The sequence below is a fragment of the Leucopleurus acutus genome (genome assembly GCF_964270905.1).
Source record: "Leucopleurus acutus genome assembly, chromosome: 5".
NCBI classification, from domain to species: domain Eukaryota; kingdom Metazoa; phylum Chordata; class Mammalia; order Artiodactyla; family Delphinidae; genus Leucopleurus; species Leucopleurus acutus.
The window spans coordinates 74,363,106-74,433,614 of NC_139147.1; the positions used below are offsets into that span (position 1 = coordinate 74,363,106).

Sequence of the window (70,509 nt, forward strand, 5' to 3'; positions counted from 1 at the left end):
ACTTTTATGTTTTCCTTTCATCACAGCTCTCAAAGCACAGTGCAAACGTTAATTAAGGCTTTCAGCATGGCATGAGGCACTGTGTGTAAATATTACTCTCCCCACTTGTCTGAGAGGGTAAACTGAGCCAGGGCAGGGCAGGTGGCTTAATCCAGTGTGGCTCATACCTTGTTGAGGCTCCACCTTGGAGAAGTTGGCGTTTAACAGCCTCCCTGCCTCTCCAACTATGACTTCTTTCTCTCCTTCCCAGGCCCTCTTGGTGATACCATGAGTAGAAATGGTTTCTTATTTCCCACTGGGGCAGCAGGATGACAGCTCCAATGCAGAGGTGCAGGGCATAGGGAGCTCCTCATTCAGATATATCCCTTCACTGCCATGTGTCACCACTTCTGGTTGCGGGGGGCAGTGAGGGGACAGAGGATGATGTCAGAAGGCAATCGAAACATTGTGGTTTTTTTGTTTGTTTTTTTTTTGTGGTACGCGGGCCTCTCACTGTTGTGGCCTCTCCTGTTGCGGACCGCAGGCTCCGGACGTGCAGGCTCAGCGGCCATGGCTCACGGGCCCAGCCGCTCCATGGCATGCGGGATCCTCCCGGATCGGGGCACAAACCCGTGTCCCCTGCATCAGCAGGCGGACTCCCAACCACTGGGCCACTGGGGAAGCCCGAAACATTGTTTTTACGGACTTCCCTGGCAGTCCAGTGGTTAAAACTCCAGGCTTCCTCTGGAGGGGACACGGGTTTGATCCCTGGTGGTGGAACTAAGATCCCACATGCCCTGTGGCAGGGCCAAAAAATTAAAAAATAAATAAAGAAAAGAAAAGAAACATTGTTTTTAGGAGGGACACTGGGGGTAACTTTAACTTTCCTCGGAATTTTTCCAAAACCTTAACAACAGGTGAATCGGGTTAAGCAAATAAGAGAGTTCCTTGTATTGTTCCTGCAAATGTTCTGTAAATTTGAAATTACTTCCGAATAGAAAGTTTAAAAGGAAAAGAACGGATGTCTTTTCTAGAACCGCAGCGGCCAATGCAGCAGTCTCCAAAAGAAACACTGGAGGAAAAGAGACAAGAGGAAAATGTGTTCTTAAAAAAGAAAAACAAAATCCAAAACACTGGCAGAAGGAAACCCCTTCCGCTGAGCGCACAGGCTTGCCTCCTTGGGTGACACCGCACCTCTCTGTCCTCGCACGTCGGGGTGCTGCAGTGGCGCGCGTGCCCCTCCCCGCCACCGCGCCGACACTGCCCCTGGCGGTGACTCACGCTGGGCATCCTTTAAATACGGGGAGGGACCGGCGAGCCGCACTCGTGCAGCAGCAGTGAGCCGTCCCACGTCCTCCTCTCTGGCTCCCTCTGGTTGACGGCCGCCGGGCGGGCTCTGAGCTGCTGGTAAGTAGGAGGGCTGGCCTCCTGCCTCCTCCCTACCTCCCACCGGCCTGGAAGGACCCGGCTAGCCTCCCCCTCCTTTTTTGCTGACCCCGCTCTCCGGGGAAGAGCGTCCAGAAGGGGCAGGGCTGGCGCGGTGCCTGGGGATGCTCTCAGAACGCGGCCGGTGGAGCCTGCGCTGGAGGGGCACGTGGCCGAACCCAGGTGCCTGGGGCCACAGCCCCTCTCTGCGGATCCCTGACCAGCCTCTTACTCTTTTTGTCCTGACCCGTCCTGGATGTCGACCTGGGACACTGAGAAGATGTTTTAGGCCGGCAAAAAGTTGACTTTGAAAGTTGACTTTCAAATTATCACACCAGTTACCCATCGAGCTTACCTCTTACGGGATACTAGCTCCACTGGGAGAAGAGTTTCTCTTTTTAAGATCCAGGTTATTTGAACCCAAGTCCTCTTCCCCAGCACTTATTATGGTGGCCACCAGCGGCCTGTCCTGTATTTGGGTCTGTTGAGGACCAATGGGGGTATCCCAGGTGACAGAGCTGTCCTCTTTTCATAGACTGACTTCTACTTGCTACAAAAGTGGCTTCAGCAGATGTGCTGGCGCCTGGTTTGGATTTCCAATGTGGAATTCGGCTGTGGACTCAGGGTTGTTCCAGATTCTAAGTTTGTGTGTGGCTTAGGCGACTCCATCATTCTGGCGGCTTTCCCCTCTTGCCTTGGCCACTAACGGCTTTGGGAAGGGAGAGTCAGGGCTGGAGATGGATTTGTGATGAAGCTGGTTTGCATTTAAAATTGTGACTGTTGAACCTTTACCAGATTCTCTGCTCAAATGTAGAGGCAGGAGCGGGGCCAAGGAACCACCTGTGGAAAACCAGGACTTTTCTAGAGCTTCCCACCGTACCAAGTGTGAGAGAGCCAGTCTACCTCCAGGGCCAAGTGTGTGACCTCAGGGCAGGTTGCGACTCTCTCTTGGATGACACGTCACTCAGGCTGAAGGTGCTGGATGCCTGTCTGTCACGCTCTGGCTTCTCCTTCAGGATTATATCACCATATCAACCAGTGTTGGTGCCACTGGCTCTGTAATTTAGAAATTCTCTAATGGCTGTCACTTCTTATACTCTGAATCGACTGAACATCTGGGGTACATTCAGGGCCAGACAGTCCTATTTGCCTGTGGTCTTGAGTCAGCTGGGCGGGCTCTGCAGGGATGAGACAAGAATGTGAGAGAGGTCGGGGTGCGGGGAAGGGTTCTGAACAGACCCTGCAGTAAGTCAGGGCACGGAAAGGCTCTCCCAGGGCTGGGGACACTACCTGGGCTTGTTCAGTAAATGGAGGGGGGTGGGCTGCCACTGGAAGTAGGTCCAGATGTGGAGAAATAAGGAGAGCTGGGAGAGAAGCTGTCCCTGCTCGGTCCTGCCAGCAAACACTCCCACGGCTGTGACTACACGTGGCAGTTTGCCTCCCTAGATCCTGACCGCGAAAGACTGACAGCAGCTTCTGGTTTCACTGCCTCCCTGGGCTTTGGGGACACAGGATTTAGAAACTTCTGTCAGGATGCTTTGATGAGGGACTGGTCCATTTTATCTAAGTTGGGCCCCCCAGGTGTTACCCTGAGAAGGGGGCTGTAGCCCATGGCTTTTAAAATAAAAGCCCCAAGTGGAAGCGTCTCCCTGCTCGGCTGGCGAGTTTGTCGGCATGTCCTGCCACTTCTGCCAAGCTAATTCCAGCCCTGCTCTGGCCTCTGCCAGAAGCCCTACCTCCCCTAACCCCAGGGCTGGAAAGGACTTGTTTCCTCGTACTCATTTCCTTTTCTAAACAAATGGACTGAACTTTGACCTTGATGGGCCATGAGAGATGGGGTCAGTGACTGAGGCAGGTGGAGGATGAGGGTGCGGCTGCTCTTCCCTTGGGGCTCCAGGTCGTGTTTGGGGTGGAGCCCTGAACCGGGCTGTGTGTTGAGACGATGGGATCACCCCCTTCTGGTTGAACAACCTCTTCTGTTCTTCCATCCACTCCTCCAAGCCACTCAGGTGAAACTGAGCAAACACGAGCATGAGAGCAGCCTTGAGGAAGAACATCTCTCAAACCATGCAGCCTGGGAGTTGGGAGAGGCACTTGACCTTGACTAATCAGGCTGGGCAGCTGGAGGGTGGATTGTAGATGAGCCTGAGATCATTTTAGAATGGAGGGAGAGAAGCCACCTCTTCCCCGAATCCAGGCACAGCTGGACGCGTGGTTGATGAGGTCCTAAAGCCTCATGATAAGGTTCAGGGGGACCACCAAGCTCTATGGTTAGTTAGAGCCCTGATCTGGGTGTCTGGAATCTTCCACTGACTGTGTGAGCCCAGGCAAGGCTCCTACTTCCTCTGGGCCCCTTAGTTTTCCCATCTACAAAATGACCAGATGGTTTGACCAGATGGGCTCAAAAGGCCTTGGCATCTCTGATGCCCTGGGCTCTAAGTGCTGCTTCTGGGAGCAGCCTCTACTGCTGGGTTCAACTTAGCTCAGACCCGAGATTTCTGACAGGGATGGAGAAAGGGCCACTGAAGGAAGTATCGATAGAGGGGGCTGGACCTGTCTATGGCCCGACTTTTAGCCTCCCCAGTCCAGGGTTCAATCTCTCTGTCTTGGCAGTAAATGACATAGGTCAGGAGCATGGGGTCCCAGCTGGTCTAGGCCTCCAGTGGTGCTTCCGAGTGTGCGCTGTGGACCCCTGCATCAGAGCCACTTGGGGAGTTTGTTAAATGTGCAGGGTCCTGGGCTGTTCCCCCTGCCTCCCAGACCTGGGGATCAGGAGCTCTGTGGGTCGAGCCTCCAGAGATTCTGATTTTACTCAACAAGATGAACAATAATTGTAAGTAACATTTATCGGGTACTCATTTTGGGCCAAGAACAAGCCTAAGTGCTTCACATGCATTAATTTGTGCAGTCCTCATCACTGCAGTGCTGTGAGTTCGGTTCTATTAAGCGAGTTTCCCAGGCACTTCCAGGCGACATTTACGTACTGATCTGGGGAACACAGTGGTTACCCCCTTCAAGCGAGACGTGGAGGTCAGGATACAGTGAGCCTCTCATTCAGACAGTGGCTTCAGACCCGCTGGACCGCGCAGAGAGGAGCGCCTCGGTTGAGGCTGACGCCGGCTGTGTACAGGGGAGACAACACAGCCCCGTGCCTGGCATCTCCCTCGGAGGACGGGGCCACGTCTCAACGCTGATGAGGCCATGTTTTGGGAGATCTCTGTGCGGGGAGGGCACAGGCCACGGAGGGAGATTTCCTGTCTGGGCTTCAGTTTCCCCAGGTGTGCTGGGAGGGGGCCTCCCTAAGGCCCCCCTCTCAGCTCCCTGATCCATGAAATGGCTCTTGGCCGTGTGAAGATGCGCCAGTTAACAAGTGGGATTGCCCTGCCTGGAAAACTTTGGAAGCAAGTGGGCCTGAAAAGATGGATGCAATGTCCTCAAGCCTCCATGTGAAGGTGGCACTGCTGGTGGTTCCACGTGACCTATAGGGGGTGGTGGGAATGGCGGGGCTTCAGGCCAAATCTCCTTTCTGTCTCTGGTAAGATATCAGAGCTGCCAAGGGCCCCTGGGAGTCTTTGCAATAGGGGAAACTGAGGTCTGGAGAATTTACCTAAATTCACACTCCAACTTAGAGTTAAGACAGAGTAGCACATCCGTCTCTGAGGTTCTTTCCAAAAGCTTTGCTCCATGGCATTGAAATAAGAAGGCGTCTCCTCCCGAGGGAACCTCGTGTTTCAGGAATGTGATGATGGTATTAAACCCAAAAGTCCCAACCCACCAACCAACAAAGCTCAGGGCTTCGAGGCTAATTACGTGTTTGCCCATGAGTCATAGAGGCTGTTTTTGCTAAAGAGACCAGAGCCAGAGCGCCTGGTCCAAGCGCTTCCACTCCTGGGGAGGGACCACGTCAGAGTGCCCAGGTGAGCTGTCTGTCTGTCCTTCTGTGTATCTGCGGGCTCAGTGAATTCCCTGGGCCAGCGACAGACACCAGGCTGCTCCCCCTCCCAAGACAGGGGCCGGACCAAGTCGCTGCAGTGACTAAGGACCGACGCGTTTGGCTCCCTGGAGGAGGAGGGTGTAATTAGGGCAGCTTTGTGGGTCTTTAACTGTCATGGCTGCCAAGCGGCACAGGGCAGCGTGGACTATTAGTCCACTGTGTGCTGGGCTCCTGAGGGCCTCAGGCTGCCGTGGACGCCGGCCACACTTGCTGGAAATCCAAGGGCCCGGCTGGTTATCCAGCCTGCTCCTGCGGCCCCTCCCTCCCCTGAGGGCTCTGCAGCTGGGTTTGGGGTAGGCTCCCTGGAGGTCCTTTGCAGCAGTCAGTGCCAGCCGTGGCGGTAACAAGTGCTGGAAAGTAGGAAAGCAGTGCATGTGGTGCTGGAGTGGGCTCTGCCGACACGAGGATTTATAAAAGGGAAAATCTGCAAATTCTTGCAATATTCGTTAAGCTGAGTGTGGTTCGTTTTAAACAGCAGTGGCTCTGTTCCCATAAGGGAGTTGTTCCCATAAGGGAGTTATCTTTTTCCTCCTCTTCCCAAGACGTGAGGCACCACCCCTGGCCATGGGCCCTTCCTGGGGCTGGCTTGATGCCCCCTCCCCAGCTGGGGAGTGCAAGCTCAGAGAGGTCTGAGATGGGTCTTCAGAGGGTTCCTTGGCCCACACCCTCATTTATAGATGGGGAAACTAGACAGAGACTGCCCTGGGCTTTCCAGGTTATGGGCACTTTAATTTAGTCCCAAAACTTGTGCTGCAACACCACTTTGAAGCATCCTGGGCATAGGAGTGTACATCGAAATTAAGCGCTAGACGGCTAAGTGGGTAGATCTCTCTCACACATATATCAAGGGGATGGGCAAACACCCGCAACTGTCTGCGTGGACCCCCTGGGAGCACAGGCACAATTGTCCTGGTTGATGGCTCTCATATCCTTGCCCTGGGACTCAGCCTTAGAATCCTAAAGTCTTGGTGATGGACAGCTGTCAGCTAGTCCAATACTCTACCAGGTGTAGAATCTTCTCTCCAGGTTCCTTACCATGTTTCTGCTTAGTTTCTGCTTGAACACTTTCAGGGATGGGGAGCTTACTGCCTTATGAGGTTGTCCATTCTGGTTCAGACAAGCTGTCTTCGGTGAAGAACTAAAATGCATGTGACCCCGTAGCTTCTGTGTACTAGTTTCGACCTCGAGAGCCACACTGAGGCTGTTTGCTTTATCCCAGGGCAGCCCTTCACGAACACTAAGAAAGTGCTTGCAGGCTCATCACATCTTCTCTTCTTTCTGCTATTCATCCACAGTTCCTTCAACGGATGCTCAGATGTTCTGGTTTCTGCATCCCCTCACCATCCTCTTACCGTTCTCTAGAAGGCCTTCAATAGACCAGTTTGTCATTGGCCTTCTTGAAGTTCAGGGTGAAACTGAGAACAGCATTATAGGTGTGGACTAATGAGGGTGGTGTAAAGCAAGACTATCACCTCCTTTGTTCCATACTTAATACTTCTATTAATGCAGCCTAAGATCACATCAGCTTTTGTGAGCAGTCTTCTTTCTCCGTTACCATCCATAAAACGCCCTCACACCTAAGGGTGAATGTTAAGTCACTTTTTCAGTGCCTCCTTTCTAAGCTGTTCATTTTCTGCTCTCAGGTTCTGGATCCCACATTTATCTATACAAGTTCATTCTTTTAGATGTGTCCATAGCTTAATCTGGTCCCCTTCCTTTGAATCTAGACTCCATTGTCAAGTTGTTGTTTTTCTTTCATTTCTCCACAGTTCTACATACTTATTTGAGTCTTGATGGAAAGTACAGCAGGTCAGGGCTTGGATGGGCTGTAACTAGGGCAACAATCAAGGCCTGGGTGGGTGGGGGATGAACTTGGGTTCTGTCCTCAGAGTAAGCTTGTTGGGAGCAGGCGAGGGGTGCATTGAGTTGAGGCCAGGTTGGGAAGCCTGGATTATTCTGAGTTATGGGCCAGACTCAGGACTCCATGAGTTCAGGGGAACAAAGAAAGGCCAGAGAAGTACCTTCTCCACCCAGCCAGTTTATGCCTTATAGGCCATCATTTGAAATTCCTTCTTCTGACTCAGGACTTTTGCTCATTAAAAGGACAGGCACTGCAGTAACACTCACGGTTCTCATCCAGGAATCCGGAGATGCTGCCTTTAAGCTCTGAGCCTCAGTTTCCCAGCTTCCTGCATTCCCCCAAAATGATGGGCATGCATGATCAGCAGGTCTTAACCCTTTGGGAGTTAGAGACCCCTTTGAATCTCAGATGGAAGTTACAGATGTCCTACACACACACAGAAATCCATAGTCCCTTGACTAAGAATGCCAAGATTAAAAGCACCTTGAGGCCTTCCTGCCTCCAAGAGTCTGCAAGGGCCGTTGTAGGGGAGCTTGGCACATGCTCACACGTTTGCACAGAACACACCCTCACAGCCTTTCTTCAATTTGCTCCTCACGCGGCCTCAGGAGGGGGCAGAGGTTATCACTGTCACTTAACAGATGAGGAAGCTGAGCCTGGAGGCCTCAAGCTTCATTCGAGTCAAACAGCTAATCTGTGGTCCTTAAATATTCATGTAGGGCCCAGTTCCCATGCCCCCGATCTCCACTTTCTGTTTGTATAGACCTGATCTCAAACACCAAACGTTCCATGACTTTGACTCCATTCCCACATCAGCACCATGTCTGCGGGAGCGTCTGGGCCTACCAGCTTTCAGCTCAAAGTACATCCTAAGTTTTCTGGGACTTACTCAAGGCCACCCAATGTTTCTTCTGGAAACTGGGACTGGTACCCAGAAGGCAGACCCCAGACGTCAGCCGACCCACAGCAGCCCCTTCCGGAGAGACAGGAAGTGGTGTGGATAGTTTCCTTTTATTGGGAAGGTGGTTTGGATTAAACCTAGATGAAGCCCCTGTGAAAGGGTTAACACAGGGGCAGGTTGGTGGTGGCGGTGGTGGGGCAGTGCTGGTCGGTGTGCGGCGGGGCCCAGGGAGACGGAAGGCTGAGCTTCCCCGCAGTCTTTTCCACCAGATCGCAGTGTGGTCCTGCTCTGCTGGCTGCTGCTGCTTCTCCCCGCAGGTCTTCATATCTGTGGCCTCAGCATCTTCCCCCAGGTTCAGGCCCTGTTTATTTACTCTCGTGTCCTATCTGTTCCTCCTGAGGAAGCCACATTCAACTAGCAAGTCCAGGTGCTCTGAGAGACACAGAGGTGGATAAGATACTGCTCCTGACTTAAGGAGCTCATAGGGACGGGACACAAACATCCCCGCCCTTGCAAAGCCTATTGACTAGTGAAGGAGACAGACGGGGACACAGTGAATGCCATGTGTGGCTGCTATGGCTTAGGCCATAATGGAAGTTGGGAAAATCGCCTGCACGGGAGGGTAACTAAAGCTGACTTATGGAATCCTGGAAAGCTTCCTGGAGGTGGCTGCCTGTGAGCTAGACTTAGAAGTGTGGGGAAGATTTGGATGAGGATGAAGAGCCCTCCAAGTCGGGCGAATGGCTTGGGCAAAGGCATGGAAATAGGAAGGCCTGGGGGAAGACGAAGAGGCTGCAGACAAGACCACAGGTAGCATGAGATGCGTATGTGGTGATGGGGTTCAAAGGCAAGCCAGCGTTTGGCACCCAAGGTTGACGTTGGCTTAAAAACAGCTGAAGCGTCAGTGAGGCAGTCCTGACTCGTGCCCTTTCTCTCCTTGCAGAGGCCATGCCGCTGAAACATTATCTCCTTTTGCTGGTGGGCTGCCACGCCTGGGCTGTGGGCTGGGCCAACCACGGCTGCCCTAGAGAGTGCACCTGCTCCAGGGCCTCCCAGGTGGAGTGCACGGGGGCGCACATCGTGGTGGTACCCACCCCGCTGCCCTGGAACGCCATGAGCCTGCAGATCCTCAACACGCACATCACCGAACTCAACGAATCCCCGTTCCTCAACGTCTCAGCCCTGATCGCCCTGCGGATTGAGAAGAATGAGCTGTCCCACATCGCGCCCAGTACCTTCCGTAACCTGGGCTCGCTGCGCTACCTCAGCCTCGCCAACAACAAGCTTCAGGTTCTGCCCGTCAGCGTCTTCCAGGGCCTGGACAACCTAGAGTCGCTCCTTTTGTCCAGCAACCAGCTGGTGCAGATCCAGCCGACTCACTTCGCCCACTTCAGCAACCTCAAGGAGCTGCAGCTGCACGGCAACCACCTGGAGTTCATCCCCGACGGGGTCTTCGACCACCTGGTGGGCCTCGTCAAGCTGAATCTGGGCAAGAATAGCCTCACCCACCTCTCACCCAGGGTCTTCCAGCACCTGAGCAACCTCCAGGTCCTCCGGCTGTATGAGAACAGGATTTCAGACATCCCCATGGGCTGTTTTGACGGGCTTGGCAACCTCCAGGAGCTGGCCCTGCAGCAGAACCAGATTAGTATGCTGTCTCCTGGCCTCTTCCACAACAACCGTAACCTCCAGAAGCTCTATCTGTCCAACAACCACATCTCCCAGCTGCCCTCCGGCATCTTCATGCAGCTGCCCCAGCTCAACCGGCTCACGCTCTTCGGGAATTCCCTGAAGGAGCTCTCTCCGGGCATCTTTGGACCCATGCACAACCTGCGTGAGCTTTGGCTCTATGACAACCACATCGCCTCCCTCCCGGACAATGTCTTCAGCAGCCTCCGCCAGTTGCAGGCCCTGGTCCTCAGCCACAACCAGATCAGCTACATCTCTCCGGATGCCTTCAGTGGGCTGGTGGAGATGCGGGAGCTGTCCCTCCACACCAATGTGCTGCAGGAGCTGGACGGGAGTGTCTTCCGCACGTTGGCCAATCTGCAGAACATCTCCCTGCAGAACAACCGCCTCAGACAGCTCCCGAGCAACATCTTCGCCAACGCCAGTGAACTCAGGACCATCCAGCTGCAGAACAACCAGCTAGAGAACCTGCCCTTGGGCATCTTCGATCACCTGGGGAAGCTGTGTGAGCTGCGGCTCTATGACAACCCCTGGAGGTGTGACTCAGACATCCTTCCGCTCCACAATTGGCTCCTACTCAACAAGGCCAGGCTGGGGACAGACACTCCCCCGGTGTGTTTCAGCCCAGCCAATGTCCGAGGCCAGTCCCTCATCATCATCGATGACAATGTTGTCTCCAGTGTCCAGGGTTCAGTGGTCCCCGAGGTGTCCACCCACCCAGAGACACCCAGCTACTCCGACACCACCTGCGTCTCCTCCACCACTGACTTCACCAGTCTGACCACCATCGAGACCACCGATAGCCGTGACACGGGGGGCATGACCCAGGCCCAGAGCGGGCTGACCATTGCTGCCATTGTGATTGGCATCATCGCCCTGGCCTGCTCCCTGGCTGCCTGCATCTGCTGTTGCTTCTGCAAGAAGAGGAACCATGCAGTCCTGATGCAGATGAAGGCACCCAATGAGTGTTAAGAGAGGCAGAGGCTGGAGACAGGGCTGGGGAACCGTGGGACCCCCAGAGGATCCGGGATTTCATTGTTCCGCCTCCACCCCTGGGTCCACAGAGCCATCCCCTGCTCCCCCCCTCTCTGGTCCCCGAGAGAGAGGTGTCCCCACCTTTTCCTGACCTGCCTGGTTCTCCTATAGAAGAGGTTCTTTCAGAGCCTTCTTACCAACAGGGAGACCTAACCCACTGTGGCAAAAACCCTGCGGTGTTCCCAATTCACATCCCTGGGCCTCTCTCAAGAAAGCCCCTCCTCTAAAGCCTCACCAGCTCTCCTCCAAAAACCACCTTCCCTGCGTCTGTACCCCTGCCAACCTCTATAGACGCAATTATTACACACCTGCCACTTTGTGGCAATGGTTCTCCACCGGGACAGCCCCGCTCCCAAGTATTATGTAAGTTGATTCCCCTTCTTCGCTCCTCTTGTTTGCGACATGGCTCTACCCTGTCCCCTCAATGAAAGGTCTCCCTTCACTTCCTACTCCTGAAGGCAAGGTGACTTCTCTCCTCGAAGAAGGCTTCAAACCATTTAGCTGATCTCTTAAGAACTGCCAAGTGCCCTGGCTTTCAGGATGCTATGAAAGAGAGAAGGGAAAAATGAGGCTGTTCAGGTCCTGGAGGCCGGACTACCCTCAGCATCTCTTGTGATTTTTATCTGGAAAAGGAAGAAAGGCACCGGTGCAACAAGTTTAGCCGCTTAGAGAATGATATTTCTGAACTGCAAACTTTGCTTTGAAAATTTCAGTCCTTTAAGGAATAAAATCATGTAGAATTTCTCACCGCCCCCCAGAAAAACTTGAAAATCAGCTTATTGGTACTGGATGGAGAAAGCAATTTGGTGTCTGGGGGTCCTTGTGTTCACCCCCAGGATTTTTCTCTTTTAACTTTTTATGGAAGTGTAATATACATACAGAAAAGCATGATAGTGTATAGTTTGATGGATTTTCACAAACTTTACACACCTGTGTAACCAGCACCCAAATTAAGAAACGAGACATCGCCAGGATCCTCCATCCTGAGCTTTTAATGGAGGAGACTGGGGCCTGTGGAGGTGGCACGAACTTACCTGGGAACTGGCTCCCCATGGGTCAGGATGAGCCCCTCACTGCCCTCCCCCTGCAGCCAGCCCTTGCAAAGGCCCAGCTGCCAGGGTTGGAGGAGAAGATGTAGGTACACTCTGGCCTGGATGGGAAATTGTATTAAATCCCAGACCTTGAAGCACCAGGCTTGGCCAGGTCAGAGGCATCTCAACTAGAGAGGCCCGTGCAACCACACACCCTACCCTGCCAACAAGCTGTCTGTTGCTCATTGGAGGCTCCTCTGCCTGGGCCTTTTATGGGCATGATATGCCTATATCTGTTTTTAATTTTCACTCTCCGTTTGGGAAAGTGAAATAGCTCAGAGATGAGATCCTTTAATTGGACAGCCAAGTGTAATGGAACCCAGCAATCCCTCTGGTTGTGGTAAAATTCTCCATCGACATTACAGTCAGCTAGACACTGAATTTCAGCATTCTCATACACAGGAGGCAACATGGGTACACAGATAGGTCACACTGGGTCAGGGCCCTCTGTGGAGCCTCTCCCTGCCTGTGGTCTGGTTACAGGAGTTGAGTTGTTTGGTCCAGAGTTGCAGTCACATGAATGCCTGCCCTCGCCATCCTTCCTGCTACATATATATTCACACTGGTAAACAAAGTACACTCAGGACAATGCGTGTCTTTCTCTGGACAACTGGTATACCAGTTTAGAAGTAGAAACAGTGAAATGGAGAATTTCCCGTATCTGTGTCTGCCCAGGAAAGAGCTGCATCAAACACTACAGGGATCTGGAAATCTGCTCTCAATCCTGACTGGCCTTTACTAGTTCCCTCTGCCCCACGAGACAAATAAGAAATTCCCTTGGGCCTTAACAGCACGATGCTGAAAGGTCCCAACAAAATGAGTGTGTAAGAACTTGTGCATTTTGTAGCTTTTCACTCTCTGTCACAGGGAATCTGGGAGAGATGGGGCCTGTTAAGGCAAAAGACATAGTATCCCCAAGGTGAATCTGGGTCTCCAAAATGTTTTCAAATTATTTATAGCACCTGGCGGACATGTATCAAGGCTTGCCAGGGTCCAAAATGATGTGAGTCCAGAACCCGGGGCATGGGCACCATTCCACTGATGGTGGCCTGCCATATTGATCCTGGGGCCCAAAGGGGAAGCTTGGCTTGCTCGCCTCCAGACAGGAAGCATGCTTTGGCACTGCATTCCCCAAGATGCTCCTTGTACCTAGGCTCCAACGTCTCCTTGTGCAAGGGTACAAGTGGGCCAGAGATGGCAGAGAGGGGGAGAAGGAGTCCTCTTCATCCAGCGTGCCCTGCCAAGCTGAACCCAGAACCCCTGGGTATTGATGGCATTGGCCATGACCTTGGAATATCTTCCTCTCTGGCCCAGGGTATCACACGTGGCCTGAGGGCAGCTGTCCTCAGATGACTCCCCACAGGAGCATCCTGGGTGGGGGTGGTGGGCCCTTTGCCTGACCTTCTGAGCTTGCCTGTTCCTTTCTCCCATCAGCATGGACCGGAAGGAGCCACGGGGCCTCCTCTTCCTTGGCAGGCGTTTTGGTCTTTCTGAACCACGTTGTCCGGTCAGGGAGCTGCCAGAAAATGTGGGTGGAGTTTCCCTTCCAACAGGATGATGCATTTGCTCACTTCCTGGGGCTGGAGTGAGCTGCTTGGTCCCCCAAAAGTTGAGTTCACTTTCCCCCTTTGCTCATTGGCTTCTAGTTCCCCTTGCCAGTACTCCATTTGGAGTGGAGGGTCAATGTTGGAGGAAAGATAATAAAAGCCCATTAGAACCACTGTTTTTCAAAAATGCTTGCTGTGCATGGATACCCTTCAAAGCACCTAACAGCCATTTTCTTTTTAACCCTCACAGCACCCCTGTGCATGAGTAGTACGTGTGAGAGGGTCTAAAACCACTTGTCTTCCGCAACATTACTCAGTAGGCTGTGGCTTTACCTTCTCTTTAAGCTTTGCACAACCAAAGAAAATGGGAGTCACCGTCCTGTTGCTCCCCATACCACAGTCTTAGCCATTGGAACCTCACCTGGTACTGTGTGGATCCAACGCTTTGTGAATACAGGAAAAAATTAAACTCATTCACCCGTTAAAGAAAAACTGGCTTTTCTCAAGGGAACTGTTGGGCTGAGTGTACATTGTTCCTCCTCGTTAGAATTGAAAGGCAAAACACCCTTCTCAGAACTCTTCCTGGGAACCAATACAATTGTCACAGATGTCTGTGTAGTGCAGTGATGGGAATCATTTCCAGACTCAGGAAGCTTGTGGCGAGCAGACAGCTAGAGATAACTAGATAACTAGAGTTGCTAAAGAGACACTGGAGGTAGCCCGGCCTTCAGCTATGAATCACTCAAAGAATTCAGCCTACAGATCCCACAGTCGGAACTGAATCGGGGCTGCTGGGGAGCCGGTGGTGGTCTTGGGGAGCAGGTCTTCGCTGTGGTTCAGAGAGGCATGGGGCAGACACTCCTCCAGGCCAAACTCCTCCCAGTGTGAGCTCTCTCCTTGACCTAAGGAGAGATTGTTCTCACAAACCTGTTGCCTTCGTGCTACCTTCAAAAGTAGATCAGTTTTGCCTCGCTTAAAGAATCATTGCAAATAGTCCCAGGTGCTTGGTGATGCGTTTAGAGCTTTCTAGGCCCCCGAGGTTTTATAGAGTGTGAGCCCTGGTGGGCAAGGTTGGGGGTCTGTCTTCCCTGGATGCTGCTTGTAACAGATTTGGTGCGCAGAATCAGCAATAAACGGTATACACAAGACACGTGTGATACTGTGGGCGCCTTGGCTAGGGGATCTCACTGTTGATGCTACGCTTGTCACACGAATGCAAGGCTGACCTGGACGGCCCCCCACAGAGACCAATTCCAGGCTGGGAAAGGTCTTTGGAAAGTGAGTGGGGACCACAATGATGTCTATAGGTCACTGTGGCCAGAAGGGGCCTTAAGAATAGGTTCAACCTATTTTATAGATGAAGAAGGTAAGATTGGGACAGGAAATGTCCCAATCGTATTTCCCCTAGTCACCTAGGGAACTAGTGGCTGAGCTTGCAAGACAACCAGGCTTCCAGACTTCCAGGCTGGAGTTTCTTCTATGTCTCAGAAAGGCAGTGAAGTTCACTCAGCGTTCATTAAAGTGCCTGCATGTGCGCGTGCACACACACGCACACACACACACACACACTCTTCACTTTGTTCTGAAGCCCCTGGATGAACAGCTTCAGGGCTGTTCACTCTCTCCTCAAGCAACTGCTTTCATCCTTGGATAATCCCAGTGGTTAAAGCTTCTCTCTCCATATTGGGCCAAAATTCACCTTCCTATATCATTTCCCCCTTTTAACTCAGAAAGGGTTTACAAACTTAAATAAGCATTAAATAAAGAAACAAACACAAAAGGACAGCAAACCCACAACCCTCTTAGAATTTCTCCTGGCACTGAGAGCCCACGGGTGCGTGTGGCCGGCTGCCCAGCTGCGGTCAGTCTGACCTTGCACTGGAGGGGATGTGAATGTGGAGCCCTCAGCCCAGAGCAACTTACCAGAAACTTTCTAGGGCCTAATGGCTGCCCTTAGGGTCCTAAAGTTGCCAAAACCATAACCTTAGCTGGATTTTGGCCCCAACCTGGATCCGTCCATGGGAACAGTTCAGGGTCATTTTGTAATCTGCAGAGGCCTTGCCTAGATTCTCTTCTGCTGTCCTGTGACCCTGGTGACATTCCGGGAACGCTCAGGCCACGTGAGGGGAGGAACCACTGCCTGGAACTTTGATCAGCAGCAGGACTGCTGGGTCCAGGCTGACCACTGACCACACCAGAAGTCCTTCTGCTCCTGAGGAACAGCCAGGGCAGCTGGTCCCCAACCGTGAGCCCCTCGCGGTAGGTTTCCTGGGGTCACTACAGGGCTCTGGGGTCTGTGGGGACGTGGGAGGAATCTGGCCTGGGATCCCAGCTTGGGGGCAGGAGATGGGCTGGCCACTTGTCCCAGGTTTCAGAGCATGTCCCCAACTCCATGTAGGCAGCACCTTCTGTGTCCCCTTGCCCGGGCAGGAGAAGCCCCTGAGGTACTCAGCCAGGGTGGTGCTGGGCTGGGGCTGGAGGCAGGTGTGGAATTCTGAGATGAAGGTGACCCAGTCCCTGGGCACAGGCAACTCCTAGTGGACGGTGGGGATAAAGCAGTGTGACCATATGTGTAGGTTTTCCCGGTCCCACCCTTGTTTATGCCTGTCATCCTGGCATAATTATCAAGAGCTCTCCTTTTATTCTCAGAGGTGTCCTGGTTTCGATGATAAAGTAGGAATAAAACATGTATGTGGCTACGTTTTCGCAAACATTTATTATTTGCCAGGCACTGCATTAAGTCCTTTATTATTTACCATCTCATTTAGCGTATTTATCATCCAATTGAGTGCTAATGTTAACACTAAGGGATGGGGTAATAACCAGGTATTGGGAAACTGAGGCTTAGAGAGGGAGTGACTTGCCCAATCCCACACAGCTAGTAGAGAGCCGTATCAGAATTTAAACCCAGGGCACAGCAATGACAGAGCCCTAATCCATGAAGCAGGACGAAGAATAAGACCCTGGATACAGGCTCACGAGAGCCACAAATACATCCTGTTCAATTCGGCACCCAGGGCCTGAGCACCTCTCTGGCTCAGCCCTGGGCCAGGTGCTGGGGTGCACGGCCAGGGAAGAGATGCTGCGGTCACGGGACCACCACCTCCCAGGGGCTCCTAGTCAGGTGGCGCAACTGACTAGAAGGCAGAGCAGAAGGACCCACATGTTCAACAGAAGACAAGTCCCTGCAGGGTCCAAAAGAGGCGCAGTCCAGAAAGGCTTCCCAGGGGACATGTGACGTGCTGGCCTGGAGGATAGGGAGAATGGGGACAGGTAGCAACAGGGAAAGGTCAGCAAGGGCATTCTAGTGGAGGGGGCTGCCTAAGAGAGGGCTAGAGGTGGGGCCCATGGGGAGCATTTGGAGAAAGGACAGTGCCCGCTTCACAACCTCCTATTTCAGAATGTTAGTTCCCTTCAGGAAGCTATGGCAGTGGATGAAGTTTCCTTGCGCCTCTGCAGTGTAATTGCAAGGAAGGAAAGGAATCAAGGAAGCCCCTGTTAGGTCCTCGGAACTGTGCTGTGTGTTTTACATGATCTAAAAAGTTTTTTTAATTGTTTAATTTTTTTGGCCGTGCTGTGCAGCATGCAGGATCTTAGTTCCCTGACCAGGGATCGAACCTGTGCCCACTGGACTGCCCGGGAATTCCCTACATTATTTTTATAATAACTTTCAACCTTATTACAACAGTGACACCTATTTATTATTTTTAAAAGTTGAAAATACATTATTAAGCCAAAGGAAAAAATTAAAATCACCTGCAATTAATTCTGTTCTTCAGAGATAACCACTGCAAATATTTTGTGTACCGTCTGAAGCTCTCTAGGGGACCATCAAAGTCACTTCAGTGACATAAACTCAGGTGGGGGTTGAAAGGAGCTTATTACGAATAACAAAAGATGTTCCTCTTATCACTCAGGATATTCCAAGCGTTTTTGGAGCTCTGTGCCAGGAACCAGGAAGACCAAATATAAATTTATTATATCAGAGTATCATAAACCCATGGCCAGTTGTTTCATTTAATTGCCACGATGACCCTAATGTGCAGTAATGCGGGTGTTATTATTATTATCATGATTCTCACGATTGTTCTCAATCTACAAATGCGGAAACTGGGACTCTGAGGGATTACTTCACTGCTTGGGACACCCTGGGCAGCAGGGAGGGTGGGGAGGGCGGGCTGGCTGGGAAGGGAGCCAGCGCAGGTCCCACTGCCTCAGCCACTTGGCTTACTTCCCTGATTGAGAGGAAAGGAGACCGGGGTCCTGGAGACTTGGGTGAGGCAGTCAGGGGCTCCAGATAAGCCTTGGAAGCCCCTCTTCCTGCTTGCAGATGTACTAGAGCCCGAGGGGCAAAATCCAGCCACGTTGGTGAGACAGATCCTGACGTGGATACCCCAGGTCCAGGGACAAGTCCCCTGGGGGTGTCGGGCTGGGCTCTGGGCTCCCATCACCCTCTGGAAGGAGTGAGGGTTGGCTCTGTGGTGGATGACAGATGGGCTTGTGGTACACACACAAAGGTGCCGATCCAAAAGTAATCTGAGAAGAGGAAAGAGTCCATTCGCAGCCAGTCACCCCTCCCCCCATCCACAAAAAGCCAGGCTTCCTCGGCTTGCTGAAGGCATGGAACATTTTTGTGGGCATTTGCTGGTCTCTGCGCAAATGCAGAGGTGGTTTCTTAGATGACGAGTTGGAATCTTCTGGCTGCCGCCCCACTGTCCCCTCTGCTGCCGTCCTCCACGGTACCTAGGCGGGGATGCTCCCGGTCTCCAGAGCCTGTGGAGACCTCCTCTTGAGGGTGGCTCGGGGAAGAGGCCCAAGTCCAGGGCATCCTGGCCACATCAGAATCTGAGCTCCACTAAACCAGGGACAAAACAATGACCCGTTTCCCTTGGCCAGAAGAGCCAGAAGGTGCTGTAGCGAGACAGCTGGCTGGCCCGTAAATGAGGTGCTTGAATGAGCTCACCAGTCTTTCCTTAGCTGACTCCTGCGACTGCTTTACCACAGAGCTGGGGCTGGCCTGCGCTGATGTAGCTGAGTGCTCCCTGTGTACACGGCTCTGGGTTTGGAGTCTTCGATGCATTTTCTCATTCACCCTTCGGAACCACCCCTTGAGGAAGGTAGTATTGAACCTTGCCGTTTTGAAGGTGAGGAAATTGAAGCACGGAGAGGTTAAGTAATTCAGCCAAAGCCACACAGCTAGTAAGGGATGGAGACAAGATTTGAACCCAGACTCTCTGACACCACAGCACAAACTCTTAGCCATTCTAGAGTGATGTGAGAGTGAGTCTTGGGCTGGGAGCGGAACATTTGGAAATGATAAGTGTTCCATACCCTCACTGTGAGTACCATCTATCACTTCCTTTGCCCCAGTGGACTGGGACAAGAGGGTCTTGCACTGAACTTTAGAGGCCCTGTTCTGGTTCCCCTCCCACCATGACACCCCCAAGGGGTGAGAAGTTTGCATGATCAAAGGGACATGCCCATCTGGAGGCTGTGTCCCCATCTCAAATCCTGATTCAGGTACCCAGGACCCAGGGCTTGTGTGGCATGCCTCCCGAGGTCCATCTTCTCTAGGTTGACCCCGTCACAGAAGTGCGTTCCCTTAGGCTTGTGAGGTGCGGGGACACAGCTGTGCGAGGGATCTCTACTCAGAGTACCGGAGAGAGGCCGGTGGGAAGAGAAGGGGACAGGCGGTAGACAAGGTCCCTTGTGTATGTTCACCTTGGGTCCTGAAAATGTGAGCATGGGTCTTCCTGTTCCAGAAGGCTTGTGGTGTTGCTGCAAGCACCTTGCTGACAGCTCAGGCCATCAGGACAGATCCTAGCCCCACACTTCTTAGTCGTGTGCCCTTAGACCCGTTGCTGTAGCTCTGGGTCCCCCTGTTTCCCTGTCCTGGAAACTTCTCGATGTGCTCTGAGGATCAAGATGTAGGTGTGAGAGCTTTGGGAGCTGGCAGGTGGGTCTCGCCCCCTAGCTCAGCCCCCCACACCAGAGAAGCTCCACCCACCTCTCCCACCAACCACTGCCTGAGCCTAAGATGATTTCTCTACACTTGATTTTCTGTGCCATTGATGCCATAGTTTTGACTCAAGTCCTGAATTCTCCAGTTACATCCCTTTGTTGGAAAATTCTAAAGTATATTATTTCTTTTTTTTTTCTGTATAACTACAATTTTTTTATTAGTTATCTATTTTATACATATTAGTGTATATATGTAAGTCCCAATCTCCCAATTCATCCCACCACCACCCCCTGCCCCCGCTTTCCCACCTTGGTGTCCATATATTTGTTCTCTACATCTGTGTCTCAATTTCTGCCTTGCAAACCAGTTCATTTGTACCATTTTTCTAGATTCCACATATATGCGTTAATATACGATATTTGTTTTCCTCTTTCTGACTTACTTCACTCTGTATGACAGTCTCTAGGTCCATCCACATCTCTACAAATGACCCAATTTCATTCCTTTTTATGGCTGAGTAGTATTCCATTGTATATATTTACCACATCTTCTTTATCCATTCGTCTGTTGATGGGCACTTAGGTTGCTTCCATGACCTGGCTATTGTAAATAGTGTTGCAGTGAACATTGGGGTGCATGTGTCTTTTTGAATTATGGTTTTCTCTGTGTATATGCTGGGTCATATGGTAGTTCTACTTTTAGTTTGTTTTGGTTTTTTGCGGTACGTGGGCCTTTCACTGTTGTGGCCTCTCCCGTTGCGGAGCACAGGCTCTAGATGCGCAGGCTCAGCGGCCATGGCTCTCAGGCCTAGCCGCTCCACGGCACGTGGGATCTTCCCGGACCGGGGCACAAACTCATGTCCCCTGCATCGGCAGGCGGACTCTCAACCACTGCGCCACAAGGGAAGCCCTACTTTTAGTTTTTTAAGGAACCTCCATACTGTTCTCCATAGTGGATGTATCAATTTATATTCCCACCAACAGTGCAAGAAGGTTTCCTTTTCTCCACACCCTCTCCAGCATTTGTTGTTTGTAGATTTTCTGATGATGCCCATTCTAACTGGTGTGAGGTGATACCTCATGGTAGTTTTGATTAGCATTTCTCTAATAATTAGTGATGTTGAGCAGCTTTTCATGTGCTGCTTGGCCATCTGTATGTCTTCTTTGGATAAATGTTTATTTAGGTCTTCTGCCCATTTTTTGATTAGGTTGTTTTTTTACTATTGAGCTGCATGAGCTGTTTATATATTTTGGAGATTAATCCTTTGTCCGTTAATTCATTTGCAAATATTTTCTTCCATTCTGAGGGTTGTCTTTTTGTCTTGTTTATAGTTTCCTTTGCTGTGCAAAAGCTTTTAAGTTTCATTAGGTCCCATTTGTTTATTTTTGTTTTTCTGTCCATTACTCTAGGAGGTGGGTCAAAGAAGATCTTGCTGTGATTTATGTCAAAGAGTGTTCTTCCTATGTTTTCCGCCAAGAGTTTTATAGTGTCTGGTCTTACATTTAGGTCTTTAATCCATTTTGAGTTTATTTTTGTGTGTGGTGTTAGGGAGTGTTCTAATTTCATTCATTTACATGTAGCTGCCCAGTTTTCCCAGCACCACTTATTGAAGAGACTGTCTTTTCTCCATTGTATATCCTTGCCTCCTGTGTCATAGATTAGTTGACCGTAGGTGTATGGGTTTATCTCTGGGCTTTCTATCCTGTTCCATTGATCTATATTTCTGTTTTTGTGCCAGTACCATATTGTTTTGATTACTGTAGCTTTGTAGTATAGTCTGCAGTCAGGGAGTCTGATTCCTCCAGCTCCATTTTTTTCCCTAAGATTGCTTTGGCTATTCGGGGTCTTTTGTGTGTCCATGCAAATTTTAAGATTTTTGTTCTAGTTCTGTAAAAACTGCCATTGGTAATATGATAGGGATTGCATTGAATCTGTAGACTGCTTCTAAAGCATATTATTTCCAAGTGACATTGGGTTAGAAGTTAGAGGTACAGCAGGGGCGGGTGAGGCACAGTGTCCCCATGAGGCTTTTCCTTTCGCCTGCCCCTCTTGCTTTGGTCCCAGCTCTCCCAGCAGGAGTGATCAAGGAAACCAGGAGATCTGGGTTCTAACCCAGGCCCCACTGCAGACACCTGGGGGCCTGGCCTCACCCTCTCAATGAGGCTGGCCAGATGGTCCCTAGGGTCCTCATGTCCCTTCTAGTGGGATTTCTTCTGGAAACTGCCTTTGAGAACCAAGGACCAAAGGGGTTAGCAGGAAGGGGGCTGGCATGTTGATAATATTATGGCGCTTTACAAATAGGAATTGCTCCTCTCTTACTCTAGGTGGGGGAAGGAGGAGGGAGGGCTCAAGGCCGTGCTCACGCCTGACTACGGTCATTCACTCCGGGCTGGAATCATTCCAGGGAAGGGCAGCTCTGCCTCTCAAGCTCCTCATCTCAGCCACGGACGGTTCAGTTCAACAGACCCTATCATGAATCAACACGAGCGTAGAGAGGACCACACCCACCTTCTCGCAGAAAGGACAGCTGTGAGAACCCGTCATCTGGAGGACGATGCCAGGTGCTAAGATAGAGAAACATATCAGGAGTCAGAGAAGGCTTCTGTCAGGATGACCAGGGGTTTCGTGTAGGAGCCTAGGGACAGCCCAGGCAGCAGGTATGGGTGGGACCATGGCTACGTCATCCTTCTTCAGCCAGGCCCTCTTCTTCTTATCTGTATTCTGTGCATACAATCTCAAGAGAATAAAGTCTCACGCTAAAGCTGAACTCTGTAATGCTGGTCTATGGGATGGCAGGACCAGGAGGCTTGCCCTTTTCCCTAGTGTGTCCTGAGTGGCAGCAAGACCCTCACTGTTAGAGACCTTCCCAACCATGGCGTTTAATCCACCTCCTGTGGCTTACCTATGAGGCCATCAGAGGAGCCTCAAGGGAGCGGCAGCGCTTTTTCAGGGAGAAATTGTTCCTTCTGTATTGATTAGGCAGAAAAATTCCTGGAAAAACTGAGAGTTATTGAGCGTCTGAATGGGAAGAGGGTACAGGGGCCTTTTTGTAAGCACCGTGCTTGCATGTGGAGCCTTTTGGCTGAAGCTGAATCTTGCGATGGAGGAAGCAGCCAGCAGAGAGCAGCAGAGAGGCAGGGTGCAGAAAGGGTGCTTGGGGCCAAGATTCCCCAACAGGGAGCCAGCTGAGTTCTTGTTGAGGACAGGTAAATTGAGAAAAATTATGATTATATTGCATGAGAATTTTCCCTTTCTTTCTGACTTTCCTTCTTTCCGTCTGTCTTCTTTCTTTCTTTAAAGCTAAATATATTCTAGCTAAAGGGCATTTTGTTCTTCCTACTTCTTTCATGTTCAAATAATCTTTTCTGTAATGACGGTGGTTTGCAACCTTTAACAATGGTTAACATAGCTTATTAATTGCTCACACTATGTCAGACACTGTTCTAAGAATTTTACCTCTATTTACTCATTTAATCCTGCAATTACCCCAACAAGGTTAGCACTAATATTATCGTCATTTTACAGATAAGAAAATTGAAGCACAGCCCAAGGTCACATAGCGAGAACGTGATGGAGCTGGTATTCCAACTCATGGAACTCGAACCACTAGAAGCCATGTAAATGATGACGTGGGTGGGAGCAGTAGAGGTGTGGGGGGTACAGACCCCCTAATGGGACAATTAAGACCCCGTTGATCTCGTTATGTGGGAATGTGAACCCAATGTCCCTAAATCATCCTGAAGTCCGGAAACATTTAATGTGCTATTTCTCAGTTTCTACATGCCGGCTAGTGGTTCAGACATAAAAAAGACTGAGTGGTAAGTAAAATGTGCTTGTCAGCTGTGTCACCAATTCGTGACCTATGGTAGATGCTGGCATTAAAAAAATTTAATATTTAGTGAACTAAAAACTTGGTCCCCTTCCCTTATTTAAAACAAAAACCTACAGGTCTGTGGAATCCCCTCATCTGGGACCCACCTGTCCACACAGTGTTGGAAAGTTCCGTGGGCTCCAGGCTGGTGATAGGGGTGGCGGGCAGGAGGGGACCGTTTTGGCAGCAGCACTGAAGAGAAGGCGGACTCATTCCAAGATAAGAGCCCGTCTTGTCCCTGTGTCTGCTCTCAGCCTCAGCGGTGCAAAGAGCTGAGGGTAAGATCTCCTCATAATTAGGCTCTGCAATGTGCTGAGATTCGAAAACTCAGGAAGAGTTACGGTTAAAAGACTTTCCAACTCAGGAATAATCTGCCCATACTTTACATATTATCTTAAAAATTCCACAGTACCCATGGTCTCCTTTTATACCCCTGTTCCATGCCTTTTGGTCTCGGTCCCACCTCTTTCTCCAATCAGGAAAGAACACGTCAGGTCCACGAGACCAGGGTCTTGGTCCTGCCACTAACCTGCAGGGTGGGACTGTGGACTGGCCACGAGACACCCTTGCTGTCAGAAGGTTAGAACTCTGGTCCTATTGACCTTGCAAGGCTGCTGTGAGGTGGTATGAAAACAACTATTAGAAACATAAACTAGCTTCCCATCTCCTGGCTCTCTGACCAGTGTGCCGGTCACCGGGCTGCCTGCCCTTGACGAAGGTGCCACTTCTGTTTTCGCTTCCCACTCAGATCTAGGAGATGCTGCCCAGAGCCTGGCTGCGCTGGGCCTGCCTCTTGCTCCTGGCCACGCCTACCCAGCCCTGCCCCAAGGGGTGTGACTGCTTCATCCGGGAGGTCTTTTGCTCCGACGAGGAGTTGGCCGCCATCCCGCTGGACATCCCGCCACACGCCACAGACATCATCTTCGTGGAGACCTCATTCACCGAGGTGGGAGCCAGGACCTTCAGTGGCAGCCCCAACCTGACCAAGGTGGTCTTCCTCAACACCCAGGTGTGCCACTTTGGGCCGGATGCCTTCGGGGGGCTGCCGGGGCTCCAGGACCTGGAGATCACTGGCGGTGCCTTCTCCAACCTCAGCACTGACATCTTCTCCAACCTGACCTCGCTGGGCAAGTTCACCCTCAACTTCAACATGCTGGAGGCTCTGCCCGAGGGCCTCTTCCAGCACATGGATGTCCTGGAGTCCCTCCAGCTGCAGGGCAATCGGCTCCAGACGCTGCCCGGGAGGCTCTTCCAGCCTCTGAGACATCTGAAGACCCTCAACCTCGCTCAGAACCTCCTAGCCCAGCTGCCCGAGGAGCTGTTCACCCCCCTCTGCAGCCTGCAGACCCTGAGGCTGAGCAACAACGCACTGGCCGGCCTGCCCCAAGGGCTGTTCAGCCCCCTGGGCAGCCTGCGGGAACTCTTCCTGGACGGCAACTCCATTTCCGAGCTGCCCGCGCAAGCGTTCGCGGGGCTGTCCCGCCTGGAGAAGCTATGGCTGCAGCGCAACACCATCAGCCACCTGCCCCGGTCCATCTTCTCCTCCCTGGGCAACCTGACCTTCCTGAGCTTGCAGGGCAATGCACTGCGGACGCTGCCCGCCAGCCTCTTCGCCCATTCCCCGGGCCTGGTCAGCCTGTCCCTGTCCCACAACCAGCTGGAGACCATCCCCGAGGGAGCCTTTGCCAACCTGTCCAGCCTCGGGTCCCTCACGCTCTCGCACAACGCCCTCACCCATCTGCCGGCTGGCGTCTTCAGGGGCCTTGAGGGGCTGGTCAAGCTCTATCTGGGCAGCAACAACCTGACGGCCCTGCACCCAGCCCTCTTCCAGAACCTGTCCATGCTTGAGGTGCTCAGCCTTTCCAGGAACCTCCTAACCACGCTCCCCCAGGGCATCTTTGACACCAATTACAACCTGTTCAACCTGGCCCTGCACGGCAACCCCTGGCAGTGCGACTGCCACCTGGCCTATCTCTTCGGGTGGCTGTACCAGTATAGCGACCGGCTCTTCAACAGCCAGACCTACTGTGCCGGCCCCGCCTACCTGAAGGGTCAGGTGGTGCCCGCCCTGAGGGAGGAGCAGCTGGTGTGCCCGGTCACCCAGGACCACCTGGGCTTCCAGGCCCCGGGGCCGGAGGACAGGGAGCCAGGGGGTGGCTGGGATCTGGGTTGCATCTACAGCAACCCCGAGGGCACCGTGGTGCTGGCTTGTGGCGAGGCCCGGTGTCGCTGGCTGAACGTCCAGCTGTCTCCCAGGCAGGGCTCGGCCTCCCCGGGACTGACGTTCAATGGCAGTCAGGAGTGGGACTTGAAGTCCAGCTGCGGCTCTGTGAGGGTCACTGTGTCGATCGAGGCTCTGGCAGGGGAGCCCTAGGTGCAGAGCAGATGGGCTGGGAGCCTGGGCAGACAGCCTCCGGGCCCGGCCAGGCGAAGCCGGCGAGGGGAGCTGAAGCTTTCGTTCTTCAGATGCACGGGATGGGGCTGCATCTCCCCGGGGGGAGTGTGGGGGGGCTCACCCCCCGAGTCTCCGCCGCCCCTTCCTCCTTCATCCCCCCAGTCTCTGAGTCTGAGACCTAACAGGGCCTTCCTCAAGCTTTGCAAAGCATCCGTTAAATCTGCATCGTGGTCCAGAGAATAAACTGCTGGCGTTGCCCTGGTGTTTTTCTGTTATTGAACACCCACCCTAATCTCATCCCCACCCTGAGATACCCTCTTACCACTGCTCCATTTCCGCAAAGTGGAGGCCACCCGCTCTTGACGTCCAGTTCAAAGCCAATGTCTGTTTCTATTTCTCTGCCTGGAACTGTGGTTTTAATTGATAAAGACAAATAGGGGAGAGGATAAAAGCAGAGGTGACCAGAAAGATGAGGGGCGGGGCTCTGACTCCACGTTCAGGGGACTCATGCCGTTTGTGCCCCGCCTCCAGCGCTTCCAGGAGAAGTCAGGTGACAGGGGCTCTGGAGGGGAAACGCTTTGCCTTCTCAGCCATGGGATGGCTGCTCCCTGAGGGGAGGGGGGAGGAGGGAGCTGGGTGGCTGGGACCGACGCCCTTCAGTTGTAAGTGTCGGCCTCTGTGGGCTGCTCACTCACTGAAATGGTCCTCTCTTGGTTCTGTGGACACCGCCCTCTTACCCAAGCCCAGCTGCCCTCCCCGTTTTACCCAGTCACCACTTGCACGCTGGTCTCCTCGGGGCTGGCTGTCATTCAGGCTCCCTGGGTAATCCCTGTGCAGGCCCTTGGGGTCAGATGCCGCCTCTACGCTGATGACCTCAAATCTCCAAAGACCTGAGCCAAATCTCGGACTCGGGTTTCTGGCTCCATGATGAGACATCCGCCTGCTCTGCCTGCAGCCCCGTGTTTTATCGTGACGGCCACAAACACGTCCAAACCAGACTCCGACCCCAGCTCCTCCTGGGTCCCAGCAAATCGCCAAGCCCAGGAGCTGGGAGTGGTCTTCAATCTCTCCTCCCCTTATTCCTCTTGGCCAACCAGTCACTGAATGCTTCTGAGCGCCGCTCTGTCCATTTCTCCTTTCCGTTCCCAGCCCAGGGAAGCTCTTTGTCTCCCTGGATTGAACCGTGACCCAGCCCCCTTCCTGGTTTCCCAGCCTGCGGTGCGGACTGGCTTGGGTGAAGTGCTGGGGTAGGGGAGGGAGAAATAAATCAGATGCACAGCAGGCCCTCCAGGGGCTCATAGTCTGGTGGAGAGATCAGAAAAGGATGCATGGGATGAAAACATAAGTAAGACGGGGTGGGCACCGAGAAGGTGCTGGGGAGTTCAGGGGAGGTGGATGTCTGGGTGAGCACAGACCTCGGGAAGCTGCATTTGATCCCTGGGCCTTGAGATTGTGCAAGAAGCGTGTGAGTCAAGGGATGGAGACGGGCAAGTGGGTGAGGACAGGGCCATGGCCTCTGGAGCAGGCTACAGGTGGGAGAGGAGATGGGGAGATAAGTAAGGCTGAAAGGTAGCTGGAGCCTTGACAGGCCCAGGGAGTTCACGTGTTCATTATGAACGCCCAGCTGTTACTGAAGGACTTTATGCAGAGGAGGGTCATGCTCCTGCCTGTGAAGTTTGAGGAGATCAAGAGACAGGGAAAACAGTAAGGATTCTTGCTTGGCTTGAGCTAAGAGCTGAGCTAACAGCTCAAGGATGCCAAGGAAATAGAATGAAAAGTTTTCAGCATCCGAACAGCACATACACAGATGGATTAAAAGACTGAAATAATTACAGAAATGCAAATTCAAACAGTATAGGTATCACTTCATACCTATTAATCCCATGGAAATTAGAAAGCTGGATTATGGGCACAGGGGAGCCTCCAGGTACCGCTGGCTGGTGCAGCCACCCCTTCAAGGACACGAGCAAGCCTGAGGCAAAGAAAGGGTTTGGTGAGGGAGTCAGGGGTCCAGTGGGTGGGGCTGGAAGATGGGGGGAGGGAGAAACCTGGGGTGACTCTCAATTTTCTCTCCTGGGAGACAGGGAGGACCGTGAAGCCATCGACCAAGGGCAGGGGCGGTTTTGGGGAAAGGGAGGAGAAAGATGCCAGCTTTAGACAAGGAAGTACAACTTCACCCTCGTGTCCAGTGACGCCCTTTTAAAAAGACATGCTTCCTGAGTGTGATACCAGTTAAATTCTAAGGTGATGGAAGGTAGTTTGGCAGCTGTGCCAAAGGAACAGGCTGTCTCCCAGATTCATTTGGTTCAGTTCCCAAAAGCCTCTGGCTTAAGAATAATCCTGACCAGGTCCTCCAAGGTTGGGGAACGTTGCTTCCCCAGAAAGGAGGAGGCCCTGAGCGACTGAGGGTCCCGTGATGCCAGCCCCCAAGGCTTGTGCTTTCACTGCCCAGGCCCAAGGCTGGGCTGCCGTGGCTGCTAGCTTCCAGCTGGTTGTGATAGCCACTGTCTGGGGAAAGGGTCACCAGCACACAGGAGGCGCTTCCCAAATCTCCATCAGATGGATGCCCGTCTGAACTAGAGCCGCTGGTCCAAATAGTCCCTGGGTCTACCGCCAGGGATGAAGGAACAAGATAATCCCGCAGACATTTCTCTTAATTATATTCCCTCCCGATAGAACTCTTTGTTAGGTTAAGATATAATAATTTTTCTCTGTGCTGAATGGTGCTGTGGAAAGAGCACCGGCTGACAGGGCAAGCTGCTTGCTGGCCCTTTCAAGTTGGTTGGACGAGATCAGAGTCACTGTGCCCTTTGGGTAGGGTTGCCAGATTTACAAATAAGCACAAACATGATGCTAGGGACATATTTATACTAAAAAAGCGATTTGTAGTTTATTTAATTGGGTATATTATTTGGTGACCCAACCATCTGATGAAAGTAGGGAAACAATGGGGGCAGAGGTGAGGGTTCAGGGGTTCTCTTCAGGGCCAGGGAGGCCAGGCCTGAGCCTGCAGTGGTGCAGGTCCTGACTACTGAGGGCTGCTAGGGTCTTCAGGTTGGAGCTGACAGGAAGCAGGGGGCGCTGAGCATCCCCCCAGACCGAGGTACGCAGACAAAGAGGCAGCTCTGAGTGTGCTGTGCACCCAGGGCCCTCGGTCCTGCTGCCTGTTTCCTTGTGAGGTGGGCCCAGTCTGGGGCAGCAGTAGAGCTTTTGATGGGCTCTGGAAAGAAATCAGGACACTTGGCTCCCCCTTCCTTAACATTTGGCTTTTGGCAAAGCATGGCTCCTCTCTGGGCCAGAGGAAGTTGGTTCTCAATGCTGACTGAATCCTAGAATCACCTGTGGGAAGTTATAAAAGACAACAGGGCCCCACTTCCAGAGATGATGATTCAACTGGCCTAGGGAGACCCAGATATCAGTTTAAACACACACACACACACACACACACACACACACACACACGCACACACACACACAAAACATCCCCAGTGATTCTAATGCTTAGCCAGGCTTGAAAACTCAGGGCTCGATTTTGTCCAGTTCTAGGTCTTCCCACTATCTGTAGCTGCCCCAGGGTTGTGGAGCAAATGCTCACCTTATCAGACCCACCTGATGTAATGCTTGGGGTGAATTCATGAACAAAATAAGCCACAACACTGTGTCCCATAATACCTCATAGGTTTTTTTTTGTTGGTTGGTTGGTTTTATTTTATCATCCTCAGTGCTCTCAGATTTTGGAGAAACAATAAGCGGAGTGCACGCTGGCTTGTTTTCTTGCAGTACGAGGACGAGGGTGGCTAAGTGCCTCCAAAGCACCTCCTTACAGCAGATGGGAGTCCTTGCGCTGATGCCTGGAATGTTCCACAGTTCTTCAGTGACTTCCCCGCCACTTGCTAGCAAGGTAACCTTGGGCAAGTTACTGAAACCCTCTGCACCTCAGTTTTCTCATCCATGCTGTTTATCATGGGGATAATACTACCCACCTCACAGCGCTACTGGTGAAGATAAAATATTCATTCATGGAAAGAACCGAAAACAATGAGACGTGGTAAGTTCTCAAAAATGTTATCTCTTATTATTATTATTTCTAGAGAAGTGTGTGTGTGTGTGTGTGTGTGTGTGTGTGTGTGCGCGCGCGCGTGTGCGGGGCAGGCAAGAACTGGCCAATCTCTTGGCCATTGCACTTGTTTCACCCGTATTCATTGGTGTTTCTGGGAGAATGTTGACGTTGCTGTTTATATATCAAGATTATATTATTGGGAGGATTGGAAACGCCATTTACAAAATTATTCAGTGCTAACAGTGGATACTGGAAAAGTGGATGGTGCTGCCACAGATAGACAATTTCGCACAATACTAGTGCAGTAAGGAATTCTTTCTCACACTGTTTTCGGCCTGCCTCCATCTCTTGCATCCGTAGACAGTTCAACATCTCACAAACCTGCAAAGGTTCCGATTCCGGGTCTCAGGGCGCCCCCGCGTGGCCAACTTGGAGAACTGCTTTCCGGGAAGTCACAACCAGGGAGCTCCAGAAGGGACAACATGACCACATGGATGCTTCCCGGCTGGCAGCTCCTGCCGAGCTTCTGTTTCCTGCGATTCTGGAACGTGCCCGCGCCCAGGGAGCAGCTGGAGCGGAGGCTGAGGTCCCGGGTGCACCTCCACCTCGTGGCGTTTAGACATGCCGGGCGTTCAGATTTGTCCCAGTGATGTTCCGCATGGGGAGGGTGGGGGGACAATCCAGCACGAATGTGGGTTGTCTTGCGTCTCCCATGGCTTCCAAACAGACCTCCAGACACTGCTGTGGGTGAAATCCTGCCGGTGATGGTCTCTGTTCATATACACTCAAAATTGCGGTCTCTGCCTTGTTGTCTGCACACTTTTTCCAGGACTGCCCGTTAGTATATATATATATTCTGGGAAGACTGTGCTTTATTTTCTTTGGAATTTTATTCAGAGTTGTTCAGGATTTTGGAAAAAAATCCCCCTTGGCAATGCTTAACTCTTATTTCAAGAAGTCGCGTATAGGGGAAAAGCAACTTCTCTTAAGTTCATCCTTTACTCAGCATCTAGTAGGTTAAAGTCTCTAACTACTTCATCAAGTCTCTGGTGAGGTCTTATCCAAGCATTTACACGCAAAAATGAATATTATTTTATTATAAACTGCCTTTTCTTTCTAGCTTATGACAGTCAGAACATTTAATTTTTAAATTCTCTTTGAGATCTGATGATATCTGTGAAATTTATTTCGGGAGACTGAAAGGGGTGTTAAGATTTATTTCCTTTAAAAGCGGTGTTGGGTCTGTTGGTGATGAGCTCCACTGTTCCAAAGTAACAGAAGGAGCAAAAGCTAGATGTCAAGGTCTCCAGAGAAACAGAACCAGGAGGATATATATATATACAGAGAGAGAGAGAGAGAGAGAGAGAGAGAGAGAGAGAGAGAGAGAGAGAGGGGGAGAGAGAGGGAGGGAGAGAGAGAGAGAGAGAAGGGAGATTTATTATAGGAATTGGCTCACACAATTATGGAGGCTGAGAGATCCCACGATTTGCTGTCTGTAAGCTTCAGAGTCCGAAGGCCGGAGAACCGGGAGCTCTGATGTCCAAAGGCAGGAGAAGACAGATGTCGCAACTCAAGCGAAAGGGCAAATTGGCCCTCCCTCCACCGTTATGTTCCGCTCAGGCCCTCAGTGGATTGGATGGTGCCCACCTGCATTGGTGAGGGCCATCTTTACCCAGTCTATGGATTCAAATGCTAATCTCTTCTGGAAACATCCTCATAGACACACCCAGAAACAGTGTTTCACCAGCTATCTGGGCATCCCTTAGTCAAGCTGATACGTAAAATGAACCATCACAGTCTCTGTCAGTGGAGGTCTTGAAGTTATTTCCTGGCTCCTTTTCCCCACAGGCAGAGACTGTGGCCGCCTTTCCCACACCGTGTGATGGTACCTCTCATTTCCCTGTTGCAGAGAAGCTTTGTAAAAGGGAGTAGAGATTCAAGCTGCCTTTGGAGAGAGAGAAAAGATGAGGAAGCCTCATTTGTGGCATCCGCTCTGTCTCAACCTTGCTCTGCGATTGTGAGCAAGTTATTTGCCCTCCCTGGGCCCTTGAATCTTCATCTGGTAACCAGGGGCTGAAAGTTTTGAGCACTGACGTCCTCTTCAGGTGGGTGTGTGGAAGGTCCCACCTCCTGCCCCGGCCCTCCAAGGTAGGCTCACCCGGCTTTGGGGATGCTGGGCACCTGCAGCAGGGCCCAGCCAGAGTCTAAGCTCTCAGAGCTCTGGGCCCTCGGGCCCTCGACATGCAGAGTGCCATCGGGGCCTTCCAGGCTGGCCCCTCAGGAGCTGCCTACTGGTTGTGACCAGTGATGGTCAGCTCACTGTCTCCTGACACAGCCCACCTTCCCTGGGCAGCTCCCACTGTCCAAATGGGCCTCCCCGCTGGCCTGGCCAAGTGGACACTCCTGTCCCTACAGTGACCTTCAGAAATGGAAGCAGCTTTCCCATCTCCTCAATCATCCCAGCCCTTCAGTCATCCCAGCTCCAGTGTAACCCTCCCCAGTCACAACTTCTCATAAGCAGCTGCTTCTCGCAGGGTGTGGTCTTCATAGAAACCATGGTTGGGAGCCCTCATGAAGGATGTGCCCTCCTCCTGCTGTGGATGGACCACAAGTGTGGAGTGTAGACCTGACCGCCTTCCCGCAGGGCTGGGCTCTGGGCCAGAGGCCCCCCTGGTAGGTAGAGAAGCCATTTTCCTGATGCCGTCATCAGATAGGTTCCCTCCATGGCTGACACCAGGGGTCGTTTTATTTCTTCCTCATACTATGCGGCTGGCCTGCCTGTGTGCTTTGGTTCCACTCCTGTAGGATGGATTATCCCAACAGCAGCCTTGCCAGGCCTTCCTCGTCAAGCTGGATTTCATAGCAATTCCAGAGACTCTGGGGTCAGCCTTCATAGAGAGATCCTTCACGGTCAAAGACATTCCTTTTGTGGAGTGGGGAGCACTAATGACCCTGCGAGGCTGAAAAAGGTGGCATTTGCCTATAAGGCCTTTGAAGCAGGTGTGCTGATGGTCTGGAAGGCTGGTGTGCTCAGGCTGGAAGCTTCATGGGGCCTCATCTTGTCAGCTGCAGAAGCAGAAACTCGGTCCTGAGAACGACAAAGGAATGAGGAGAAGAGACTGTTTGATGACCTTGCTAATTAGAGAAATGGTTCTGGAGTAATACTGACATTTTCTTCCTGCTCAAGGGACCAGGCTCCAGCTGACTTTTGTGTCCATGGTTGAGAGAGGTCTTTGCCCTTCCCAGGAAAGCCTTTCAGAGACTGTCCCACGGAAGCCCTTCTGCTAGTAGAGACCAGGATTGGATACCACCGCTCAGGATTCGGGACAATCTAGTGTCCCACGTTGAACTGAACATTCAGCACAATGGGACTGAATTTTTTTTCTGGAAACTCCTTGAGCTGGAAGTGATGAATTTGGAGAGCAACCTTCCTGGGTGGCTCCCATGTTCTGTCTTCTTTGGGCCAGTCCAGCACACAGGAGGAAACTCAGCTTTGTTTCATGGTCTGTATAATTTATACAAGCAGCAGGGACCCAGCCTGCATCCCCTACTAATATAGAGTTCTCTCTACAAAATATAGGTAATTTTGTCCCTATGGCAGCCGGAGGGGGAGGGGAGGGAGGGTACGAGGAGGAAGGTTAAGATCCATCCTCTGGGCAGCAGAGGGCAGGGGCAGGGCCAGGCCAGGGCAGGAAGGCACCATCAGCATTGACAGGGAGGGGTCTGGGGAGGGGCTACAGGAAAGCAGCCAGGGGCTGGCGGCCCAGGAGATGGGGGTGCCAGCGTGGGGGTCAGTATTTGTGGTGGGCGGGGGTTCACTAGTGTCTTTGGTAGGGGCTGAAGGTACCACCAGTGGGGGACAGGGGTTGCACAGGAGTCTCATCAATAGAAATAGGGTAAAGGTGAGAGGGTCGGGGTTGGGGTGACCTCAGGTCCTAGGAACCCAGGAGCCGAGTGGCTGCTGGGACACTCCCGGTCCAGTTACGCAGTGCCCCTCCCCCAGGAGCAGGGGTCCGGGTCTGAACTCCTGCCAGTTCCGTGGGTCAGCCAAATCGCTCTTAACCAAGAAGTTGATCGTTTCTCATAATCAGATCTCACCTCTGCCTTGGGGAATCACGGATTCGGGAAATTCACAGATTTCAGCGTGGGAGCCAATTCAATCACCTCTTTAGAGGTGGCGTGTTTTCTTCTCTTGCCAAATGTGAGGAGTCTCTCCCTGCAGTCACTGCGGCGGTGAGCTTGCCTCAAGGGACTTCTGTATCCCCACCGAAGCTCTAATCCACGAGGTTCCCTCCCACATGGCCCCAGAAGATTCCCAGGTGGGTGCCGCTGTCAGCATCTCAGAGGGACAGCGGGTCTCGCTGAGGCTGCGCCATCCTCAGGCACACCAAGCGCCAGCCCTGCTGACCCCCCGACAACCACCTGGCCTCCCGCCTGCCTGCAGCCGCATCCTTGGCAGCCCCCCCGTGTGAATTCCAGCCCTCAAACCACACATAGTGACCACCCCGTGATGGTACTTCATCAACCCTGATGTCCTCTGAGCAGTCGTGACCCTCAAACGTCAGCCCTCCTGTCACTGCTGCCTCGCCCAGAACACCAGCCTTTGTGGTCTTCAAAACCATGGCTTGTTCGGGGACGGAGGCCCTGTGGGATATGCTTCCCTCTGCCTAGATTTAGTCCCTCTCCAGCAGGGAGCACACTGCCACGCTGTGGGGCTGAGCCCATCCAAGAAGGAAGCTCCCATTCACCATTCACTGCATGTCCCAGGAGGTTCTGCAGCCGAGGCCTCCCTCTCTCCCGATCAACCTTTCCCCTAAAAACACCCACATGCTTTGCCACCCCTGTTCTCAGCGGCACAGAAAACACTCAGCTCACTGACCCCTTGTTTCTCCCCTGTGCCCCTCGCAGGGCTGCAGTGGGTTACCATCGACACACCTGCTGCAGTGTGCTCTCAGCCTGTCCCTGAAATGTGGCTCTTTTGTGGCTTTTCCCCAGCTGTGCCATCAGCCTTGGTACCCACAGGTTGTCCCTGGTGCCTCTGAGGCTGAGAAAGTTGCCGGGGAGAGAGGCGAGCCCAGAACAGAACTCTTCCCATGGGAGGAATCCCATGGAGTTACCTGAAGCCAGTGTGGGCACACACCTCCTCCTGCCCACAGGAGGGGACATACGACTTCTTGGGAGAGGAAAGGGGTTAGACTGAACCCTAGGAGGCTGAACAAGGAGATTTTTATTCAATCCCTGGTTGGATTCTATTTTTGCTCCAAAATCTGTGTGTCAGACATCATACTTTTGGCATCTGTGAAGCTGGCAAATTTGTGAACACCCTGAGAGTCCTAAAACTTGCATTTGTGGAGTTAGCACATCCTAATAAACAGCAGGACGAGGCCTTAGGGGAGGGGTCCCCAACCCCCAGGCCGGGAACAGTCCGCAGCCTGTTAGGAACCAGGCCACACAACAAGAAGCGAGCATGAGGTGGGAGCGAAGCTTCATCTGCAGCTCCCCATGGCTCCCCATCGCTCACATTACCGCCTGAGCCACCTCCCACCCCCCAACCCCTCCCTAGCGCCCCCCGCTCCCCCCTCACGTAAAAATTCTCTTCCCACGAAACTGGTCCTTGGTGCCAAAAGGTTGGGGACCGCTGCCTTAGGGCGTTTGCAATAAGTATTATTAGATCCACTGCCTTTGCCCACAAACACGTCGCCTATTTAAATTGAAATAGAAGAACTCGTTCATACAAAATTTCACTATCCAACCTCTACACTCTCCAAATTAAGAGCTCTAACCAGGAAAAAGAAAAATGTCTCACGAGCAGCCAAAATAAGTTTCCAGTGCCTTGGATGAAAGCTCGTGCATTTGCTGAAAGAAATATTCCTGCACTCAAGGTCTGTTCACTTTTATGTTAGACACAAGTCCATCACGTTTGGTCATATGGTTTCCAGACTGTAGTAGATTAAAGGCAAAAAACGTAAACTCAGAGGAGGGTGGCAGTCCTGCTAGATACTTGCTAGCAACAAACAAAGAGACACAAAAATGGCAGAATCAAACACGAATTCCCGACGAGGCGCAGCTGGGCCATTTAGTGGCGGGCACTTGGGTAGCTCCCAAGGTAACACGTATTCCAGCGCAGAGCTGGAGGTAAATAATAAGCCCTGGTGGATAATGATGACCCGGGCTGCCTGGAAAAGCGCACGTTACGTACAACACTGGCTTGATTTGCGGTCCCCTGAAAGCCCAGCTTGGGGCAAGGGCTTGGATGCAGTCTAATTGGGAGGTGATCCCAGGAGGCAGGCGCCTGAGACAGGGAAGGAGGAAAAAGCAACATACAGATGACTGCCGAAGCTGCTCTGGGTAACGGGGCTGACTCCAGAAGGACTGCCTGAGAAGCACCCAGAACGACTCTAGCAGGCAGAGCATTTACCCAGCAGCCCCCACCCCCACCTCCCATCCGCCCCCACTTCCGGAAGTGGGCTCGAGGATGGCGGAGGATGGAAAACCCGCCGCACCCGGAAGCTGCTGCTGAGAAACGGCCCGGATGAAGGCGGCTGCTTCGAGCGCCCTGATTACAGCAGCGGCTGCGAACTCTAAGGGGTGTAAATGTTATCCATTAACAGGGCGTGTGCTCAGTTATCCAGAAGATGAGTCAATCCAGAATGGTCCTTCATGAGGGCTCTGGGCTCACAGTGTCCCTGGGGATGTTGAAAGAGCTCCTGTGCTGGCGGATGTGCTCCTGGCGGGGCCAGAGCCTATGGGAGCTGTTTTCAGCGGAGGCTCCTGGCGACTCTTCATTAATCCCGGCGTCAGCCCACCGGACACTTCAGTGCCACTCCTACTGCCACCTCCTTCAGCCGCTTCTCTGGAGGCGCGATGCCTTCACTCGTCCCCAGATGTTGCCTGGTGTCTTTGGTCAGGCTTCCCGAAGACCTTGAGGTGAGGGTCCAGATGCGGCTGATTTCTCATCAGGAAGTGATCCTGGGAGAGGCTGGTAAGAGAGTGGGAGAAGATGACGGGGACGTGGTGGGAAGTCTAGCAGTATGCGACCTCAGACAGAGAACCAGCCCCAGCCCGGGCCTGCAAGAAAGCTCTGGAGTGTAAATTATTTCCCAGTTTGCCCTAGCTGGCCCCAGTGGTGGGAGGACAGCTCTGCAAAGAGTCACAGGTGCCTTGGTCAGGGGTGAAAGCATGCAGAGGCTGGGGAAGGGTGCACGGGACCAGTGAAGGTGGCCCTGGGGATCTGGGAGCGTTGCCATTGTCCACTACAGTTGGGTCCTACTGTGAGCCCGGTGCTGGGCTAAGGTGTGGTTTTGCTGTGTTTACTCTCTATCCACTGGGGGAAGGAGCTGGTTCTGGTTACCCCTGCCCTCAAGTGCACAAGACCCTAGGAGACCTGAGTCCTCCACTGGGTCCTGTGACCACAGGGCCTCAGTTTCCCATGTATTAATGAGGGGAGTTGACTTGTAAGACAGCCTCCCGCAGTGGTCACTGAAGCCTGATGTGGTGGCGTGTGCATATGGAGAGAACGCACTTTTTAGTTGTCATTTGTCGTTTCTTATCTAGAGATATATGATTAAAATTCTATTATAAGGGCTTCCCTGGTGGCGCAGTGGCTGGGAGTCCGCCTGCCGATGCAGGGGACGTGGGTTCGTGCCCCGGTCCGGGAAGATCCCACATGCCGCGGAGCGGCTGGGCCCGTGAGCCATGGCCGCTGAGCCTGCGCGTCTGGAGCCTGTGCTCCGCAACGGGAGAGGCCACAGCAGTGAGAGGCCCGCGTACCGCCAAGAAAAAAAAAAAAAATTCTATTATAAGGCTGCTGATGAGACCCACAGACTGTTTAATGAGATGGTAGGGTGGAATCCTAGGAGCATTTTACTTCTGTAAATTCTATCCTAAGATCTACGGAGAAAGGTTGAGGGTCATGCCAGCGAGATAGAGAGAGGAGGTGAGGCAGGTAGGTAATTTTAGGTGGATGTTTTTAACGGAAGTATAGTTGATTTACAATGTTTCCGGTGCACAGCAAAGTGATTCAGTTATACATACATACATATATAGATATATATATATTCTTTTTCAGATTCTTTTCCATTATAGATTATTACAAGATGTTCAATATAGTTCTCTATTCTATACAGTAGGACATTGTTGTTTATCTCTTTTATATATAGTAGTGTGTATCTGTTAATCTCAAACTCCTCATTTATCCCTCCCCCACCCTCTTTCCCTTTTGGTAACCCTAAGTTTGTTTTCTGTCTGTGAGTCTGTTTCTGTTTTGTAAATAAGTTCATTTGTATCACATTTTTAGATTCCACATATAAATGATATCATATGTATTTGTCTTTCTCTGACTTACTTCACTTCGTATGCTAAACTCTAGGTCCATCCATGTTGCTGCAAATGGCATTATTTCATTCTTTTTTACGGCTGAGTAAAATTCCATTGTATATACGGACCACAGCTTCTTTATCCGTTCATCTGTCGATGGACATTTAGGTTGCTTCCATGTCTTGGCTATTGTAAATAGTGCTGCTGTGAACATAGGGGTGCATGTTGAATTCTGAATTCAAGTTTTTGTCTCTTCTGGATATATGCCCTAGGTTGATGTTTTTAGGGTGGTGAGATAGTTGAGGCAAATCAGGCTTAAGAACAAAAGGCAAGAATAAAAGATAATTGCCACTTGAGGACAGGACAAAAGAAGTGTAAACAGTTGAGCCGCAGTGTCCTCTGGCTGTTGCCCACCCACATTGCGAAGAGCACAAAGGCCAGCTCTTCCCGTAGAGTTACTGTTCCACGGTGAGGGAAGCTGTAGCTGTGTGGGCTCACTTGCACTTTAGAATCTACCATGACCAGATCGACCGCGTGGATGGTGGCCGTAGCTCTGCTCTTCGGAGCCCATCTTGGAAGGAGGGGCTTTCTGAGTGACGAGAGTTTTCCTGCCTGTCTCTAGCATCCATAAAGAATATTGGCAGGATGCGGGGACCTCTCAAAGCTGTGTGCTCCCGACTGACCTATTCTATGCCTGGGAAGGACGCTGCACCCCAAAGAATGCTTGGGGCCGGGGTCGGGTCACGGGCGGAAGCCTGAATGCCAAGCAGTCATTAGGGGAGATTGATGGAGGGGAGCGCCTTGAGGGGGCCCCAGAGGCCGGCCGCAGTTTCATTGCGGTTATTTATGGTCTAGCTGGGGCGTCAGAAACGGGATGACAGCTCGCCGTAAGCTGACCTGGCTGGCGCACAGCCTGCAGCCTTCTGCCTGCCCATTCCTCAACTTGAGGAATGTCAGCCTCAAAGACAGTGACCAGACGTGGGAGGTGTGGAAGGAGAGATTCCAGAATGCATCCTAACCCTGAGACCTCTTTATCCAGAGAGAGGTGTGTGTGTGCGTGCACGGGACACATGCTTGTACCCCCTAAATATTTATATAAGCAGACATTTGTGAAATAGACATAGCACAGCTAACTGGATTCATTTTTTTTGCGGCGGGGGGGGGTTGGGTACGGGGCAAGGGAACACCAGTAATCCCAAACAGCAAGTAATCCAAAAACGGTTCTTTGTAATTGGCTTGGGGAATATATGCTAAAGGTTTTTTGTTTATCTTCCTGGTTTGTTTGTGCTGTGTGTGTGTCTTTCAGCAACAGAAGTACCAGTCTAATCCTATTTAATTTATCTGAGCTTTGTTTTCTTAACGGACACTGTGGGTCAAAGAGGTCCAGAAATGTCCTGGGTGCTAGGGGCTAACTGACATGGTTACTGAGAAGCTCGGACGTCTGTGGATGGTTCAGTCCACACCAGGGACAGACAGCAGGACCCGCCATGGTGATTAGCAGCAGCCTGGCTGGCAGTGGCCCAAGCAGGGTGAGGGGCCCGTGGTGTGCAGCCAGAAGCCCAGGTGAGAGTCCTGGTGAGCCACTTCCTTGTATCCCATGGGCCTTGTCACCCCTGCCGGGGCTGCCTCAGTGACCCTGTGGGGATCGAGGACACGAGGCAGGAGGAAATGCTCTGAAAACTGGAAAGCACTCCTGGTGAGGTCTGTATCATGGCATCTCTGCCTGGAGGGCCCTCCGGGGAAGGAAATGCCCACCCAGAGGCAGAGGCCAGATGTCTGGTCTGGGCAACAGAGCAGCAATTCTGTGTTTGGAGCCCTGGGGAGGCGGCTCCAGGGATTCAGCCTGGGGTGGGGGGCCTTGGCCGGGAGGCTGCCTGGGGCCCCGCAGAGCCCCAGGAGGGAGTGGGGAGGGAGGATGTGATGCTCCCTGAGAAGGAGGCTGCCTTTTGTTGGAGGACAAGCTGAAGTCACAGTGTGAGAAGTAGAAATGAGTATCACTTGGTAGTTCCATGAGGCTGCTGAGCTGAAGAGCTGAAAGGGGATCATTGCCGTTGGGTCCCTTTATGTCTTTTCAACTGTTTACTCCACATCAAGTGCCGTAATAAGAGACCATGGTCTAAGGTGACCAATTCATAAAACCTCGAAGCTTTAAATGGACACATTCTCACCAACACTTTGTTTATTTTAAAAACATATTTTACATCTTCAGAGCTGTAGCTCAAATATTTCTCTCACTTGGGAATTCATTTCTGATGCCCCCAAACATCTCTCTCTTACTTGCAGGCTTTCGTTGGGTGTACATTTGCGGGGTGCTCCGTGAGTGGCAAGCCATGTGCCTGGTCCCCATCCAGGGTACTCAGCCTCTGGAGGGAAGGCAGGGCTGTCAGCCAGCCGTTCCAACTCTGGCGGAAAGTGCCTGACCGAGAGAAGCGCAGGGGTCGCAGGACTCCAGACAAGTATTTTTGTCAGTTGCTGCACAGCAAATTACCCTAAAATGTAGTGGCTTAAAGCAGCAGTAATCATTTATTATCTCTGTGGGGGTCCGCGGGCCAGCACGCAGACAGAGCGTGGTGGGGACAGTTTGCGTCCACACCATCAAGTGGGGCCTGCTGGGCATGACCTGAAGGCCCACGCTTGCCGCGGGCACTGGCTGCGGACACGTGGCTCTCCCTGTGGCCCCACTTCCTCTGAGTGTGGCGGCTGGGGCCCAAGGACAGGTGTTGAGGGGGAGAGAGAGAATATGAATGAGAACCAGGCAGAGGGCTGTCCTTTTTCTGACCTGGACCCTGAAGGCACAGAGCATCACTGCGCTCCATTGGTCAGGGCAGTCACAAGGCCCCCCCACCCAGATCCAAGGGAGGGGACACACACTCACTGCTCTGTGGGAGGGGTGTCTGTCCATCATACTGCCAGGAGGTCCTGCGGGATGGCATAAGTACATGCGAGTGGCTGTCTTTGGAGAATACGAATGCCATGTCCATCTAGGATGGGATGGGGGCTGGGGAGGTCAGGGGAGGCTTTCTGGAGGGAGTGATGCTTGAACTGAGTCTTAAAGATTGGAGAAAATAAGCTGTGTGAGAGGAGAGGGAAGGAGAGAGATTCCAGGTAGAGAGGCAGCGTCCGCCCGGGGCTGAGGACTTGAAGAAGCATGGAGAGTCGGCGGCAACTGCAAGAAGTTCCATGATGCTGGGGCCGCTGGTGAGGGGCCGGGCAGGTGGGAGGTGGGGCTGCAGCGTGGAGGGGCTTAACCTGCAGTTCATGATCCCCTGGGGCTGTCAATTCCTCCAAGAATCAGACCCTCTCCCAGGAAAAAGTACTTACAGGGACCATTTCAGAGACCCACGTCAAGGGCCCTAACCGCAGGGGACCTCAAAGGATCCCTTCCTGTCCTGTGTTCTGTGGAGCCAGCTTGGGTCCTGCACTTGCCAGTGATATCGCAGGTGTGTGTGATCTCAGGGGTCCCCAGGAGCACATCAGACTCAACCCAAATGCCTTGCCCAGCCACTGGCATCACTGAGCCCCAGCTATTGCTGGCATCTTCTGGGCATCCTGGCTTTCCTGGCATAGATAGAGCCTCACTGTTCACTAAGTGCTTCTGTATGGTTTCTATTCTCCCAATGGGGGAGGCATGCTCTCCACTCTACAGGTGGGAAACCAAGGCTCAGAGACCATTGTTCACTCGCCCAAAGTCACACAGCTAGTCGCCATCAGAATGGGCATGATGAGGTGGGTCTAACAGCCTCTCCAGGACAGCCCATTTCCACCTTGGCATCCTTTCTCCTGATGCGGGGCCTGGCATATCACTGAGCCACCTGATACCACCTTGCCCTGCCCCACCCACGAGGCTTAGCACCGGGACAGTGTGACCCAGGCATGAGTTTGCCTCCGCTGGAAAACCTCCAGCAGAGCCATGCTGATCCTTCCACATCTGCCTCTCCAGCACTCCAAGTCTGTGTTTCCAGTGCATATGCCAGATACCCTTCCAGGGAGGCCCCTTGCTCTTCCCATGTTAAAGTCTGCACTCGTCATCTTTGCTCACCCTGGATGCCTCTAGTGGTCCTGCACTAGGCATTTCCTGTATCTGGGCTTTCAAGTAGGCTTGGCCAATAGCAGGTGGGTGGAGAGACACCAGGGTATTTCTTCCCCTCTCTCTGCTCTAGGAAGCGTCTCCGTCAGGGCCTGGGTCTCCTCTGTGCCCCAGCTCCCACTGCACAGGGCTGCTCTGGTTTCTGCTGGGCTGGATTGCTCCTGGCCTTCTGGTTCTAGTTATACTGCCTCTTCTTTCCATCCCTTCTTCTCTAGACGGTGCCAGTGGTTTTTTCCCATTGCTAACCTCTATGCTGCCTCAACATCTTATGCAGCTTCTCAGCTTTTACATCACTATACAACCAATCCCCCGTATTAAATTCCCTCTGTTTGAGATACCAGTGTGCTTCCTGCTGCCCAGCTGGACCCCTGACTGAGACCATTCCTTTACCCGAGGATGGTACCAAGTCAGAGCGTTCAGTCACCAAACTCACCTACCCCTCACCCAACTAGTCACTGAGCCAGAAGACTATGCCTCTGGAATCCTCTCAAGCCCAGCCCCCCCCCCCCCCCCGCAAAAAAAAAACCTCTCCTCCCATCTGCTGCAGCTCTGGGCAAGTCCTTATCATCTCTGGCTAGGATAGCCCCAGCAGCCTTCCACCAGGGCACCCTGCCAGCCCACCTTCCCCACAGTGGCCTGGGGGCTTTAGACAAGGTCCCCAGAACGTTCCCAATCAAGCCTGACTTCAGAGCTAGCCTTTCCAATCTGGTCCAACGCTACCTTCCAGCCCTGGCCATCCTCCACATCCCCTCCTCCCACCGTGCACCCTATGGCCCTCCACCTGTGTTCACCTGTTCCTTCTGCCTGGACCGCCCTGTCTTTTCTCCTGGTGAATGTCTATTGATTTTTTAAGACCTACAGCAGATACTGCCTCCTCTAGGGTGAAACACATCACTCCCCTTTCTGCCTTCCATGGCACTGGGTCTGCCTCCTTAAGAGTCCTCACATGAGACGTGAGTTTCTCAGGGCTGGGACCCTGTCTGAGCCCTCCTTCTACCGAGGCACCTAGCCCTTACTCAGAAGGTCAGTCAGTCTTCTATTGGCTGGAAGGGAAAGTGCTATTGGAATCAGCTGGCCTCCCAAGCCCTTGGCGATGGGGCCTGCCCAGGTCCCTTTCCTGTTTGAACAATCGACCAGACTCGGGGGGCCTCTCCTCCCCTAACACCAGGGCTGTTCATTTCAGTGACCTTCTCAATGATCCTGGTTAATGTTTAATTTCAGTTTTTTTTGTTTTCTGTAAAGCAGATAATAGGGTGGTGTAGCTGGGAATGTAATAGACCACAAGAGGAAAACAAATACCCACCCGTTTTTACTTAACTACAAATTGTTTATTCCCCCCCAGATTTGGGGGGATGAATGGAAATGAAGGCCGAATGTTAAAATGTAGCCCTTCAAAATTGCTAAACCTTATACAGAACATTGGTGATTCTCTCACCACAGGCCCTAAAGCTGGACTTTAGGAAGGCTTTGCACATCAGCAATTTGCTGGACTCTAGAAAGACTCAGTCTTCCCGAAACTTCCATCAGTGTCTGTTTCCTGCATCACAACTCAAATGGCTTCCCGTGGGATCCTGGATAGAGCCCAAACTCATCAATTTTAAATTCAAGTCCCCCTTGCCCCTCTCTGTTCAGCCTTAGCTGCCTCTCTTCCAGCCAGACATCCTGTTTACAGATCCCAGACAGGACATGGGGTGGGGTCTCACCTCTGTACCTTCTGAGGACAGGTTAGAGGAGTGGTTAGGAGTGTGAGGTCCATCCTACCCTGGCTGTGATGGCCGCGCAGCCTCCAGGAAGCCTGCCCTGATGCCCCTGACCCACACTGTGCATCCCCTTAGTGTCCACCTACTCCAAATGCCATCCCTCCTCAATTCTCATGGACATCAAAACCTCCAATCCTGTGATACCGATTTCATGGTCATTTATTTGTGTTTCTCTAGTCTCTCCACCCGGACTCTGTGTGCCCCTCAGAGTGCCTGCATGAAAAATGACAAAAAAGGATAGAAATTCACCATGAGCTGCGGTCAGAGCTGGCCATCCAGCCTGCTCAATGTATCACATCTATAAGATGGGTGCCTGTAAGATAGGCCTCTGATCTGTCTTCCCTGAGAAGTCAGAAAAATAATCATGAACAAAAAATGGGTATGAGTCTCAGTGGGTGGGGTCAGCAGCTGACACTCAACTGTCAAACCTGGCCCCTCCTGAGTCATCTTGGGCAGGCCCCCTCCCACTGTGTGCTCTGTTGCAGTTTCCCTGTGTTTCCACTCCCTGCCTCAGTGCACTCCCTCCTGGGCCTCCACAGGCCCCTCCTTGAGTTCATGAGGTGCCTGACCCATGGATGAATAAGGTCATAAGTCACAAGGGCTGCCCCCTGGGGAGGAGAGGGAATGTTTATGGATGTATGAAATTTGAGGTGCCCAGAGTGATTGACCCTAGGCAAGTTCCTTCCCGTGTCTGGGCCTCACTTTCCCCCATCTGTATGCAAGAGAATCACATCAGGTAATCTGGAACATTCCATCCAGCTCTCTGATCCAGAGATTATGGGGAGGATGTAGAGAGGTTTTCCCAGCACTCAACACAGCCTGATCCTATGATGCCTGACCAAATGGCGTTAGAGCAGCACTTTGCCCTAATGTCAAACGAATCGCCTACATCTAGGTAAACTGTAGTTTCTGGTTCACTGGATCCGAGGTGGGGCCTCAAATCTTCATGTCTGACAAGTTCCCAGGTGCTATCAGTGCTGTTCCTGGCCCACCCATTGAGTCATGGCTGTTTGGCCCTGGTTCTCAAGGTGGGTCCTGGGAACAGGGGCATCAGCATCACGTGGGAACTTGCTAGAGCTAAGAAATCAGACCTATTGGGGCAGAAACTCTGGGGTGGCGCCCGGCAATCCGTGTTTTAAAGCCTTCTAGGTGATTTTGATGCACGCTCAAAGCAGTAGAACCACTGTTTTAATTGAACCGGTTCCGTACTTGGCTGTACATAGGAAACACCTCGAGAGTTTTAAAAAATACTGGCGCCCGGGTCCCGCTCCCAGGGGTTCTAATTTAATTAAGATGGGGTACCTCCTGGGCACTGGGATTTTTTTTAAAGCGCCGCAAATGATTGTGATGTGATCCCCATGAGAGAATGTATCCAAGATGTCAGGCCCCACACCTAGGCCTGCGGGGCTCCCGGACGCGCTCTCCGGGCTATGACCACTAGGGTGCGCTGTTGCGGCGCCTGGGAGGCCGGCCGGAGGGCGGCTCAGACTCTTGCCAGCCCGCGGCTGGAGCAGCTCCGGGGCGGGGGGAGGAGCGGGGGCGCCTGCGGGAGCGGCTCATGGCCGAGGCGGCCAGCCCCGGTGCATCTGTACCTAGTTAGTGCTGGCCGCGGCCCCACCGCGCTTGACGTCAGTGCTGTGCTCCGTGCTGGGGAGAGGCGGCCGTTGCAGCCGCTGCGTACAAATTGCTTCACCCGGCCAGCCCTGCTGCCCCCCTCCTCCAGGCAGGACGCCAGGCTCACCCTGGGTACCGAGCCTTTGTTCACGCTCCTCGGATGACGAGGAAGCCCCTCCCGGATTCCACCCTACTGGGGCACCAATGTCCTTTCCCATCTTCCCTGGCAGCTCCCTGCCCTTCCCCTGCCTTGTCAGGACCCTGAGAGTCCCAGGAAATCCCCCGGACCCGGGTCCCCCAGGCCAGATCCTTGGATCTGCCAGGTCAACTGCAGGAACCAAGTCTTAGCTTTCTTTCTCCTTCTGAGTTTCTCTTCTCCCTGGCTCTCCTCTGCTCCTGCCCTGCTGCCTGCTCCTTTTCTCTCTTATCTGATGTGTGTGGATCAGATATTTCAAGCTGATATGTTCTCATAGCAGGAGTGGAAGAGATGAGGCCAGAGATTGCCTTGGTTTAATATGACAGATAAGGCAGTGCTCTTTGTAAGGAACGTTGTTTGCGTTGGTGGGGAGGAGTAAGGTGAGTTCTGGTTGTTGATGAAACTTTAGTTTCAAAAAAAAAATTCTTTCCTTTAAGCAGGGGTGGGAGTTTATTCTGGAGGAGAGAGTGCCTTCAGGTACAGTAATGCTCTCCTGTCTGGCTTCCCCTGCTGGCTGAGGACATCCCTGGAGTTGCTTTTCCCAGTGAGGATGCCAGAACTGCCTTTATCATAAATGCTCCATTATAGTTGTCTTTATTATGAATGCTCCATTTCACCCCTGCTATTGCTCCCCTCCCCCGTGTTTGATCTTCTGGGCCTCTGTGTGAGATTTCATCTGGAGAAAGGCTTTGTGGGTAAAAGCAGCTTGAACGCCTCTGGTCTGGATGATGCCTGATGACCCTCTGGGTTTCAACAGCTCATAATTCTAAGAGGAGGAGAGGGAATTCTGGGAAGCAGGAGGCAGGCTTGATTCCTGCTCGAACCTTGACCTCAAGTGCCTATTCCTGGTTCCTTCCATTTGACACCCCTGCCCGCTCCCAGCCATGACAGGGCAGTGAGGTGGGCATTCCCTGCAGCCCCAGAAGGGGGAGAGGCTGCTGGGGTGTTGGAGAGGGACACAGACCGGCAGCACTGGGCAGGTAGCACGGAGCCAGGCCAAGTCAGATGGGGAAACCGAGGCCCAGAGAGGGAAAGGACTTGCTCAGGGTCACACAGCTGGTCTGCAGCGGACCCCTTTACAAGCTAATTCCTCAGAAGCTCCTGGCAGAGCCCCTCAGAGCTCCTACTAGGTGTCGGGTTGAACACTATCAGGAAACGTTGAAGGACTGACGGCTGGGTGCCAGAGGGAGCCGGTTTGGTTTAATCTGAGGAATACTAATCTCTCCTTGAATCCAGATAAGCGACCCCTTGCCAGAGGCAGAGGTCCTTCCAGGGCTCAGCCTGACCCTGGGACAGCAGACCCAGCTGGGGCTCTGGCTGGAGACAACTGCCCCAGGGCTCAGAGGGGATTTCACCTGCCAGGCGCCACCGGGACAGAAAGCCAGGGAAGAGGTGTGGGAGGTCAGTATGGATCCTGCACCTTCCAGCATAGCCTCTGAAAATAAAGGTCTGAGCCTTGAATTGGATCTCAAAAGGGCCTGGGGCAGCCAGTTTCCCTGCTGCCAGAGTTTGGGCCAGTTTCCCTACTGCCTCAGCAGCGCATCTGCCCAGAGCCCAGCGGGAAGTCAGGGACTCATGAAATAGCAGCTGGAGGAGGACCAAGGAGATTCGTGCTCTTGTCTTGTGGGTAAGGAACGAGGGCGGGGCAGGAGAGGGATGGGCCCAAGGTCACCGGATAATCAGCAGCAGAGTGGAGCTAGGACGTAGGCTCTGGACTCTGAGTGGTGTGTCCCTGCCATTGTCCAGTTTTCCATGTGGACAGAGGCTCTGCTTTCTCTCTCTTTGGGTTGTGTAATGTGTGTGTGTGTGTGTGTGTGTGTGTGTGTGTGTCTCTGTGTGTAGACATTTCCTGTTTTCTGTGTCTCTGCCTCCAATTCCTATCAGCTTCATAAAACCCAGAGCAAAAAATTCTATAACCTCGTTCACCTATTCCAGGATCACTGTCGGGAAATCCTCTTTCCACCTTGTTCAGAGCTCCCATGCTCTAGTTTAAGTCCCTCCAGGTGGAGCTGGCAGGGTCCGTGGGACTTACTCCAAGGGCCCCAGGGAACCTGGCTGGGCCGTTTTGGAGGAATGTTTACTTGGAGGAATGTTTACTTCCACTTCGCAGTCTCCAAGCACCCGCTCTCTCTGCCTGAGGTCTTGAATGTTGCGGCTTTTGGGGTGGGGGCGGGGGGCGCTGTGATCCCAGCTAGTGATTTATGGTCTGTTTACTCAGAAAGCGCCTGCTCATTCCTGCTGGTGGGAAGGGATGGCTGGACGGCGGGAGGTGAACGCGTGTCCTCTGAGCTGCAGAGGGAGCCGGCAGGGATGACTTACCCACTCCCTCTGACGGTTGGCTTCCATTTACTCATCCTCCGTGCCTCTCTCCACATGATGAGAAGCCGAATGCTCTTCTCCCCTACCTGGGAGGCTTCAGGCATATTTTCTGCTCAGAGGCCACTGAATGCAAAATTCCACCCAGAAGATGAGGAAGGAGGAAAGAATTTAGCTGGTGGAGCAGTACTGTGTGCAGGATGTGTACTGGGTCCTTGTGTGGCAGCCCTAGGATGGAGGGATTGCCTCCATTTCACAGAGAAAGCTGATGCTCAGGGGGCCTAAAGTGCCTGAAGCCACACAGAAGTGAATAGAGTTGGGATCCAAGCTCTCGTCTGGCTAGTACCAGCGCTCAGGCTCTTCTTCCACCAGGGTTTCTCGAGTGTACCCTGGGCCGCCGACATTAGACGCACTTCCTCATTCAGTCCATCCTTTTAAACAGGTGTTACCAACCCAGGCTGTTCCAGGCTCATGGGAGCCATCAGGAAGCTTCACAGAGCTTCCGTGATCGGGGAGACCAAAACACGTATAAGAACCAAGTCAATTATATAGTTGTCTCAGTCAGCTTGAGCATAACAAAATACCATAGTCCGGGTGGCTTAAACAAACATTGATTTCCCACTGCTATGGAGGCTGAGAAGTCCAAGAGCAAAGGGCCAGCACATTTGGTGTCTGGTGAGGACCCTCTTCATGGCTGCCTTCTTGCTGTGTCCTTACAAGGTGGAGAGAGTGCTGGTCTCTTCCTGTTTTCATAAGGGCACTGAGCTCATCACGAGGGCGCCACCCTCATGACCTCACTGAAACCTAATTACCTCGCAAAGGCCCGCCTCTGACTTCTATCACACAAGGGGTTAGGGCTTCAAGGTATGAATCTGAGGGTGAGAGGACACAAACATTCAGTCTGTAGCAATGGTATAATAGAAGGTGATAATGCTGTGACAAAAAGGAGAGCCGGGATAGGAGGTGAGAAATGGGGAGGTGGTATGTGGGTTATCGTTTTAAATATAATGGTCAAGACAGGCGTTAGTAACATTTGAACCAAGTCTTCAAAGAGAGAAATGTTTTGCTATTGACCCTGCACTTCCTGTGCCCACTTCATACCTGCTCATTCAGAGCCTCTGGGAATATGTATTTTAACAAGTCTTTTATACATAGGTAAATTTGGAAATCTCTGTCTGCACCCTGGTGCTTCTTCTCCATGCAAAAGACTTTTGCTTAAGCGGTCAGGAAATATTTGCCCAAATCTAGGTGTGACTTTAGGTGTTCAAGAATGAAGTTGGAATCCAGGGTCCTGATGACACATCCCTTTGCAACTTGATAACTGGCTTATACTTAGTAATTAAAATAGGCAAAATGCCCTCATGACCATGACTGGGCCTGGAAGGATCTGTCAGTGCAGGGCAGGATGCTCATGTTGTCCAGTCAAGGTGCAGCCCAGGCTATTGGAGCAACAGGCTGGTGTCATGTGAAGAGCATGGCTCAGAAAACTTGGGTTCTAGATCACACTCAGCTGTGGTGAGCTTGGCCAAGTCATTTGCCTCGACTTCCAGGTTTATGAAATGGAGCTGCTAAAATTTCTCCTACTTATTTCAATGCTGCCTCCACCTCTACCACCAGCCAACCTGTGTATCCATCCATCCGCCTACCCATCCCATCCATTCACCCATTCTGTCTATCCATCCATCAATCCTGTCCATCCACTCGTCCCTCCATCCCATCCATCCATCCTGTCTATCCATCCGTCCATCCACCCACTCATCCCATCCACACCATCCATCCATCCATCCATCCATTCACCCATCCATCCACTATCACCACAATCATTAGTATCCTCATTTCATTATTATCAACATTTCTGGTTTGGCCCATATTCAGATCAACAAAATTCCATGCTAGAACTTATTGTAAAGGAATTAGGCCTGAAAAAAACAATGAAGAAAAATTGTATGGGTAATGAACTAGGATAGTGAAATCTTTCATCTGGGAAGATCTGTTTAATGAGGTCCAAAGGTGGAGTCCGTGCTGCTTGTCTGAGGGAGCCAGACAAGTGCCTTGTAACTTCAGTTGCAGTGGAAGCCGCATGAAAGGCAGCTTCAGATTTCCCCTGGTGGCTGGGAGTCCTGCCTCAGTGCCCAGCCCTATTAACTGTTGGCTTCCCAGTTGCTGAATCCAGCCAAAAACATCCTCCACTGTTTGAAGTGCTTATTGGAAAAGCAGATTTCATCTTGGCTGGAGCTCTGAGCAGTTCCTTGTGTGGGGTACTCCCCAGGGCTGTAATTGAACACAAGAAAGCATCAGCCTCCTTTTGGCATTCTTGCTTTCATCTCGAAGTCACATTTTAAAATTTATATTTAAAAAAGTTAGGGCAAGGGGCCAGCACGGCTCACGCGGCCACTGGTGCCAGAACCCCCAACACGGCAGCTCCAGGAACGAAGGCTGTAGAGCATTAGAAGGGGGAATTAGGACCATACAGTGGAGCGATGCTTCACGCCAGCTTCTGGGGGCTCTCAAAGTGCTTTTGAGGCTGGGCTTTGGTGTGATGTGGGCTTTGCAGAGCAGGAGGCCTGAGGGTGCAGACCGGGGCCCCACTTACAACAGTCCATTCGGAGGAACATTTTCTAAAAGCCTCAGAGAACAGGAGAATCTGAAGCCTCTTGGACACCCATCCAGGGGCTGATCAGCCTGCTGAGCAGGAAATGTTCTTTCCTCCCAATCCAAATCCATTGTGCTGCTGGAGAACTTGCCTCCAAAGGCTCCTGTGGCCACTGGTGGCCATGAGTGGGGGACCCCTGAGGGAAATGCCTGTGCTCTGTTCTTTTTCCTCCGGATGCCCCCTTTCCCAGGAGCTGGGGCAGGATTCTGGAAACAGCAGGTGTCTAATGGACGTTTATTAGACAAGCTCTCGTGCAAAAAGATTGTAGTTAAGTGTGGCACGCCGGCTTTCCTACAAGCCTTAATAAGACCATTATCTTCTCCGGGGGCCGATGTGAGAAGAAACACCAAGCTTCATGGAGGATTGAAATACAGTAGCGTCCTGGAGAAGGCAATGCCCTCACAGTTCAAACATACACCCAAGTGCCCAATCTGTGAGGCCCAGCTGCCCCCTTGCACAGGGCTATTTGTTGCATCATTAGCTTGTGCCCCACTATGACCCCTTAACCGTTTTCAGGAGGTTTTGTTTATGGGAAATCATTATTGTTTATGCAGCTGGAACTTATGTTTATCCCTGTTTGACACTAAGATCATTGATACCTTGTGTTTTGCCAGAAATTAAAAATTAAAAATTTGAGGGCTTACAACAAGGAACATACTTACTCAGTAAGATGATAAAAATCATCATCCTGCTTTCAGGACCACAAGAAGGAGGAGGGAAGTAAACATATAAAACCTAGAACTCTTATTAAATTTAACTCTGAGGGTCCTAGTGGCCAAGAAAAGAAGGGGAGAAGTAGGTATATTCGTTCCTTAGGGGAGATAAAATTTCTCATTTTTGAGTTCTAAAAGAAATTTGTGAGGAACTCCTGTAGAGTGAGACAATAGGCTAGTGTGTTGACAACAGTTTTATGCTAAATGCAGAAGTAGTTTTCACAGGGATATTTTCTATTATGGCCTTAACCAGCATTTAGGGTGACGTCTGGGATGTGGAAGGCGACCTTGAGGGTACAGTAGAGTGTAGGAAACTGTAAGAGGACTCATGAGATCATTATGCATTCCCTACTTAAGGGCACTGGGTTGGATCTGGGGCAAAAAAAAAGAAGAGAGGCAAGATAACAATGGTATAGGTCAGAATAGATCTCAGGGGAATCATTAACTCCGCACATGGCCAACCCCCTTCCCCCCACCCCCAAGAAGGGAGCAGAAAATGAGTCATCCAGTTAAATCAGCTAATGCCTAAGTTTGGTGTTGGTGCCCATGTGCACGTAGGTGTGTGAATACAAGCCCTTCCCCCGTCCTACTGCCCCCCCACCCCGCAGCGTACACCCCACCCTAGAGAAGCCTCCGCACCCTGCAGTCAGCTCCTCTTGTCAGTAGTTGACTTTGATAAACAGCCAAAATATAGGATTTTTTTCAAGGTTTGAAGATCATTAACTCTTTGGAAGAACAAGAGGACAGTTTCTGAAGGCTCGGGGGGGCGGGGGGGGACAGCTTGTGGGTGACAGCCTTACTTACCCCAAGTCAATATTCAGGAGCAGGGCCAGGCAAGGCAGCAGAATCAGCGGAAGGAGTCTTTGCTCCGTGGCTGCAGGGCTCCTTGTTACACTGAATCGAGCTCCTCTGAGCTGAGCATGATTCCTGGGCCCCTACAGCCCTGCCCTTTGATGATATTTCCCCCCCTTTGGGAGGCATCGGCTTTAGAAAATTTAGCGTATTTATTCACATAGCCTTAACTGAGGACCTAGCGTGTTCCCGGCACTGTGCTAGGCCCTGGAAGTGATGACAAAGAGACTCACTGCCCTGGAGAAATCCCCACCCCCACATATAATTATGAGACATGTGATCTCATGTGTGATGAGAACATAATAGGAAATAAAAGTAAATTCTAAAATTCTTCTTTACTCAGACTGGCTTTCCTTCTCGGGAATCACAGGCCAGTTTCCTTCCTGTATCATGATCGTGACCATTACTGACACTTGGGATGATGGCATGACTTTGGTTTACAAGCTGCATGTTTGGTTGTCATGAAGTCCCTTCTGACTTCTGAGAACAGGGCCATCACTACTGTCTGGACAGCTTGGGGTGGGCCCCTCGCGCTCTGCTCTCTCCAGGTGCCTCTGCGGCCTGAGGCTCCATCCCCAACAGACCAAGCTTCCCTGAGGCCCACACGGGGATGGAGCCCACGCCTATTCTCCTCGTATCCATGCTCCAGCTAAGAGAGCAGCTGGGGATTCCTGGCCGTACTTCGGCCCGACTGAGATGGGGGGAGCCACCGGCACTGGTGGAGGTGGAGTCTTGGTATTTTAGTGGTAGTCACAGTCAGCATCAGGAAAAGCAGCAGGGAAGTTTGAGCTTTGTTCCTTTGCAATAAACAGCACGTGGTTTCTTTTCGAAACCAGTTGTTCTTAACCATTGTCTCCCTTGAAACACATGGAGGGTGTTGAGCGTGGCCCCAGGCTGGCAGCAGCAGCATCACCTCCGAACGTGTTAGAAATGCACATTCTTGACTCCCCCTTCGGAGTTACTGAGTCAGAAACTCTGGGGTGGGCCCAGTGGTTTGGGCTTACCAAGCCCTGCAGGTGATTCTGAGGCCACTCGTGTTTGAGGGCCAGTGAGTCACGATAACTCACCGTGACAGCGATTCTTGGTCAGGGAGGCTCCCCTGGGGCGTGGGCCAGAATCTCTGGAACTGGGCTTGAGGGTGACACATGTAGTTTGAAAAAGTCCCTAAAGAGACATGATCTCTCCCTCCTCCCCTCCCCTATTTGAAAATCATTGATCTAGAAACTAATTTTGCATTGGAAGAATCATCTCATGCAAATGTCTCCGTATTTTGATGATTTTTTTTTAAGCTTCAGAAATTTCATGATACCACGGAGCATCTTGTGTCTGGCCTGGAACAGCTCCCTCCACAGTTAAACACAAAGACTTAATTTTTACACTCTGAGACTTAAAGAAGGAGAAGAGTTTCCTCACAGTGATTTTGGCAAGTCTGTCCTGTGGAGCTTGCTGATTAGAAGCTGGCTGAGGCGACAGCCCACTCCGTGGGTGGGAGAGACCCACCCTTGAACCCGTACCTCCCTCACCAGCACAGGGAGTACGGGCCCGCAGAATGGGATGTCGCTGTGCTTAGCTTCAAATGAGCATGCGCGGCTGCGTGACGTTTTACACAAGCTCCTTAAAGGAAACGGAGGGCGGGAGCCTCTTTTTATCGCCCACGACAGGGAGAAGATAAAGCTGAAGTTGTCCGGTGTTTGCAAACAGTGGTAGACCTGAGGGTTTTTTTTTTTTCCTCTGAAAATGTTTTATTTGGGAAGCCTTCCTGGATTTAAAGAGAGGGTGGGTGTTTAAAAAATAAGGAGCGTTTGCTTTAATCCACCCCAGCTCACTGCTATCTGCAGGTGTTCAAGCTGCTTCTACCTGCCAGGAAGACACGGAGAGGAGGGAGACCGCTTCTTAGAAAGTGGGTTTTCCTGTTGAAGTGGGCAGCCCGACAAGGCCTGCTTATCTGGGTGACAGGCTCCACCTCCGCAGGAGGTAGTATTTCCCCTGCGGCTACTGAAGCAGGAAGCAGGTGGCAGGGAGCTGACCCCGCAGGGTCCCCCAGAGCGGGCGGGGCGGGGCTTTGCCATCAACCGTGGCTAGTGCTGATCTCCCTGATTGCTGAGTGGTTCTGAGTCTCTCTGAGGAGATGGGATCGGCTGACGTCCTCAGCAGATCCGGTGGTGCAGGCCTGGGTGGAGACATCCGGGCCTCAGTCAGGGAACAGAGGTCTGAAAGGACCCAAAGCTGCCACTCGCTCTTTGTGCAGAGCGGGGAGGAAGCCCACCCCCCAGCGTGGACCTGGCTGGAAGGGAAGCTGGCTTTCTCATGTGATGGCCCCACCTGAGGCCTGACCTTCCCCTCTCTAGGATGCAAGCTCCACAGGAGTCAGATCTGGTTGGTCTTGCTCCTCACATGCCCTTAGCATCTAGAACAATGCCCGGCACATAGTAGGTTCTTAATAAATATTTGTTGACTAAGTACGTGAATTTCTCCCCCTCCCCACTCCTGCCTGCTCTCAAGCCTGACAGGGAAGGACTGAAGGCCTTGTCCGTAGGCTGTCAGGTGCCCTGGGGACAAAGAAGGGCTCTTCTGGGAAGACTGTCACCCTTCTGCAGATGTTTCCAAGGGCAGCTCCGAATGAGGGAGAGGAAGTGAGATCCCAGGCCTGGATACCAGGCCAGTGTGTCACATGTTTATAAGAGTTGATGGGGCCGACACCACGCCCCTCCTGCCGCCCCCTCCCTAACACTCTGGGCTGGAATCCGGCGTGCAAAGTAAGGATAGACAAGGTGACTGGACACAGGGGCCTTTGCAGACGTTTGCGGCAAGGCTTCTCTGGCAGTTTGCCCTTAAACCCACAGGTCACCCAGAAGCGGGAGACTACCTGACAGGGATGCGTAAGAGGCTCCGAGTTGGCGAGCGCTGGGCTGGGCTGTGTGGAGCCCTGGCACTGCCGTGGGTTTGTGGTTCTGGCTGAGTGCAATGTGGCAGGGAACTCCCTGCCCACGGGCTCCAGGCTGTGTGGTCCTTGGGTGAGGACCCAGACCCTCAGACTCGAAGGACCCTGCAGGATGCCTGTCCTACCCTGTCCCAGGCAGGACCCCCTCCTCCACTGCCCCACAGCTCTGTCTTGGACCAGGAGATTACAAACAGTTTAAACTATTAGTAATGTTAATAGAATATTAGTAATGTTTATAGAAAAATATTCCCTGGGGCTTGACTAAGCAATTGCATTTTAATGATGCCTATAAAAGGCAGTGGGTCATTGCTGTGGTTTTTGAACTTTCCCTTCTAACTATAGGTGGTGTCACTGATCCGGAGGTGTTCCTCCTGGTGGGCTCCGCAACAAATATGATGACAACAGGAGAGTGATTAGGAAAGAGAAGAAGAGCAAGGAATGGATACAAATGTGATACACTTCTCTAACCTCAAATTACCTAAAATTTTTTTGATTTAACTTACATTTCACAAGGAGACCTAAGCCCAGCCCCTTCTAAGCTTGGCAGCAAGAGAAGAAAGAACAGGGAAGAGATTTGCCTGAAGTCACATCAGGTGGCCAAAGCAGCCTTGGGATTTGACAGCTGTGGCTACAAGTGTGTTAGAATGGCATGGGGCATCTGGCTGGAGACTTTAGGAAAAGACTAACGAGTTTCAGGTCCTTTGATAATTTGCCTGTTCTGAACATTCAGTCAATTATTCAGTCATTCATCTTGCAGTAAGTGCCTTTTGAAGACCCGGTCTGTGCCCAGCACTGTGCTAGCACCAGGGGAACAATGGTAACAAGGGACCAGGTTACTGCCCTCATGAGCTTATGGTCCCACTTTCCAACCCCCTTCTCTCTTTTACTGTAGAGCAGATAAAAGCAGTCAGAAGCAATCTGCATGCCCCTTGTCTCCACATCAACTCTGCCCCGCCCCGAGCCTGTGTCTGTGCCCTTGTCTCTGCCTCTGTCCTCTTACGACTGATGAACTTTCTATATGTGGCCGAGGCCAGCCCCTCCAGCTGCCCGCGCCACCCCACACCAGCCTGGATTCTCAGGAACGCTGCTCCAGTGTCTCCCTTCTCTCTCTTGCCCTGCCCTTCTTTCCCTCTCTACAGCGTCTCTCCTATAGAGCCGTGCTGTCAGTTCCCCCGTCTAAGTATACCTTCTCTTGACCCTGCTTCCTCCCCCAGAAAAATGGCCCCCGAGCTCTCCTCTTTACAGCTAGACTCTTCCAACAGTCATGCGTACTTGTCATCTCCAAGTCCTCTTCTCCCACTCTCCCTTGAATCCACTCCAGTCAGACTGTCACTCTCGAAACTGTCTTGACAAGATCTTTAATGTCCTCATTTTGCTAAATCCAATGACCATTTCCTGGTCAGTCCTTGTCTTGCTTGACCCATCAACAGCACTGGAGCAAGTGCTCTTTGATTCTTCTTTTAGGCTCGCACCTCACACTGATGGTGTCATCAGATCCTGTGAGCTCTACCTTCTCATCACCTTTATTGCTATCATGTTGGTCCAACCTACCATTATCTCTTGGCTAGAGCATTACAAAAGGCTCCTAACTGGTTCTTCCCGCTTCCATCCTTCCCAACAATGCCCCTCCCTGCCTTCTTCTATTCTGTACACAGCTTCCAGAGGAATCCTTTCAAAAAATAGGTTAGATCATGTCTCTCCCTTCTCACCTCACTTGGAGCCTCAGCCACATTCATCCCAAAGGCCTGTAGAACACTATGTGGTCAGTCCTTCCATTACCTCTCTATCTCCTTGCTCACTCTCTCCAGCCTCAGGACCTTTGCACTTACTGTGTCTTCTGCTGGGAACTCTTTGCCTTCAAGATCTTTACTCAGACGTCACTTTAGTAAGGTCTTCCCTGATCACCCTATTTAAAGTTGCAACCTATCCCACTCACACTCCCTATCCCCCACCCCTGCTCTGTTTTCTCCAGTGTACTTATCACTCTTCAAATATGTATGTTTTTAAATTGAAGTATAGTTGATTTACAATATTGTGATAGTTTCAGGGGTACAGCGAAGTGATTCGGTTATACATATATATACTTTCTCAGATGATTTTCCATTATAGGTTATTATAAGATATTGAATATAGTTCCCTGTGCTATACAGTAAATACTTGTTGATGTATTTTATGTATAGTAATATGTATCTGTTAATCCCAAACTCCTAATTTATCCCTCCCCCCTCCCTTCCCCTTTGGTAACCATAAGTTTGTTTTCTATGTCTGTGAGCACTTATCACTCTTTAATTTGGTGACCTACTAATTCAGTGGTGGAGGTGGGGAACCTGCACTGGGTCCAGGTAATAAGGAGGTGCATCATCTGTAGAAAATTTAAAAATAATCACGAAATGTTGGTCTTTGTTTTTTTAGCTCTAGAGAGTCACACAGGTTTTTGTTTTTTGTTTTTTTTAAGCTTTATTTATCAGCTGCATCGGGTCTTAGTTGGGGCACGTGGGATCTTTCGTTGCAGTGCACGGGCTCTTTGTTGCGGTGCGCGGGCTTCTCTCTAGTTGTGACACGTGGGCTTCTAGCTGGTTGTGACACGTGGGCCCCAGTGTGCGGGCTCCGTAATTGCAGCACATGGGCTCTCTAGTTGTGGTGCTCAGGTTCAGTAGTTGCGGCGCGTGGGCTTAGTTGCCCCGCAGCATGTGGGATCTTAGTTCCCCGACCAGGGATTGAACCGGTGTCCCCTGCATTGCAAGATGGATTCTCAACCACTGGGCCACCAGGGAGGTCCCTAAGTTGGCCTGTTTTTTATTAGCACCATGCATTGGCAATTCTAAACATTGTTATATGATACTTCTCCCCACCAGGGTGACAGCTCCTGGTAACTCTCCACTATTTAACATACTCTATATTTCCCTTATTTATTGTCTTGTCCTTTTCCCTCCCATAGAATGAAAGTCCTTTGGGGGCAGGATGTTTTGTCTGTTCACTGCTGTGTCCCTAATGTTTGCCAGGGTGGTAAATGCTCAGTGAACTTCAGTCAAATAAATGAAGGAAGCAGAGGGCACTCTGTGTGCCCACAGCTGAGGGTCATCAGGAGGGTCTCCTGGATGAATCCATGTTGAAGTGGTCGAGGTAGAAGGAACAGCAGGTGCCCAATCTGGGAGCATCTTCACTCTCAGGGTTAGCAGCTAAGGGTAGGAGTCAGAATCCACGAGTGTCATTCAGCAGAAGTCCTTCCTTCATAATGTTGATGTTTGGTGAATGAATGTGTTCCTTTACTGGTAATTGGTTGAGGGTCCTTGTTGACGTCTTACAGAGGGCCGGCTGTCACTTTCAATCAGAATGGCTATTCCCCACTCCTTCTGAAGAATTCCAGGGCTGGGAGGGGAGCACACTCTCCCACACTCCGTCAGAAGCTTCTCTTATCCCTGTGTTAAGTGTGGGAGCTGGGAGACCATGTGCGAGGCTGTGGTAACCATCCCGGAGAGTGATGGATGAGAGATGGGAGCCTTCCTTTGGGAAGATGTCCCTACTTTCTCTTCCCTTTTCTGGGCAGAGCTTGTACCTTCTTCCTTTCGGCTCCTTGTTCATTTCTTTAACACTTACAACATGTTACCATCTTTATTTGCTTCCATGTTTTTATCTTCTACTGAATGTCACTCCAGTAACAGAAATAATGCTGACTCACTTCTGGTCCCTAGCACAGAACCTGGCACATTGGAGGAAATCAATAAACACATAAATAACAAGGCAGGTGTTGTATCAAGTGCTATACCAATATCAAAAGAATATAATGGTTATTGTGATGATGCTTTTGAATGCCCATCATAATGAGAGTGAGTAGTCCATGGTGATTATATAGAATATAGAATATGTATATAATATGCTTTTTTTTCTGTAAAGGTGACATTTCGCATAACTCTGTTCTTTTAAGTTCCAGAAGCTCAGTATCGTCCACAATTATTCAAGCATTATCAATGCAGGTGCCTATGCAAGTGTCAGCTACGTTATAGCTTCCAAAAAGTGTGAATCAGACCAAAGATCAACTTTAAAAAAAGATGCTACCCTAAAATACTAGTTTTATATATGTACCAAATCTGAGATGGGGAGACCAGCCCATATGCCAGTGCACTGATTTATCCACAATTGGCAGGCGGGCCCTACCCCACTGGAAATAAATCTTATAGGCTTCAGAAATCAGTCTAATGAAATAAGATTTTTAACTAGCTCAAAATCAGAGTTCAGAAACAGTTCAGTTAATATTTAAATATCAAGTTAAGACAGGAAGTTGAACAAAATTAACTTGGAAGCTTTCACAGAGTTTTAAAAAAGCAACACTTGAGACGTAAAATTGACCATTTCATTATACTCAATGGATTTGAGCAGGAAATATATGTTAAAATTTTCATTTAGCAGATTTCTTCTCGGACTTTTAAAACCACCACCAATAAACATTTACATATTTACCCCTCCTCAAAGCACTTCCCCAGGTATACGCAAATACCACTCATTCTGAGGTCCTGTTGCTCCAGATGAAACAGGTTCTCCTTCTACGAGGGCCCGCAGGATTCTGCTCCAGCCAGAGCAAGGTCTCTGGCCCTTGGATAATTTCACCACCTCTGGTTGACTGAGCAGGACTGGGAATCTCATTATGGAAGCCATCCACCTCCTCCCCAGGCCAGCCTGAGAGGGGCTCAGCGTTGCATCATCCGCCCTGGGCCTCAGCCCTCCTTGCTTGAAGCCAGCTCACCAAAAGTATTTTAAGAGCATTCCAACAGCCCAACTGCCATTCCTCCACCATCCCAGATGGGGAAAAGCTTGTGAGGTGGATCTTCCTCAGGGTGACCACGATCGGCCTCCTTGTGCTTCCAGGACAGTGCCCTTCACGTCAGACAGACTGGTCGCCAGTCATCAGGTCTGGGAGTCTCAGGGACAAGGGTCGCTCTCAGAAGTGAAGTCATCTCGTCTGAGAGGACACAAGTAGAGATACTGCATAAAACCTGGGGTCGAGGGCTGGACGTGCAACCCTTCCTCACCCACGGCCCACACCCGCTCCTTCACGAGTGCCCAAACACCGCAACATATTGGGGCAGTTTCTAAGTCTATTTTTGTCTCAACTGGGACTTTCATTCACTGGATATCTAAGTTCTCAAACTATCCAGTGGGTTCCTGTTTCTTTTTTAATAATTAAAAGAAATTTCATACTTCATGATCACTGTAGGAAAAATAGGGAGGAAATGTAAATAAAAGGAAAATATAAAAAATCAATACTGAAAGGTTAATATATATATATATGCGTTGGAGAAGGCAGTACATCCAGACTAGTTATTAGGCAGGTCTGCCAGAAATCAATCCAGCAAGAAAAAGATGGTATGCTCCAGAAACTCCCACCTATTGTTTCTTCCCTGTTTCCTTTGGGGACCTCGGGACAACAGCTGGGATTGCCACGATAGACGGGCATCACTGGTGCCCTGTATGCACAGCGCAGAGGAGTAGGAGTGTACTAACCCGTCTGAAGGGCCACGGATGGCCACTGTCCTACATTTTCCCTCCTTACTCCCAGAGGGTAGCCCTGATCAGGCTGTAGGCTGGGATCTGGGTGAGGTTTACCTATCGCCAGCTTGAACTTCTGTCTGCTCCACTCCACAGCAACTCTCCTTCCTCATCACCAACTCCAAGTGAGCAGCAACTGTCTTCTGCTGGGATGGCGGACAGGATGTGTAGCTGTTCCCAGATGCCTGTGGGTTTGTGCTTCCCACCTGTCCTGCCCAGGCTGATCGTCCAATGTTATCACCAGCCCTCTGGGTAGGCACTAATAGAGGTGCAGCCTTCTAACTAGCCCCAGGACAGCACTGAGGAACTGGAGTGGCTCTTTGGTCCTTTGGGAAGTTCCCCTGGGAGGCTGTGCTCTTATTCTAACGGTGGATGTTCCTTCACCCATGTCCTGCGGTTGCTGGCCAGATCCCCTGTGAGCATGGCAATGGTTCAATCTGGAATTTTCCTCCCAGCCACCCATGAAGATCTGTCTCTTCCCATTACCCCCTGGCTTCCCACAAAATGGTCCATGTGGCTTGTCTGCACGCCTTATGCATCACGGTGTCTTGGAATGCCTTTGGGCCATTCTCCAAAGACTCTGGATTTGACTGTGGAGTGCCTGCCCAGAGGGCTTGTCACAGGCTCTGTGGGTCCCTCTGAAGAGTGGGGCTTGGTGGGGGAGAGGGGAGCAGCAGCGAAGGAGTCTGGAGCAAGCATTGTCTCAGGGGAAGGCCTGGCCTGCCGTTTGTCCCCCGCACCCCCCAGACCTCATCACTTCAGAGGCACTTTCCAAAGTGGCTGCCCTTGGGTGCAGTTGGTTGCACGCTCTAATGACATTGTAATTAGGATTTCAGCACCACCTACTAGAAGGAGGGTCACATACATTATTGCTCACCCTCAAAACTTCCTCTCTCCATTTTTGCCTAACAAGTGGCCCAGAGAGTATGTTTGAGGTCACACTAATGTCTACTTTGCATCAAAATCCCGGCCCTCGGATGGATGCCCCCCTCCTGGTTGTGGTCAGCCAAGTCTATTCGGCCGATGGCAGAGGACGGGTGGAGAGCAGTCAGGCAAGAGTCAGGGCCCAGATCTTAAACGTGGCCCCTCAAGCCGGTTTAAGCCGAATCCTTCCCTTGCCCTCAGGCCGAAAGAGCTTCCCCACTGGGAAAGGGACGCGCTGGGGGTGGGAGCATCTCCTGGGGCGGGAGGGTGCGGCGGGCCAGGAGCGCGGGATTGGGGGGCGGGGCGGGGCGGGTAAGGGAGGAGAGCCCGGGAAGAAAAGAGAGATGGGGCAGGCTGGGGCCGGGGGTGGGTGCAGAAAGTGAGGGCTGGAGGAGAGGGGGCCCCCCCAATTGGCCGATGGGCCGGGGCGGTGGCCGAGAGCGGGGCGGGGCCGGTGGTGGCTACAGCGGGGAGGGCGAGGGGCGGGCCAGCTGGTGTGGCCGATGAGACCGTTATGAAGCCGGGCTCCTGGGCTCCCTTTGTTCCCGGGAAGCCATTTAAAAAGTCCCTTCCTCGAGCGGGGACAAAGGCCGGCGGCGCGGAAGGCTGAGCGGAACGCCCTCTTTAGAGAGGCCTTTCCAGTCGCGGGGCCGGACCGGAGGCTCAGGGCACAGCGAGGGCCGGGGCACCGCACGCGGGGCGCGCGCTGCCCTAAGGGGCTCGGAGGGCCACTTAAAAACAACAAAGGTGAAAACACACAGCTCTCCCTCGCTGGAAGGCGCAAATGCTCGGGCTTCTGGGTCCTCCGCAGATGGCCTAAGCGGCTTCCCATCCCCCGCCTGGCACCAGGGGGACGAGGCGCGTGCGCCGCAGTAGGGCGCCTCGCCGCGTGGTCCTCAGTGCTGCTGTGGCACATTCCTGGCCTTTGCAATTATTGGGAAATGAGAGGATCTTTTTTTTTTTAATCTCCCCTGCTCCCCCTTCGCCCTCCCTTGTTTTTCTTCCAAGCATGGAATTATCTACTTTAGCAGTTCAAAAGACATTCCATTCCCATGACAAAAACAGCAACGGTGATGTTGGCATACCGTAGCCCTCTTTCTTACAGGGAGATTCAGGCAATAAATTATAATGAATGAAAATTTAAAATAGCATTTCTTTAACTTTTAATGGTGTACTTTGCTTATTTTCAAGTGCCGCTAACAGCTCTGTTTCTTGACGTCCCTCAAGAAGAACCCATCTGAGATGCTGAGCTAACAATAGTGAATTTTATTCCTTTACAATATTCCTAAAGAAAGTGGATTGAGGAGATGCGTTTGAACTCCCTCAACTCTAAAATTCCTGAAGTCTATCAGTGAAAAAAGGCTGATGGAAGATTTTAAAACGGAGTGAAAGAAAAACTATCACCGTGGCGAACGACCCATCTGTCTATCCCATCCATCCAACCCATTCTGCTTAGTGCTCTCTTTCCCTCCTTTGGCAGACCTGAACCTTACATCTGTTCCAGAAACAATGACATACACACATTGGCTCACCCAAGGCAGACTCATATCAGTGTATGCCAGAGTATCTGGAAATGGTTGATCAAAAACACTCTCAGTAACGGGTAGTCCAACAGGAGACACTAAACTGGATAAAAGTGAAAGATGGGGGATTATTTCCTCAAGAGAACCAAATATTCTAAAAGTTTGAACTCACTTTTAAACAAAACCGTCTCAGACTTTCATCCCTAAATGTGTTGCAATTTACACTCAGGCTGGAGGATGGAAGGGTGTCTCACCAAGTAATTGTTTCCAGTAAAGGTCATTTTCGGCCTCTCAAATCACGACTCTCGTATGTCACATTGCACAGGTATTTTTCACAGCTCACCGAGTCTGATGGTTCTGAGGGTATTTAAGACTGCTGCAGAGAGGAGCCCAGGGCCATGGCGATTAGTGGGCTTCTGTAGGAAGCACAGTGGAAGGGACAATGGGCCAATTACCAGCAAAGCCTGTGGTCTCCCTTGGAGAGGTTAAGGAGAGCACATGGCCTTTGAGCCAGCGTGTCATCTGTCCTGGGGCTTAATCAAGTTATCATATCACCCCAGTGTCTCCAGGCCTCCATCCTTCGATTTGAATGAGGACAAAAATTTGCAGACAAATTTCTAGCAGCAGGAAGTTGGTGCTCTCCTGCGAGGCTGGATGAAAAGCACCTGTAACCTTGTCGGCCTTGTCCAGCTCCTGCTGGGAGCCGCTTCAGGCTACAGCCTGTTGGCTTCTGAGCCTGCCTGTCAGCAGGAGCTGAGGCTGGGGCTGGGGGAGGGGGCGCGGGGAGTGGATGCCATTATGTGTTTCAAAAGAATGCCCTGGAGCTGGCCGGCTGTGGCCAGTACAGCACAATGTGGCTAGCTACCGTGAATGTGTAGGTGGACACTCTCCCCTTCCTTTTGATATTGGCCTGGAGTCATACTTAGGGTAAGACGGGGGCTGACATGCAACAACCCTCATGATGGCATAAAGGGAATACTTGTGTTTCTCCCTCTCTCTAGCGAGAGTGAGAAGCAGGGAGCTTTCCAGAATGCCATCAAGGCCAGCCAGATTTCTGCTCCTCTCTGAGCTGCTGTTTCCCCCTTTGTGAAATTCAGGGATGTTGTAAATTTCATCTCATCTGCAGGGTGGAAGGGAGAGGGGGTTTGGTGTGGTAGGTTGAGCATTCATGGGGGGTTATGAGACCTGTGTTCCAGGCCTAGCTCTACCACGTGTGGGGAGCTGGCTCAGCCTCTTTTTGTTGTAGTTATTTCATTTGTAAGAGGGGGATAATGATCCAGGCCGTTAGCTACTTAACAGCTTATGAGTCAATGCGATGATAGATCAGTGAATGAAAAAACTTTAAAACCACTTTACTGGTGCCTTTACAGCCCTTCCAGCATCGGTGCTCTATGACTCGGTGTCACAAAGAGGGATTGGAGGAGAGGAGTTATTAATTAGCATTAATATAAGAGCAGTCCATCCTGAGAATAAGTTGATCACTGACTGTGAATGTCATAGTCCTTAGCAGGAAAAGCCAGAAGATGGGAACTTCTTTTTTTTGTTTTTTTTTTGTGGTATGCGGGCCTCTCACTGTTGTGGCCTCAGGCTCCGGACGCGCAGGCTCAGCGGCCATGGCCCACGGGCCCAGCCGCTCCGCGGCATGTGGGATCCTCCCGATCCGGGGCACGAACCCGCGTCCCCTGCATCGGCAGGCGGACTCTCAACCACTGCGCCACCAGGGAAGCCCCAGAAGATGGGAACTTTAACACTCTGTGGGACTGGTTGTTCTGATCAAAATCAACTTTTCTCAAGTCTACAGGAAATTGGACTTCTTGACATTTTGATGAAAGGCTTGTACCCTAAAAACAGTGGATGGAGACCTGGCCAATAAATTACTTCTTCCCCTGCTCTTTAGATGGTGTTCACATTCTGTAGCCACTTTGTGACAGGGGACATCAACCTTAACCCATGGCAGCTCCAGCCTGTTTCCTCACCTATGAAGTGGGGTGCGTTTTCTCTGCCCCTCTAACTTATGGGAGCGTTGGGAGACTCCACTGGTTAACAGGTGAGAAAGTGCTTTGTAAATAAAGAGTAAGGTGCTAGGTAGGTTTGCACTGTACGTGCGTGTGCACACACACGGAAAGGACTATTAGTGCCCATTTAGCTGGAGCTTAAATGAACACGTTGCAGAAATATCGTGGCCTTGTGGACCTCAGTACATGGACCCAGTATCATGGGTGATCTGGCTCAGAAGAGGATTCTTCATTCAGAGCTAACACCCGGCTGCTCTCTCCGAATGAACAGCACTGGAGTGCCCTGCTTGATCTCGCCTCCTGAGGGGGTGGCCCTGTGGACATAGGCAGGTCTGGGGTACTGTTGCCCGAGCACAGCGATGAGCAGACAGCCAAAATGTAAAATACAGACCGAGTGCTCTTCATTCTTTACTTTCTCACTTGCCTCCCCCTAAGCCCCTGGTCCACCAAAATACCCATGACTCCCTCAAACAGCACAGTGAGGTCCTGCCCCACAATTTTGCATCTGCCACTTCCCCTGCCACCGTCTCTCCACCTTCTCTGCTTATTAAGTCTGTCTCATCCTTAAAGGTCCTATGCAGTGTCCTCCTTTGAGGACTTTGAGGACACTTTGAGGACACAGTCCTCTAGCTCCTAACCCAGTCAGAACTGACTGCGCGCCCCCATCCCCACCTTGGAACTTTGTCCTGCACTTTGCCCCACAATGCGGGTTTTGTATTAGTATTCATTGTGCACACACCTCTCTCCCTGCTTACTCTGTGAGCTTCTCAGGGGCAGAAACTAAGTCTGATTCCTCTTGGTGGCCCAGTCCCTAGTACTGCCACTGGTGCATAGCAGTAATTTATGCATTAAATATTGCATTGCATTTATCCTGCCAACAGTGAGAGGCCCACGTACCGCAAAAACAAACAAAGTTACCCAGAGCTGTATTTAATTTCTTTTGCCTCACTGTCGCGGCCTCTCCCGTTGCAGAGCACAGGCTCCGGACGCGCAGGCTCAGCGGCCATGGCTCACAGGCCCAGCCGCTCCACGGCATGTGGGATCTTCCCGGACCGGGGCACGAACCCGTGTCCCCTGCATCGGCAGGCGGACTCTCAACCACTGCGCCACCAGGGAAGCCCATAGAATTTTATATAAATGAAATGATACAGTACGTTGTCTTTTGTATTTAACTTTTTTCACTCACTGTCAAGTTTTTGAGATTCATCCATGTCGTTGCATGTATCAGTATTTTGTTTCTTTTTATTGCCTAGCAGTATATCATAGGATAGCTACAAATCGTTTGTCCATTCACGCATTGATGAACATTTGCATTGTTTTCAGATTTGGTCTATTAAGAATATGTGGCTATGAATAATGTTGCTATAAACATTTGCATACAAGTCTTTGTGTGAATATATTTTCATTTCTCTTGGGTAAATACCTAGGAGTGAAATTGCTGTGTTGTATGCTGGTTATACCTTTAACTTTTTTTTTTTTTTTTTTTTTTTGGCGGTACGCGGGCCTCTCACCGCCGCAGCCCCTCCCATTGCGGAGCACAGGCTCTGGACGCACAGGCCCAGCGGCCATGGCCCACGGGCCCAGCCGTCCGAGGCATGTGGGATCCTCCCGGACCGGGGCACGAACCCGCGTCCCCTGCATCGGCAGGCGGACTCTCAACCACTGCGCCACCAGGGAAGCCCCCTAAGTATTTTTATACTGTTTGTAAGTGGAATTGTTTTTTTAATTTCCCAGTTGTTCATTGCTTATATGTAGAAATACAATAGCTATTTTATTAAACTTTTTACTTTGAAATAATGTAGCTTCACAGGAAGTTACAAAGGTAGTACAGAGGACCCATGTACCCTTCACCCAGTTTCCCCCAGTGGTTATAGTGCAATATTAAAACCAGGAATTTGACATTGGCACAGTGGGTGTGTATCATTATCATATGTATATATTCATGTAACAACCACCACAATTGAGATACAGAAATAGTCCATCACCACAAAGATCTCCCTGTCCTACTGCTTTATAATCACACCCATCCCCCTCTCCCACCATCCCTAAACTTTGGCAACCACTAATCTGTTTTCTATCACAATAATTTTATTATTTCAAGAATGTTGTAAACTGGAATCATACAGTATGTGGCATTTTGAGCTTGGCTTTTTTCATTCAGCATATGCCCTTGAGATCAATCCAAATGGTTGCATGTATCAACATATCATTCATTTTTTTTAAGAACATTGTTTTTATTTATTTATTTATTTATTTATTTATTTATTTATTTATTTATGGCTGCATTGGGTCTTTGTTGCTGTGCATGGGCTTTCTCTAGTTGCAGCCAGTGGGGGCTACTCTTTGTTGCGGTGTGCGGGCTTCTCATTGTGGTGGCTTCTCTTGTTGCAGAGCACAGGCTCTAGGCGCGTAGGCTTCAATAGTTGCAGCATGTGAGCTCAGTAGTAGCGGCACTCGGGCCCTAGAGCGCGCAGGTTTCATTAGTTGTGGTGCGCCAGCTCAGTAGTTGTGGCCCACGGGCTTAGTTGCTCTGCGGCATGTGGGATCTTCCAGCATGTGGGATCTTCCAGGACCAGGGATCGACCCCATGTCCCCTGCATTGGCAGGCAGATTCTTAAGCACTGCGCCACCAGGGAAGCCCATATCATTCATTTTTATTGCTGAGCAGTATTCTATATTATGTATACACCACTGTTTGTTTGAACATTCACCTACTGAGAGAGATTTTGGTTGTTTTCAATTTTGGGATGTTACAAATAAAGTGGCTAAGAAAAATCATGTATAGGCTTTTGTGTTGACGTAGGTTTTAATTTCCCTGGGATGTATGCCTATAAGTACAGTTGCTATGAGGTATGGTAAGTGTGTGTTTAGGTTTTAAAGAAACTGCCAATCTGTTTTCTAGAGTGGCTCTAACATTTTACATTCCCACCAGACATGTATGAAAGATCCAGTTTCTCTGCATCCTTGCCAGTATTGTGACTATTTTGAAAATTTTAGGTCTAATAGGTACATAGTGATAGTTCATCGTGATCTTATTTTTCATCTCTCTAATGGCTAGTGATGTTTAACATTTTTTCATATGCTTATTTGCATCCCTAAGTCTTCTTTAGTACAATGTCTCTTCATGTCTTTTGCCCATTCCCTAACTGGATTGTTTGTTTTTTTCACTGTGGAGTTTTGAGAGTTTTAAAATATATTCTAGATATAAGTTCTTTTTCCAGATATGTGGTTTGCAAATGTTTTCTCCCAGTCTATGCTTCTCTTTTCATACTTTTAAGAGGATCTTCTGCAGAGCAAAAGCTTTTAATTTTGATTAAGTCCAATTTATCAATTTTTTATGTTACGGGTGATGCTTTTGGTCTAAGAACTTTTTACCAAGCCCTAGGTCTTGAAATTTTTCTTCTGTGTTATTATCTAAAAGTTTTATGGTGTTATGTTTTACATTTAAATCTATGGTCCATTTAAAGTTAATTGTAAAAGGTGTGAAGTTTAGGTTCTTTATTTTTTTTACCCTCGAATATCCATTTGCTGTAGCACCGTTTGTTAAAAAGACTATTCTCCCATTGAATTGCTTTTGCAACTTTGTTAAAAATCAGTTGGCCCTACTTGTGTGGGCCTATTTCTGGGTTCTGTATTCTGTTCCACTGATCTATGGATCTATCCCTCTTGATTACTGTAGCCATATAATAAGTCTTAAAGATCAGGTAGAATAATTTCTCTCACTTTATTCTTTTTCAAAATTGTTTTAGTTATTCCACTTCCTTTGCTTTTCTATGTAAATTTTAGAATAAGCTTGTCCATGTCTTCAAAAAGTCTTGCTGGGATTTTTTTTTTTTTTTTAAATAGCAAGTTTTTGTTAAATATTTTAAAAATACAGATTTTGTGGCAATTATAAATTAATTTCTAATATGATAATAAATTGATACTTTGAACCAAGAAAACAATATAACCAAAAATTCATTTCCTAATGCAAAGCAGGTACCCTATGTTTAGGGATAGTTCATATTAATGCATAATTTTGTTTTTAGAAAAAGATGATTGTTACAGTCAGGTATATAACCACTTAGTTACACATAAGCTCTATTGGTTAAAAATATATTCTTTTAGAAAATCCATTTTAAACATATTATACTTTTTTTCAGTGATTTCCTCCAAACTATGGTAGAAGTGTGCCTTGATGGACAGAACTCAGGAACTGGTTTGACCACACCTAGGTTATACTGATATCTACAATATAGGACTCCAAGGGAGAGTCCAGCTCCAACTTTTGAAGTAGGCCCAGTTCTGAATGTTTAACAATGAGGTGCTAACAGACGATAGTACTAATCATCAAAAATTAACAACTTTAGGTATCTTTGTTTCGGGTTTCTGTGGTTTAGGCACATCCAAAATTTCTTCACGGTCCGCACTCATTCCCTTTGCCCAGCGACCAGCTGTGACCATTCGATCTGAATTCTGACCATCTTTCTTAAAACGTTCCACAGAGCCACAAAGTCTGCAGCAGCCACCATCAGCATAGAGTCCTTTGGGATCATCAGGACAAGATCTGCACAGATGTCCCATTTCCCCACAAACAAAACATTTTACAAAAGGAAATTCACCAAAAGCTAGGTCTACTTTAGCCTTGCACTTGGTTATTTCATGCTCTGTGCATCCACACCGGTAACATATTCCATTGCCTGTTTCTTGATTCTCAAGGGCAGCTGGGCAATCTGCAATCCCATGGCCAGGTTTTCTACAATGGAAACATACCATTGCATTTTTCTTTGCTGCTTGTCTTTTTAATCGTCTTCCTTCCTGGCGACTGTCTTTCTTTAAAGCAACTGCAATTTCTTCCCTGACGTCCTGACTGTCTGTTGCTATCATCTCCCCATTGTGAACCATCTGTGAGTTTGTCTTAGATATTCCATGAATCCATTCACATCTTCATTTAAATATTCCTTTTTCTTTTTATTCTTTTTGTGTTTTGCTTGGGGTGCATCATTTTTAAGGGACAGACTATTGGCTTCAAGTTGTTTCCTCTTTGGTAGGTTTTGGCTTTTCCCCTCAAAGGACCCCGTCTTCATGTCCTCCCATGATGTTGCAGGGAAGGGTCTTTTGTTCTGTGTGGTAGTAACTCGTGTCCACCTGGTTCATCTGCTTCATCAGATGTTTATCAGTCTGCTAGTGTTGGAGGGTCTCCTGCAGAGGCATGAGGTGGCTGTGGCTCATCGTGGGGACAAGGACACTGGCAGCAGAAGTTCTG

At 50.9% G+C, this 70,509-nt stretch overlaps 2 protein-coding genes and 1 pseudogene across 6 annotated transcripts; 2 read left to right on the forward strand and 1 right to left on the reverse strand.

Annotated features, from left to right (window-relative positions):
- Positions 1–9,108: 9,108 nt before the first annotated feature.
- LRRC15 (leucine rich repeat containing 15) lies at positions 9,109–10,821 on the forward strand (the record flags this gene model as incomplete). Its single annotated transcript, XM_082839119.1, has 1 exon — positions 9,109–10,821. The coding sequence occupies one exon, from the start codon at positions 9,109–9,111 to the stop codon at positions 10,819–10,821; it is 1,713 nt and encodes a 570-aa protein (XP_082695245.1).
- Positions 10,822–15,681: 4,860 nt separating this feature from the next.
- Positions 15,682–26,005, forward strand: CPN2 (carboxypeptidase N subunit 2). Of its 4 annotated transcripts, none has more exons than XM_082839992.1 (3): positions 15,699–15,781; positions 23,010–23,302; positions 24,104–26,005. In XM_082839992.1, exon 3 carries the CDS (start codon positions 24,113–24,115, stop codon positions 25,727–25,729), a length of 1,617 nt encoding a protein of 538 aa, XP_082696118.1. In that variant the 5' UTR covers positions 15,699–15,781; positions 23,010–23,302; positions 24,104–24,112; the 3' UTR covers positions 25,730–26,005. The 4 variants fall into 4 exon arrangements, with proteins under 4 accessions (XP_082696117.1, XP_082696118.1, XP_082696119.1 ...); XM_082839993.1 differs by having other exon boundaries at positions 23,010–23,101; XM_082839991.1 differs by lacking the exon at positions 23,010–23,302 and having other exon boundaries at positions 15,682–15,781.
- Positions 26,006–69,593: 43,588 nt separating this feature from the next.
- Positions 69,594–70,330, reverse strand: LOC309961758 (zinc finger CCHC domain-containing protein 9-like; annotated as a pseudogene). The gene has a single exon. The product of its transcript is annotated as a zinc finger CCHC domain-containing protein 9-like (transcript).
- Positions 70,331–70,509: the final 179 nt, after the last annotated feature.

Coding starts and splice junctions, on each gene's coding strand:
- CPN2 (XM_082839991.1), top strand. CDS start 24,113: ATGCTGCCCAGAGCCTGGCTGCGCTGGGCCTGCCTCTTGCTCCTGGCC.